Source organism: Coregonus clupeaformis, chromosome 23 (assembly GCF_020615455.1).
Source record: "Coregonus clupeaformis isolate EN_2021a chromosome 23, ASM2061545v1, whole genome shotgun sequence".
NCBI classification, from domain to species: Eukaryota; Metazoa; Chordata; class Actinopteri; order Salmoniformes; family Salmonidae; genus Coregonus; species Coregonus clupeaformis.
Window position 1 is genome coordinate 58,952,587 of NC_059214.1, and position 70,664 is coordinate 59,023,250.

General features: G+C 46.4%; 4 protein-coding genes, 1 long non-coding RNA gene and 2 pseudogenes across 6 annotated transcripts in view; all 7 read right to left on the bottom strand.

Annotated features, from left to right (window-relative positions):
- Positions 1-10,380: 10,380 nt before the first annotated feature.
- Positions 10,381-13,516, bottom strand: LOC121577405 (2-hydroxyacyl-CoA lyase 1-like). Its single transcript, XM_045206489.1, has 8 exons — positions 13,455-13,516; positions 12,975-13,051; positions 12,659-12,739; positions 12,425-12,497; positions 12,159-12,236; positions 11,922-11,990; positions 11,488-11,647; positions 10,381-10,688 (listed from the first exon to the last, which is right to left on the bottom strand). Exons 1-8 carry the CDS (start codon positions 13,503-13,505, stop codon positions 10,444-10,446), a joined length of 834 nt encoding a protein of 277 aa, XP_045062424.1. The 5' UTR covers positions 13,506-13,516; the 3' UTR covers positions 10,381-10,443.
- A 3,452-nt stretch (positions 13,517-16,968) lies between these two features.
- LOC121563401 lies at positions 16,969-32,234 on the bottom strand. The gene is made up of 8 exons (XM_045206781.1): positions 32,151-32,234; positions 24,323-24,447; positions 23,803-23,839; positions 23,339-23,511; positions 18,529-22,160; positions 18,038-18,291; positions 17,608-17,695; positions 16,969-17,223 (listed from the first exon to the last, which is right to left on the bottom strand). The coding sequence occupies exons 1-8, from the start codon at positions 32,169-32,171 to the stop codon at positions 17,039-17,041; spliced, it is 4,515 nt and encodes a 1,504-aa protein (XP_045062716.1). The 5' UTR covers positions 32,172-32,234; the 3' UTR covers positions 16,969-17,038.
- Positions 32,235-33,102: 868 nt separating this feature from the next.
- LOC121576349 lies at positions 33,103-43,953 on the bottom strand (annotated as a pseudogene).
- LOC121547964 lies at positions 40,868-52,463 on the bottom strand (annotated as a pseudogene).
- On the bottom strand, positions 46,833-47,052 carry LOC123481774. The gene is made up of 3 exons (XR_006657316.1): positions 47,034-47,052; positions 46,945-46,992; positions 46,833-46,896 (listed from the first exon to the last, which is right to left on the bottom strand). It is a non-coding gene; the product is annotated as an uncharacterized LOC123481774 (long non-coding RNA).
- Positions 52,464-53,594: 1,131 nt separating the features above from the next.
- Positions 53,595-58,164, bottom strand: LOC121565416. 2 transcript variants are annotated; one of them, XM_045206783.1, is made up of 4 exons: positions 55,587-58,164; positions 55,093-55,301; positions 54,663-54,750; positions 53,595-54,178 (listed from the first exon to the last, which is right to left on the bottom strand). In XM_045206783.1, exons 1-4 carry the CDS (start codon positions 58,156-58,158, stop codon positions 53,994-53,996), a joined length of 3,054 nt encoding a protein of 1,017 aa, XP_045062718.1. In that variant the 5' UTR covers positions 58,159-58,164; the 3' UTR covers positions 53,595-53,993. The 2 variants fall into 2 exon arrangements, with proteins under 2 accessions (XP_045062718.1, XP_045062717.1); XM_045206782.1 differs by having other exon boundaries at positions 55,093-55,346.
- A 9,833-nt stretch (positions 58,165-67,997) lies between these two features.
- LOC121576565 (serine/threonine-protein phosphatase 6 regulatory ankyrin repeat subunit A-like) overlaps positions 67,998-70,664 on the bottom strand; it is a 3,978-nt gene continuing 1,311 nt past the window's right edge. The window contains exons 4-10 of the mRNA XM_041889801.2: positions 70,390-70,609; positions 69,794-69,965; positions 69,435-69,595; positions 69,225-69,307; positions 69,048-69,130; positions 68,828-68,919; positions 67,998-68,622 (exon numbers count right to left, since the gene is read on the bottom strand). Coding sequence (XP_041745735.1) covers positions 68,330-68,622; positions 68,828-68,919; positions 69,048-69,130; positions 69,225-69,307; positions 69,435-69,595; positions 69,794-69,965; positions 70,390-70,609 — 1,104 coding nt within the window. The 3' untranslated portion in view covers positions 67,998-68,329. The remainder of the gene's footprint in view (positions 68,623-68,827; positions 68,920-69,047; positions 69,131-69,224; positions 69,308-69,434; positions 69,596-69,793; positions 69,966-70,389; positions 70,610-70,664) is intronic.

The following is a 70,664-nucleotide window of genomic DNA, read 5'->3' on the forward strand; positions in this document are numbered from 1 at the left end:
TTGGTGGCCTGCAAACAAGACTCAGCAGTGGGTGCTGCCAACAGAAGATCATCAATGTATTGGAGTAGCGTCACCCCCTCAGGTAATGTTAGTTCTTCCAAGTGGCTCTTCAGGATAGCGTTGAAGATTCCCGGGGAATCACCGTAGCCTTGTGGATGTCGGGAATACGTAAATTGCTGCCCTCTATAGGTAAATGCAAAAAGTGGCTGGGACTCTGGATGTAATGGGATGCAGAAAAATGCATTGGCGAGATCCACAACTGTAAACCAATCTTGGGTGGGTGAAATGTTCTGTAGGGCCAGATATGGGTCTGGTACAGGTCGAACATCTGGTACAGTTACTTCGTTGATTGGTCTGAAGTCCTGCACCATCCTCCATTTCCCAGTGTCACCTTTCTTCACTGGAAGGATGGGTGTATTCCACGCAGAACAGGTTGGATATATAACCTGACCTTTTTGGAGTCCTGATATCGTAGGCTCAATTCCCCTCGTCTTCTCTTCACTGAGAGGGTATTGAGATTTGTGAACTGGGATAGTGAGTTCACTTTCTTCTCGAATGGAGACAACCACTGGTTCTACATCAACCAGCCCCACATCTTCAGCACTTGTTGTCCACAGTTCCTCTGGTAGTTGATTGAAAATGTTAGGAGTATCCGGATGATCAGTCATCTCCCTGCCATGGTAACGTGATCTCTTCAAAACCTCTGGTTTTGACACATCATCCACATTAAGTTTAATTCTCCATACTTGATTTCCCTCAAGGAATGCGCTTTCCACGTTGTAACGAGAGGTTTTGTTCCACCGTAGGCATCTTGCTGCCTTTACCGCTGGTCCCAGAGATCTTGCCTCATATCCAAATCCCACGAGAAGGGTAACATGCGGCACAGAATCACTAGGAAGAGCAAACCATTTGTCTGTGAGTACCACGTCTCCATCCATGACCATGCAGCTGGTAGCCACTCCTTCTTTGAGTATGTACATATAATTGCTGGTCACAATCGGGCGCCTATCGTCCATTTCCTCCTCCCAGGCTTCATCATATGCTTCATCCAAGTCCCTAGTATAGTTCATTGTCATGTGCGGAGGGTCCTCAGGTGGATAGTATGCATTTAAGGTCTGTATCCAGGCCTTCCATAGTTGGAACTCTCTGCATACTCGGAGAGCATCAGGGTCAGTATCCATGAGCTTCAGCCAGTAAACATATGCTTCCTCCTCATCTTCCTCGTTTAGGTGTGTTCCCACATATAGCATGTGAGGGGGGTCGGAGAGTTTTTTCATGATTACTGGCATGAGATCATCTATGGGCGTGATGGATGCATGTAGACCCTCCTGGTTACAATAGATACTACATCCCAGTTTGGAAAGCAGGTCCCTCCCCATGAGCCCCATTGAGCATTCCGGGTTGTATAGAAACTGATGGGTAACCTGTTGGTCATCCCATACAACCTCCAATGGAACTGTGTATGGCTTTCTCATAATAGCCCCAGAAACCCCAGAGAAAGATTGTGTTTTGGTAGTGAGTTGATATGTTGCTTGTACAGAAGACCATGTACATCCTGTATCAATCAGCATATTATGTTGTCTTCCTCCAATCAAACATGTCACTACCGGCTCTGAACCTGGTGGGAAAGTGTAAATGTTGGTGGTGGGATCCTTATGGGTTTCTGGGCAGCTTCATTGGTAATTGTGTTCATCACCCAGCCATGACATGCTGGGCAGGAAGGCAGCGTTAGGCACTGCTGGGTCTTGTTTTCGGTTCTGCTGTTGTGGTGGTTGGTGCTGCTGGACTTGCATTCCTCCTCCTTGCCAGTTTCCCCATCCTTGCTGGTATCTCGGTGCTTGTCTTCTGGACTGTCCCATGTAACCCCTCCCTCTTTGTTGTCCCTGTCTTGGGAGATAACAGTGTCTTGCCAGGTGGCCATGCATCCCACAGTTAAAACACCCTTGGTCAGCGTATCTAGGGGTGTATCCCTGTTGTCGTGGTGGTATATAGGGTTGCTGGTATGCGGGTGCACCATATCCAGGAGGACCAGAAGGTGCCATCATTCCCGTCATTGCCTGTATTACAGCAGTAACTGCAGCAGTAGTATCATTTCCGGGTGCAGAAGTGGTAGGATTAGATGTTGGGGTACTGGTTACCACCATTTGTTTTCCCGGCTTGTCCTCTGTCAGTTGCTTCTTCAGAACCTTTTTCTGAAGTTGTTTGAGTTCATCCTCTTCCTTTCGCTTACCCTCTCTCCATCGTTCCACATGGTGTTGTGCTATCTCGGTAAATTCCGGAATTGATTTTGCGGTGATTGCCACAACTTTTTCACATTCAGCTCGAGCCTGATCCGGGAGTCCCCCAAGCAGTTTGTCAGGAAGAGGTGCTTCATGGTGTCTTTTCCTGGTTCTTCATTCCATGCTTGCCTCCAGAGGCACTTAGCCCTCTTCATGTATGCTGGTATGGTTTCATCGTCATTCAATATCAGAGTTCTCATCAGTTCGGGTCTGGCCTGGGTAGGATACTTCCTCCTTATGACATCCCATACGTCACTGCGGTGGGGGTCAAATCTTGTAGCCGACCCCACTTGCCCTCTCAGTCCCCCAGAGGTCATTATCTCTTTGCATTCCTGGTCACCCATACACCTGTTCATTACAGTAACCATATCACCTATGGTGAGTTCATCCGCTGCGGTGAGACTCTCAAAAGACTTCACCCATCTGTGTCCAGATTCTTCAGGTTGGGGGAGACTGTCCACCTGGGTCTGTATGTCTCTGTGGGACCATGGCTTGTAAACTGAGGCCCCCCCTGGGGTCTCCCTCAACGGGTACTGCCCCCCTTTGTGTCCTTCTCTGGACTGGGCCCTGGCTCGGGTATGGTATGCGGGTCCATCATTGTTGTCCCATATGTCTCCATCAAAAGCTCCACATATGAGTTTTTGTTGTTTCCCTCTTTCCTCCTCACTCTCTTCCCCGTCTCTGAGGTCAATACAGTGTCCCCTTACTGGTGAGCGTTCACTTTCACTTCTGTTTTTGTTCGCTTTGAGCACCATCTTTAACTTGTGCAATTGTGCTTCCTGGTGTCGTACTTCCTCTTTTATCATCTTCAACTCTTCCAGTCGTTCTTCATCTCTCTGTCTCTCAAGTCTCTCCCTCCTTTCCCCTTCTTCAGCATCCTTGTTTCGTTGCCACTCCCGCTGGGCTAGACCACCCCTTACGTTTCCTCCAGTTAGGCTCATTCTCTCTTCCTTCTCACTCTCACCGTCACCGTCAACACTCCCTCCTCCTTCTGTTCCGCATCTGTTCCCCGTCTCTCCCTCAATTCTACTCAGTTCAAACACTCCTTTTTCTAGCGCTCTTGCAGTTTTTAGAAGTACATCCACTTCTCCCCTTCTGTCAGTCATATCGCTCTTTCTGACCCACATTCCTTCTTCCCCCTCATCTGTCCTTTGTTGATAGTGGACTTTTCCCGCTATATCCAGAACCGGAGCCATTGTTTTTGGGTGGTCGTCATATGGTGGTGGCGCTGTTGGTAAGGGTGGATATAAACAGGTCCTTTCCTTCTGTCCTGTTTTCTCCGCACACAGTTTCTTCAATTTTCCAAGCATTGCTAGGCCAATCCGCTCCTTTAGCTTTGCTTTCTCCATTGCGTGTTTAATTTTGCCACTGCGGGGCTCTCCTTCATTTTTCCATTCGCCTTCTGCCTTCTGGGTTTTCCGTTTCAACGTCTCCAGTATTCTCCCGGGTTCGCCTTCTACAGGCACTCCATCGGGGGACAGTATACAACCATCGTCTATCCATTCCCTATAGAGTTTCTCTCCTCGCCTGCTCCATTCCTTTCCATCTTTTCCTCCGTTTGTTTCAAGTGTGGATTTTAGAGCCTTCAATATTCTTTCCGCTTCTCCGCTGGTAGTCATGTTTTTTTTCGTTTTAATTTGTAATATTCGTCCGTTATTTAGTTATTTAAAGTACATCTATCTATTATTCCCACCTAATTAGTTAAACTCGGCGCCAGGTTATTTCAGCCTTAATTATTTGAAAGCAGTATTCTTACAGTGCCACACATCAAATGGTAAATCAAAACAAATTAACCAAAGTGTTTCAATTATTTAACCAATGGTTGTTATGTCAAATCAAGCGCCACACATCAAATGGTAAATCAAACGAATAAACCCAAGTGTTTCAATTATTTAACCAATGGTTGATACGTCAAATTAAATGCCACACATCAAATGGTAAATCGAACTAATAAACCCAAGTGTTTCAATTATTTAACCAATGGTTGTTATATCAAATCAAGCGCCACACCATATCACTTCAATTTACTTATTTAAAACCAGTATTATGCTATGTCAAACATCAAATGTTATATTTCAAATATATCAGTTCAAACGTTTTAGTTCAGTCACACTCATTCATCACTTTTCATTTCATGTTTTCGATTGTCACTGACCGGGTTATATGGTTTGAGTAACCACAAATCCAACATTTATTCCCAAATTATACCGTTTGGACAGCCACAGACGTCTTTTGATTCCCAATTTGTTTTCTATCAAGGTATACAGGTTTATCATTCACACTCTCATGCATACGACAACACTCGCACTGTCTAACTTTTTATAGTACCTCCTATGGGTGTCTTTTGTTAACGTTTGCACAATTTAAACCTTATTTCCTAATTGTAATTCTCATTATTTACTGTTTTAAAATATTCTTTGTATTCACAGCCAAAAATGGTACACAGTTAAACGTAGTATACAGTTATCACACAGCAAAAATAGTACACAGTTATCGCACTCACTCACAATACACAGTCATAATCCTATCACACAGTCAAATATGTCACACAGTCATAAATGACACACTTATATTCCACACACAATCTATTTGGGCACACAGCCGCGTCTATTTTATTCAAAACACTGTGCTGAACCTAGCCGCAACCCTTAGTTACGGACCTTGCCAGTCACCAGTGTTATCTAAAATGTACCGAACCCAGCCATATCCTTAAAGTTATGGACCTTGCCGGTGTAATTCTTCGAACCTAGTCTTACTGTCGTAGTTACGAACCTTGCCGATAGCAATTACTTAAATCAATTATTCCCTATATCTCCGAACCTTAGCCGTATTGTCGCAATTACGGACCTTGCCGGTAGATGTCAGTATTGTCTCCTGAACCTAGCCGTATCCATAGTTACGGACCTTGCCGGTAGAACCAATACTCTCTGGTACCATGGTTTAACATCACATTTACCAAAGGTTTGCATGTCACAATATTGTGCTTATCTACTCATAATAGTTTCATAATTTAGTTCACTTACATCAGACAGTTGTTTCACAAAATTAATTTGGATAAAGCCAATGTGCAGATCTTTAGTTATTTAACAATAGGTATCTGCTTACCTTTGTAGTGGTCCAGACTTTTTGTGAAACACACAGTCCAATGAAAGAGGTGACCAAATGGGCCGGACAACACGCAGCGAAGTCCCTTCTACCAGATCACGTCGGAAGTCACCAATTGTCAAAGTTGCGTCAATTCAAATCTGGTATTAGGAACAAAAGAGGTCAACACGACTTCTAAGATATACTAGTTATTTTAATTAATGCAAAAACCTTCAATGGTAAATATGATGTTTCGTATATACGGGCTCTTTGAAATACCTCGCAGGGCACTTCAGAGAACTAATCCATTGTTCTAGGTTCTTGCTCAAATACTCTGACAGAGAGAGTTTCCCACCTCTCTGCTGGCCAATCAGAGTAGAGACTTGAGCGTGGTTTAGACTTACTCAGCCTATCCGTTGGCGCACCGGCTGTTCCCCGCCTTTTCTGTTACCAGGCATACGTTTATCATAACAACCTGTCATAGTGAGAAGAGCCAGCTCCCTTAGACACCATTCCTACGTCCAAGGAAGGTTCACAGATCACAAAGAACCAGTATTGTCTAGTGTTTGGAGACACAAATCCTTATCTCATTTTACCCCCTAAAACAGCTCTTCACATCAATCACAGCTTGCCAGGTGACACAACCTACATTAGCACAGTCCAGAATGCATTCTTTCTAAGTTAGTCATCCCATCAATTATGAGAATAATACATCTCTCACACAGTGAATATGCACACTCACCAGGGATATAGCCGATGCCAATAATACTGTTCCCTCAATTAAGTTGAGGATTTTGATCATTAAAAAGACATTAGTATTTTCATCTTCTTCTCTTTGAAGCAATAAGCCAATTGCTTTCCAAACTGTTTTCCCTCCATTGTATTTTGAAAAATTGCGATATGCCTGGTTGAGCCTCTCTTTCACTGACATTCACAACTCAACAGTCATCTATTTGGAAGCCTATTCGCCGCACCCGCTGCCTTCCGACAGGCTACGCGATTTAAAACAATCCAGAAGAAGCTAATGATCATGCTTTCTGGTATAGTATACACACGTAACATGTAGGATTCCCAGAATATGTTCTATATTCTCATTATTAACTCATTATAATCAGTGGTTTAATTAGAGTATGATTGGCTAAATAAAACAATGGGCCTATGGTAATGCAACATTAAGTGATTCAAGGAAACTAGCCTATTTTGTTTGTTTATTTGCTCGGGCATCTGAATTACAATTATTCATGAACAATAATTTTGCATAGCTTATTCTTTTAACATTGAATAGCCTATAAATGGTTATTACAGCTTAGTTATTAAAACTTAATTTCTCACAAGAATGAGGTTGTGAATTGGGAGGTTCAGCTCGGTCTGGGCCTTACTAGGTCCCTCTTTTAAATCGCCAGCTCTGCTAAAAAGTGCCCACCAGAGTTCTACATAGGCCTAGAACACGGCCTGTGCTCTAGCTTCACATTGATGGTGACAGCGAGATGGAGATTGTGGCCAAAGCAATTTAGCCAAGGCCAGTTCAGTTGCCTCACTTGAGCCACAATGTTGGCCCTGTTGTCTGTGGCGATACAGGACATTAGATTTTCGTCAAGGGCCCAGTCAAGGAATTCCGAACGCAGGGCTTCGGAGAGTTTGTCGGCTGTGTGGTATTTCGGAATGTAGGTTGTTTCCAAACAGTTGGATTTCAGTGTCCAGTCTTTCGTCAGATAGTGCACTGTTAGGTTCATGTAAGGAGTCATATTTACACTTGACCACATGTCCGTATTCAGTGCAAAAATAAACAAATCTACGTCCTTTAGCTCTGTCTGAACCTCCCCCTTCACCTTGTTGAACAAGGTAGGGACCGCTGTTTGAGACAAATACTTTCTCCCCGGTAACTCGTATAGTCTGTCAAATTTCCAGAGCATTTATTTGAAGGCGGTTTCTCCACCGTTCGTAAAGGCACCATTCCTATGACTAAATAACAAGTTACAGTGTCTGGCAGTGCTCGCCACTTATCGGTGTCCCGTTTGTGGTGCTGGAATTCTTAGTAGGTAGCCTATGGGTTTTGCGCATATTCTGCAAACAGGCTGGCCAAGTCATCTGGTTCTCCATCGTCGTTAGGTGTGAAACTGAAATGTGCCCAAACAGGTTGTTATGGGTTTTTTTTTGCAATGAGAGCCATCTTTTCACCTCACTCCTCTGATCTACTGTAACAATGAAAAAGGTCAGAGGTGAAGGTCAGAGGTCAGAGGCTACCCACCCACCCCCAGCCTGTAGGCTATAGATCTAGAGGTACTATAGTTACCCCTGGTCCCCACTTTTCACCTCACCCCCCCTCTTCAATTAACCTGAATTGACCTTCAAAGATTCTCTCCTATTCGCGCATAGAGCAGATTTGGTGATTGCGGTGCATCAAAAGATAGTCCATCTATTAAACTGTCTATATCTCCTCCAACTAAGTCAGCAAAACAATACCATATAATCAATAGTTAACACTCCCGCTATGGATAAAGTATATCTACATTAAAATAAAGGTGATAAAACATTTTATGGAGAGAAAATCACACTTCTTTTTGGTTTTGACGGTTATTTTATTTTCATGGCGTTCTTCATCCATAACCGTCAATGTCACGGTTATCCAATTACGGTCACAGCCCTACATACAACCATTGTAAGTAATCGGATGCACAGTAAGCTCAACGTGGGGATAGGACAGGTATAAAGTGTAGACTACAGTGTGTAATCATGTCCATGCTAATTGCTAACCTCCTGGTGTCCACTGAAGGCTGCATGGTGCAGCGCCGTGCGCCCGGCCCGGTCTGACACGTTCACGTTGCTGAGGAGAGGGACCAGGGCCTCGGCACAGCAGACTGCCTTATTGGCCGCAGCGATGTGGAGCGGCGTTTGCCAGTTCTTGTCCCTGGCGTTCACATCAGTAGAGTGTTTCAATAACACCTGGACAGCCTCCTACAGGAACACAGTTCAAATCATGTTCAACTTTGTTTAAAGTGCATTTAAAAATCACAACACACTTAACAGTCAAACACATATGCACAGGAGTGTGTGTGAGGGCTGACAGTATCAGTACACATACCTCACTGCAGGAAGCCACGGCCCGGTGCAGAGGAGTGAGCCACTTGTTGTCTTTGGCATTTACTCTGGCTCCTGGGACACAGACAGAAAAACAGGTGACAGACCGACAGGGGGACAGACCGACAGGGGGACAGACCGACAGGGGACAGACTGACAGGGGACAGACTGACAGGGGACAGACCAACAGGGGACAGACCGACAGGGGACAGACCGACAGGGGACAGACCGACAGGGGACAGAGACTATAGGGTTAGTTAGGCCACTGGGGTTGATGAGGCAACATCCTTTAAATTGCTGGAGTACAGAAAGGATATGTCCAAAACAACACCCTATTACCTTTATAGCTCACTACTTCTGACCAGGGCCCAGGTCAAAAGTAGTGCACTATGTAGGGAATAGGGTGCCTGCAGTATGTAGCCTAGTTGCAGTATGTAGCCTAGTTACAGTATGTAGCCTAGTTGCAGTATGTAGCCTAGTTGCAGTATGTAGCCTAGTTGCAGTATGTAGCCTAGTTGCAGTATAGGCTAGTTAGAGCCATAAATATTCAGCTGCCAGCTGAATTATCCAAGCCATAAGAATGTATTGCTAAACTAGTACGATTTAAAATCAAATGTATTCCTGTATCCATACTAGCTGAATATGAAATGGCTATAACACTTCTTTGCTCTTCCCTACAGGACAATGAGAAGCGGACACCGTTGCAGGCAGCTGCCTATCCGTTGGACCTGTAGCCGAAAGGTGGCCGGTTCGAATCCCAGGCCGGGTGCTGGAAAAATAGGAGGGAATTGACTGGACGGGATCATACATGCCTATGACAAGACTCAGAATATATCTGTACCATAATGTCTTCTACCTGTTGGATTTAAGAGCAATACTACATCTGTACCATAATGTATTCTACCTGTTGGATTTAAGTCAAGTTATTTCACAGATGACAAAGAGTCAGTAATACAGACACACAGGCAGAATCTAATTTGCTTAGGTCACAGGTCACAGGTCACAGACGGACACACCAACACACCTTTGTCATTGTTGCGTTAGCAACCATCTTCTCTTTCAACGTGGTCCACCATTCTGTATCAGCTGGATACTTCCAGCCATCTTTGTGAACGTACTCCAGGAGCTGAACGTAAAGATGAGGAGTAGAAACGAAAAAAACTGAATCGAGTACAGATGTAGGATCTTAATTTGATCACCTTGTTGCAGGAGAACTTTCCTGCAATGCAGGACATTTAAAACGTGTAGTTTATTTGAGGTTTAAAAAGGCTTCTGAAGTTTGTACTCTTAGAAATGTCAGACTTCATTTTCCCTATCGACCCTTACATAAATGTCCATTAATTATAATCCATATAATAATTCACATAGCTGTACTGCAGGACAATCAATGCTTGTTTCTTAAAAAATGAATATTGTTGAGTCTGGCACCAAGGAGGACCACAACATCAGACTGGAGCAGAGCTCTGCAGTCCCCACCAAGACCATAGAACCAGGAGGATAGGAAGAGGAGGAGGAGGAAGAGGAGAAGGAGGATAGAAAGAGAGGAGGAGGAGGAAGAGAGGAGGAGGAGGAGGATAGGAAGAGAGGAGGAGGAGGAGGATAGGAAGAGAGGAGGAGGAGGAGGAGGAGGAGGAGGAGGAGGAGGAGGAGGAGGAGGAGGATAGGAAGAGAGGAGGAGGAGGAGGATAGGAAGAGAGGAGGAGGATAGGAAGAGAGGAGGAGGAGGAGGATAGGAAGAGAGGAGGATAGGAAGAGAGGAGGAGGATAGGAAGAGAGGAGGAGGAAGAGGAGGATAGGAAGAGAGGAGGAGGAGGATAGGAAGAGAGGAGGAGGAGGAGGATAGAAAGAGAGGAGGAGGAGAGCAGGGAAAATAACACAATCAGATAGAACAAAACAAAATGTAATGAAAAGAGGCTAGTTATAGGAGTAGAGTAGTTGTTTGATTGACACCAGTTTACATTGACATGACCTGGCCAGGAGAGACTAGTTATAGATAGGGATTTCAGGAGTTTCCTGGTCCGTTCAAATGGTCAGGGAAATTATTGGTCCTACTTATACAGTCAATGGTCTGTACATGAATATGATGCCAGCTGAGAGAAGGAGAGGCTGACCTGGAGCGGGCAGCAGCAACACAGTTGGGGTGATCGTCAGGCAGCACCCCTTTACCAATGGGGGTGGGCAGGAAGGGCAGGTCACACCCCTCCACCAGCTCCCTCAGAGCCCCCTCTGCTCTTCCATGGGCTGCACCTGCAGAGGGACACAGACAGAGGGCACTGCCACATGGATTTCAACAGACTGGCCTTCACAACTGGGATGCATTCAGCTGAGCAAAACGTTGTGCAACGTTCAGATAGAAATATAGCATGTAGAACGAACGTGCCTCTCGGACAGGTACAATGAGAAATCATGTCAACAACATTTGTCGACTGAACGTGGCCCTGTTTTCGACTGAACCGTGGTACATTTACATTTTAGTCATTTAGCAGACGCTCTTATCCAGAGCGACTTACATGAGCAATTAGGGTTAAGTGCCTTACTCAAGGGCACATCAACAGATTTTTCACCTAGTCGGCTCGGGGATTAGAACCAGCGACCATTCGGTTACTGGCACAACGCTCTTAACCACTAAGCTACCTGCCGCCCCGGCTGTGGTACAGTGCTATATGTGTTACAGTGCGTCTCAGCTGGCTATTGATCTCTCCTGGACAGACGCACGTAACATAACTGGAAGTAGCGTCTGTCAACAGAATGGGATGTGACAACTTTGTTCCGGTACGCTGATTTTTCACCACTAATCATTTGGACAAATCACGATTTCGCAGGTACTCGCATCTTTTCAATTTCAGAAGGGGAGGGGACATTTGGCCCATAAACTTGCCTGAAACTTGCAGAGAGTTTCCTTTTAGGGGGGTGGAAACTTCGCAAGTGGCGTTAGTATCTTTCTCTTAACATCTCCCTAGACCTTAACCAAGTATCTGACGCAATTATGCAAGATTTTTGTTCTGTTTCCCCCAGATTATCTGGCTATTAAAAAAGCAATGCCTACCTTTGCCAATGATGAGTAAAGGCCGTTTGGCTCCTTTCAGGACCGCCAGTGCTTCTGTGATCGCCATATGGTCAGCCATACTCACAGGAGGAGGTGGACTACAGGGCACCTCTCTGACAAAGGAAATAATAAATAATAGGTCAAACATTAAACATGTTACCTAGCAACTTTATTGCATATGTAAATAAATCATGAAGGTCTATCGAGGCTTATTGCTATTCTCTGATGAGAATATTTTGATATAGTGCTATATTTTCTAAGTAATTTAATTTCTGGTTCACTTCAGACGTTAAAAGGTATAACAAAATAAAATAAAAATGACTACGGTGATGTGAATTCAGAGGTATACATATTCAACTGTAACACATTAGTATACATTTTAAATGGATGAAAGACAGTGATGGCCACTAACCTGGCCTCCTGTTCCATTTAGCATTGACCATGTCCCCAGATATGTCTACGTATACAGCACCTGGACGTCCATACATGCTAGTGCGTGCTGCCTTAGACAGACCAAACACCCTTCCATTCAGATCAATTAAGGCTGTGCTGTGCTTCAGTTAAGGTACCTTGCTAAGCTGGAAAATTAGAGGTCAGAAAACAGACAATTGCAGGTGATACCAAATGATATGAAGAGGACTAAACAGAGGGAGTCAGAGTAGACTGTATACCTTCTCTACCACTGAGGAGATCATATCCAGACTGCTAGACCTAGCAGAGAACTTACTGTACAATCTGCATGCCTCCACCTGACAGAGAAAGAGGACCACAAATAACAAATTATTTCCTCTTTCAGCAATTAAACTGCTAGGGCCAGTTTCCCAGACAGAGATTCTCTATTGAGTTTGCTTTTTAGGCCATGACTAGGCTTAATCTGTGTCCCGGGAAACCACCCCCTAATGTTCAAAAGTCAGAAATATCATGGTTGAATCGGTACCTGTGGAAACTCTTGAAACGCCCCAGTGGTGTCTTGGTTTTGATCGGAGGAGCCTCCAATAACAATCACAGGCCTACAGAGAGAGAGAGGTATCACACAATGACATCAACTGACAATCTGAGATAGTTTGGAGTCCTCAGATCATTTTTTGCAGTGTGCGGATAGCATCCCTTCTTTTGAAAGGACCACTGAACATGAGTAGTAGGGTCTTCTGTTTGTGGAGTTCTAGCATACCAGCAGTTCATGTTAGCGTTGGCCATTCCACCAAGTGCATGGATGAGTCCCGGTCCAGACACAACCAGACACGCACCTGGATTGGAGAGGAACAGACAGACAGAGGGAAAGACAGGAAGACAGGCAGACAGATACACAAAGGGTCAGACAGACAGGCAGACATAATTAGCAATGCAAAAAAGCTATGAAACTGACCCTTACACACTACACGCTCCTGTAGTCTATGTAAGGGTAGTTAATATCACATGATTTGGGGAGAGCTGGTTTAGTAATAAAAAGGTGGCTTATGGCTTGTTCATTGCGCATTCCCACATACTTGATTCCTGAGGCTTGAGCTGCCATAGCTACTTCAATGACTGGAACACCAACTATTCCAAACATATATTCTACATTCTGTAGAGAGATACATGTAGATACAGTATATTTACATTTTTTAAACATTTTTAGTCATTTAGCAGATGCTCTTATCCAGAGCGACTTACAGTTAGTGAGTGCATACGTTTTCATACTGAATTGTATATGAATTGTTACAATGTAGTTTAGATTTTCTTTGCATTGACACACACATTGGCATGCATCAACAAGGGTGTTAACATATACTATTCCACATAAACATCTAAATGTTTTTCTACAACAATATTAATAGTTAGCTATACCAGTGCAATGACCTATGGCACACTTTCACAACTCGTTGTGCTACATTCTCACTGCCAAGGACATGATCAGCGACTAATATATTCTTAGCAACACGGTTACACAGTATAACACTGTTTTATATAAATTGCACACACTTCACCTGAGCTTTTAGTGCCTCTGCAATGAGCTGAACCCCAGTCACATCTTCCATTATTATTGTCGAGAAATCTGTTCAAAGTGCAAACGAGGTCAGCAATGATTTCTTGGACTTGTTGTTCAGTAGCTTATCAATTTTTTATTTTATTTTTTATTTCACCTTTATTTAACCAGGTAAGCCAGTTGAGAACAAGTTCTCATTTACAACTGCGACCTGGCCAAGATAAAGCAAAGCAGTGCGATAAAAACAGCAACACAGAGTTACATATGGGGTAAAAAAACATAAAGTCAAAAAAAATACAACAGAAAATATATATACAGTGTGTGCAAATGTATATATATATAGTTATGGAGGTAAGGCAATAAATAGGCTATAGTGCAAAATAATTACAATTAGTATTAACACTGGAATACTAGATGTGCAAGAGATTATGTGCAAATAGAGATACTGGGGTGCAAAAGAGCTAAATAAATAACAATATAGGGATGAGGTAGTTGGGTGGGCTAATTTCAGATGGGCTGTGTACAGGTGCAGTTATCGGTAAGGTGCTCTGACAACTGATGCTTAAAGTTAGTGAGGGAGATAAGAGTCTCCAGCTTCAGAGATTTTTGCAATTCGTTCCAGTCATTGGCAGCAGAGAACTGGAAGGAATGGCGGCCAAAGGAGGTGTTGGCTTTGGGGATGACCAGTGAGATATACCTGCTGGAGCCAGTGGCGGCTCCTGAAAAAATTCTCAGGGGGGGCAATTTTTCTGATGATTTAGGTGACCTACACACATTTTAAAAAAGATATGTCCAGCAACAACATGAAGACAGGGGCAGCATATAAGTCAATACCAGAAGCATTTATTGACTGATCTCAAAAGTGTTGGCTTACCAGGGTTGGTGGAGCCCTCAGTTTCATCTTTGCCTCGCAAAGCTAACTCAAACACTCCGCAAAACTTCACACACTGGATTAGCCGGCTGAGGATGTGGCGGTTCTTGCTAATGTCGTAGTAAATATATTTGTTATAGTGAATATGGAATATGATATGTTGAGTAAAATGTTGTGCTAAGATCTATTTAGGTCAGGAGCTGGTTATAAGTTCTGTTCCTATCCAATAACAATGGACAAAAGGGTCCTATCTTGTCAGCCTTGTCAGTTTCAGTTCTCCAGTAAACTTGTGATTATCAACACTAACCTCATCGTTGTGGCGGCGGACAGCTAGCCTGTATCCCTCATCCAGTTGAGTGGGAATGTTCACTCTCCCCAAAGCAGACAATCTCAAACAGCTATCCATGTGGGTCTTTGACAGCTCATGTTTCTTAATCTTTCCTGAAAGATGGTGCATGTCCGTTACACACCAGTCGCTGTCCAAGCGGTGCTGTCTGCCGTGCCGCCTTCAGGGTGAAAGAGTAAGCAGGGGGTAGCAGAAGACTGCATTAGCTACATCGCAGCCTGCTAGCCAGGTTTTTCGTTCGTACCAATTTTTGGAAAATCCTCGTGTGTAGGACTTCCCCCCTTTAGTAGAAACCTGTTGAATTATAAAATTTGGTCTGGGAGGTCCTAATTGTTTCGTTGCCAATTTATCTTCATTTTTTCGCCGACAAAAAGGAACTTCTTTCAAAGACACAATCGAGTTGCACTGAAGCCTAGCCATTTTGATAGAAGTAGTGAATTGATTGACGCTGCTACCCGCTCTTTTCTTAGTTACGTTCATGGTTATATGTTACGTATGACGAAAGCGCGTAAGTGCAAGCCCTCAGAAACCCATAGAGATTGTATTGAAAGCTCTGATATTTGAAAAAAATTGATTTTACATGGGAGTCTATGACAGACTTCTGGGCGATTTTCAACCTGACTGAAATCGCCCCAAAGGGGGGGGGGGGGGCATTTGAAGCACGACTTTAGCCTGATTGGACATTTAGTGGCACTGTGGCAGATCAGACGTCTAGATTACAACACTGATAACTACTGTTGCCGTGATATAATTGATTAGAAAAAAAATCCCTTCCTTTTCCCGTTTGGCAGTGCGTCGCCCATATCGCCCTATTGAACACACCGCCCCTGGCTGGAGCGCAGACTACGGGTGGGTGCGGCTATGGTGACCAATGAGCTAAGATAAGGCGGGGATTTGCCTAGCAGTGATTTATAGATGGCCTGGAGCCAGTGGGTTTGACGACGAACATGTAGTTAGGACCAGCCAACAAGAGCGTACAGGTCACAGTGGTGGGTAGTGTATGGGGCTTTGGAGACAAAACGGATGGCACTGTGATAGACTACATCCAATTTGCTGAGTAGAGTGTTGGAGGCTATTTTGTAAATTACATCGCCGAAGTCAAGGATTGGTAGGATAGTCAGTTTTACGAGGGCATGTTTGGCAGCATGAGTGAAGGAGGCTTTGTTGCATAATAGGAAGCCGATTCTAGATTTAACTTTGGATTGGAGATTCTTAATGTGAGTCTGGAAGGAGAGTTTACAGTCTAGCCAGACACCTAGGTATTTGTAGTTGTCCACATACTCTAGGTCAGACCCGCCGAGAGTAGTGATTCTAGTCGGGTGGGCGGGTGCCAGCAGCGTTCGATTGAAGAGCATGCATTTAGTTTTACTAGTGTTTAAGAGCAGTTGGAGGCTCCTGAAGGAGTGTTGTATGGCATTGAAGCTCGTTTGGAGGTTTGTTAACACAAACACATCTAAATCATGTTTAGATCTCTTGCAAATCATTCGTTTTTGTCTGCTTTCCAGCATGCATTACATGAGTAGCTACAAGCGATAGATATTTTGATAGCCACTTACTCCACAAAGTTACAATTTGAGTGACAGGACTTCTTCTGGCACTACTGCTCCTGTCAAAAGTATTACACATTAATACCACTTCCGGGTTCACGGCCAATCACATGAGCCGTGCTTCTTCTTCGTCTTCTTTTTCTTCTTCAGTGGGGTTTATAGGCAGTTGGCATCCAACGTTATGGTGCATTACTGACCCTACTGTACAAAAAGTGTGGACATGAGCCGTGCAATAGCAGACATGAATATTTAATAAACTAGTAGCATTTTTCTTTTTTTCTTTGCAAGAAATACATAATAAGCCCTCATTATGTGTTTATAACTGCACTTAACTTAACACTTAACTCAATTAAGTCATTATGAGTGTATGACAGTATGAAAAAAAAAATGTATGCACTCACTAACTGTAAGTCGCTCTGGATAAGAGCTTCTGCTAAATTACTAAAATGTAAAATGTAAATGACTTGAGTGTATGCATTATAGATATAGGCTTCATAGAAAGTGTTACAAATGTTCTCCTGTCATCTTATAGGAGATCCATTCATGGATTTAGTTATGGCTTGAGAATGTGACTGGTCTACGGAGTTCTCCTTTATGTCTGTCTTTATATGTGACAACAACTTTTCTGTATTATGTGTATTTGCACAATCAATAATCATAAACGGTACTTCACTATGAATACTTTTGACTATGTGGTTTGAAGTACTTTACCGTTATCTTGCACATACATGAAGACTACTATAGACAGAAATCAATGCAGTAATGTTTTATTAAATAAAGGCTCTGATTAAAATATCATATTAATAAAATCAGGCATTTGGCTAATTCTTCTTCCCAGAAGCTCCTCTGAATGGTTTGGAGATGGCTCTGGAGAGAGCGTGTAACACCCTGACTATGAGTGGGCGTTTATGGGACTGGGACTCCTGGGGAGCAGGGGCCGGTGTGGTTGTCAGGTCCTCCTTGGGTGGGGAAGTGGATGGAGCCTCTGGAACCTCACACTCAGCATCTGTCATAAGAACATTTCATAATCAGAAAATGAATGTGTGTGTTTGTGTCTGTCCGTCTGCCTGCCTGCCTGCCTGCATGTCTGCCTGCCTGCCTGTCCGTCTGCCTGCCTGCCTGCCTGCCTGCCTGCCTGCCTGTCTGTCTGTCTGTCTGTCTGTCTGCCTGCCTGCCTGCCTGCCTGCCTGCCAGCCTGTCCGTCTGTCTGCCTGCCCGTCTGCCTGTCCGTCTGCCTTTCCGTCTGTCTGCCTGCCTGTCCGTCTGCCTGTCCATCTGCCTGTCTGTCTGCATGTCTGTCCGTCGGTCTGCCTGTATCTGTTGTCACTGTTTTAACAAGCTTGTCATAGGGTGATACATCAATATGACATTATCGATGCTTATCACTTACCCTGTGAAATATGAGTCTCTCTGAGACGTTTGGTAGGCAGCGCATCCTGTTCAGGGTGTCTCTTCGGTTCCCCTTTTGTCTTGAACAGCTGTTGACAAAACACATCAGGACAACTGAGCCTGTGTAAAATACAGAGTCTGCATCCTAAAAGGCACCCTATTCGCTACGTAAGGCACTACTTTTGACAAGGGCCCAGAGAGCTCTGGTAAAAAGTAGTGCACAATATAGGGAATAGGGTGCCATTTGGGACATAGCCATTGACTCTCTCCCATGTGTATTAGGATTGCATTACAGCGTCCTCACTCAACCTCCTAAAGACAATGACAACAGTATAGTTCTAATGCTGAGAGACAATAGGGGTGTAGTGAATCTGTAGGGTAAATTTCAGCCCTGCCTTACAGAGGTAATCTCAAAACACAGAGCACCCTACCTTAATCATGATCTTTGGAAACTTATGCATTTTCGGTAGGAAACGCCACTTCCTGTTCTTCTTAGTCTCTTCCCCTCTGGCAGAGGGAAGACGGGCCATGCCGTCAGCCTTTACATCAGCCGGGCTAAGGCTCCTGGCAGGGAATTCCTCAGTAGCATTAAGGTCAGCTACAACACCATGAGTGATGTCACTTGTGGCATTGCTGGTGTCTGAGTGAGAAGAGCACGCTAGTGTGACCGACCTGTGTACAATAACTGGGAGAAGAGGACGCAGCCATTGAAGTCAGTCACTGCATCCCAAATGGCATTCTCGTCACTTTATAGTGCACTACTTTTGACCAGGGCCCATAGGGTCTGGTCAAAAGTAGTGCACTAAATATGGAAGAAGGTGCCATTTTGGACACACCCAGTGAATTTTACATCATAAAACGCAATGTATTGAGCATGTTACAATTAAGTCCTATGCAGATGAAAAGAGGTACTTTCACTTACCATCCTCCATTGCAGACTTGGACACATAAGTCAGGCTGTCCATCACCATGTCTGTCATCAACTTGATGACCTGATCCAAAACCATTTCAGCCGAGGGTGGCATAGGCCTTCCCATACACTGCCCCAGGAGTCTCCTAACAGAAGTCTGGGCAAAGTTGTAAATGAGCTCTGAGGCATCATCCTTTGACAGCTTCCTCAGGGCTGGTTTAGGCAGCGCTGGTTGAGAGAGGCTTCTGTGGCCAACCATGGATTGAAGCTGGCGGTTTATGGTTATCTCCTGAATGAGACCATGGACCTTTGCGATCAGGTTGCCAGACGCACCTTGAAGGGCTTCAACTGACAGGAGCCTATCCAGATTTTCTTCTGCTGAAGTCATCTCTGGGTCGTCCGTCTTCATTGTGTCCATTATAGTTTTCACTATGATATTGGTGTCAGATATGTTTATTTCTTGTTGGCTCACAAGCGTTGACCGTGAACCTTTCTCGTCCATTGCGATAGAGGTATGGGATTCTGTCCTTGTGATCTCATCGGCAGCGCTCATGTCAGGCAACTGGTCCAGGCTCTCCAGTACAGAGTCTAACATGTTAGTGGCTATCAGACACTCCTCACTTGCAATCTGCCCAACAGATGAACTCTCAGAGTTGGCCACTCTACACTTGATCACATTTAGGATCAAGCTGAGCGTCTTCTTTGCAGTTTTGCTAAAGCCTTCTTGGCTGACTGCCACTGTTACGTCTTTTAGAGCCACAAGAGGTTTGCAACTTTCACTCAATCCACTTCCGTGGAGAGGAGAGGCTCTCTTCAAACTGTTGTTACTCACAACTGACATACTCCTGGTGGGCAGAGTGACATCCTCACTGCACGTGTCAATTACATGGTGGTCTGTTGAAGAGCCACTCGAAGACACAAGGGCTTTAGACCTTTTAGCCAAACAGACTTTTGACAAAGGCTTCTCACTTCTCACAGACGGAGGGCGGCTCCTGTCCTCAACAAGAGCAGTGTCAGCGGACTTAGAGCGTCTGAGTGTCTCCACAGGGGTGGAGTCCAGCACATATTTGGCTGTGGTGACTGACACTGGTGGAAAAGAGAAAAAGATGTTCAGTCTATCCTTTACTCTGTGGTACATGGTTTGAGCAGCATCCAATAAGTTGTCAAAGACAACTCTGGGTTTGAGCTGGGACTCCAGCTTTTTCTCTCCTAGTGGGAAGGAGTCTGCGTCGTCCACAGTGTACTGGGATACACTTTCAAGTTCTTGCATGATAATATTTACTATATCTTCGGCTGTAGAAACCGCATGGTGTGAGAAGGTGGTGCTAGGCATGCTCTGTAGCAAAGAATGGCTGGCTTTGCTAGCAGCTCTGAGAATGGTCTCACTCACAATGTGTTTGGCCTTAGCTCGGAACTCAGCACTGTGAAAGCTCTGGATGGAAATGTTAGAGGTTCTGCTGGCTGCACTAAGAGATCGCGTGAGTGTGGCAATCTCGGCTGACGTCACGTCACTCGAAATGGTGAGGTCCTCCAATTTCGAAATGATCGAGTCCAACTTCTGGTTGAAGTCGAAGGATGAATTTGACGTGCTCTCCCCAACGGAAGCGGAGCAGTCTTCCTTTGAAGTGTCCACCCTCAGCACCGAGATCACCTGTTTGATTACCCCTTTAGTGCAGGTGTCGAGGGTGAGCTGGTGGGCTGAGGCTGAGAACTTAGAAGGGGTCTTACTGTCTGTCTTCTGTACAGGAGATTCCTCCACAGTGGCCTCAGTTACAAGTAGTCCAGTTGCAGAGAGCTCGATTTGCACAGGAGTATTTTTTCCCTCAGTGAGATGGTGGGAGGTGAACAGCTTCCTTAGTTTGTCCAGGGTTTTGGTATAAATCATCTGGGAACCTGAACTCACTTCCACCCAGAACATTTTGCGACCTGATTTCGTACGCATGGAGACCTCAGATACCTCATGCAAGTCGAAAATAATTCCACCAAAGAGATCAGAGGATGCCTCCTCAATATTCTCTGAGGAAACATGGACAGATAGGATTTCCGACAGTTTCCCACAAGTGTCGGTTCTATCCAGCGCAGCAGTATATGTCACAGCTGCATCCTGAATGACCTGAGTGATGCATTGCTCAGCTTTGACAATATACTCCTCCACTGGTTGACCATGGAGGATGTCAACTTTATCAGCAGGGAGCTCCTTCTGAATACTCACATTCTCCTCTGATGGACATGGGTTGTTGAAGACAATGCTCTCAGTGACCATCTTAGAGGAGGCGAGAGATGAGTCGAGAAGCAGAGATCTGTATATTGTCGAGGTGGACATCTCTGGGTGCTTTATCACAGCAGCCTCCTCCAAAATGTCCGACGGGCCCTGGAGGATGTCAGAGATATCCATGTCCTCAATGGTCTCTACCAGAGACGATAGTAGGTCTCTGGCTGCCAGGTTGGTAGGTCTCTGGTTCTCAAGCTCTGTTTTGATTGCTTGACAGGCAGTTGCCAGAGCAACAGCAGAGCGAGAACACAACTGCTTCAAGGTGGAGTCAGAAAAAGATGATGACAGATCTGTCATGGACATGGTGGAGAGTTGACTCTCAGAGACAAACGGGCTGAGTTTGACAGACACCTGTCTGACCAAGTCCCCAGCAAGAGCTCTCATATCTATTGCTCCACTAGCTGAGTTGTGGGAGCAGGCACTCTGTGGCCTTGACGGGTTCCTGTTATCCAAAAATCCTGTTATCCAGAAAACCTCAAGTACAAGATCCACAACATTGGATGACACTTCTGTCATTCTGTTGTCGGACAGAAATGTACTTGGATGAATGGTGCCTGCATTCACAGTCCAGTCGCAAATGGAGTTGTTGGACTGACTCTGGACTAGTGGAACTAGACAGGTTTCACTTGGACCTTGGCCAAAGAGCTCTGCCATTTTGAGCAGAACTGATCTTAAGACCTTCGACTTGGAAATGTTCAGCAGTGGGTCGTTGTTGGACAGTCTGGTGGATGGTCTGCTAGCCGATCTGTGAACCACTAGGCTTTGTATTTCTGCCGAAATGGCAGTTAGAAAATAGGTCAAGGGGCTGGTCGCTCTCCCCTCATTTCCTCCGTTGGCTTTAGCCTTGATGATGCTATCTATGATGATGACTATGACCTGTCCAGCCAGAGGACCCAAAATGGCCTCAAGCTCCCTCTCTAAATCAAGGGGAGACTTGTGGCCGAGCGCAATATGCTCTATGGCATGGGAATACATCTTAGAAGTCGCCATACTTAGCATCTCTTGGGCAAACTGTTGACTTGCTGAGATACTTCCAGTCAGCAGAACTAGAGTTCCCTGACTGACACTTCGCATTAGCTCAGCAAATCTGGAGTTGAGAAGGTTTATAACCAACTCGACAATACCCATCATAAACTTGCCGTCCGTTGACATTTTGCTAGGTCTGTATTTCTCCTGTCTACTCCGTTTGGGCGGCGGTACGATGTCACTCTGCAACTGGCCGCTCTGGACCATGTCGAAGACAGAGTCCCCAGAGATGCCAAACACAGATCTCAGTGGTGCTGAGTGTGGTCTGTGTCTCATCTCTCTATCGCCACACTCAGGTGAGGAGACATATCGCTCTTTGTCCTCACTCAGCAAAGAGGTCAAACACCTGCAGAATGCACAACAGAAATTAATAGTACATGGTAACAAAATAAAAAAATATGATCCAAGAATTTGGGACACAAACTCAACCTTGTTATTGTTATTCAAAGGAAGCATTGTGAACCATCTCAAACCACACTCAGTCCAAACATTAACATTTAGAGTAAACTTTTTAGAGTGGTTGTGTAGTATCTAAGTAGTATTTCTCACTAAGTGGATCTGGAATGGATATTTGTACCTATAACAGGAAAGACCTGCAAAAAGAGGAGGGGATAGAGCTAGGTATCTGTGAGAGGAGGGGATAGGGGTAGATACCTGTGAGAGGAGGGGATAGGGCTAGGTACCTGTGAGAAGAGGGGATAGGGCTAGGTACCTGTGAGAGGAGGGGATAGGGCTAGGCACCTGTGAGAGGAGGGGAGAGGGCTAGGTACCTGTGAGAGGAGGGGATAGGGCTAGGTACCTGTGAGAGGCATGGATAGGGCTAGGTACCTGTGAGAGGAGGGGATAGGGGTAGGTACCTGTGAGAGGCATGGATAGGGCTAGGTACCTGTGAGAGGCATGGATAGGGGTAGGTACCTGTGATAGGAGGGGATTGGGCTAGGCACCTGTGAGAGGAGGGGAGAGGGCTAGGCACCTGTGAGAGGAGGGGATAGGGCTAGGTACCTGTGAGAGGCATGGATAGGGCTAGGTACCTGTGAGAGGAGGGGATTGGGCTAGGCAACTGTGAGAGGAGGGGAGAGGGCTAGGTACCTGTGAGAGGAGGGGATAGGGCTAGGTACCTGTGAGAGGAGTGGATAGGGCTAGGTACCTGTGAGAGGAGGGGATAGGGCTAGGTACCTGTGAGAGGAGGGGATAGGGCTAGGTACCTGTGAGAGGAGGGGATAGGGCTAGGTACCTGTGAGAGGAGTGGATAGGGCTAGGTACCTGTGAGAGGAGGGGATAGGGCTAGGTACCTGTGAGAGGAGGGGATAGGGCTAGGTACCTGTGAGAGGAGGGGATAGGGGTAGGTACCTGTGAGAGGATGGGATAGGGCTAGGTACCTGTGAGAGGAGGGGATAGGGCTAGGTACCTGTGAGAGGAGGGGATAGGGGTAGGTACCTGTGAGAGGAAGGGATAGGGCTAGGTACCTGTGAGAGGAGTGGATAGGGCTAGGTACCTGTGAGAGGAGGGGATAGGGCTAGGTACCTGTGAGAGGAGGGGAAAGGCGTGGGAGTGCGTGTGCTGCAGGCGGTTCTGGCGCTGGTGCACCTGCTGGGTCCTCCACTACAGCTGAATCTGACGCTGTGGCCAAGAGAGGTCACCTCTCCTGCCTCATTACTTCCTGATCCAGAAGAGCTTGGCGAATCAGAGAGCTCTATCTGCATGGTGAGGTCAAGGGCGGGAACAACCACAGTGGATGTAGTCTCCATCACCCATGCTACAATATCCATGCACTTGGCACTAAACTCATGTCTGCTCATCTGCAATGTTAAAAGACCATACCGAGTTAGTTTGTTAAAGGGGCTGCACTGATATAAAACGTAGAACCATTTACTCAAGCTAGTCAATTAAAGCAGTGGTTCAGGATTAAAGGTCCTGCAGGATTTCCACAAATGAATGTTTGGTCCATTTTACCAACATTAACTACTTTAGAGGTGACTATAACTCACCCCGGCACGCATATTCTCACTCAGCAGATTCCAATGGCTGAAAAGTAAATAAATGCAAGTACACAATGAACTACATGACATTACCTCTATTATTTTAGACTACGTTATGGATGGACATTACCTCTATTATTTTAGATTACGTTATGGATGGACATTACATCTATTATTTTAGATTACGTTATGGATGGACATTACCTCTATTATCTTAGACTACGTTATGGATGGACATTACCTCTATTATCTTAGACTACGTTATGGATGGACCTCTATGGAACTAGGCCACACCCAGACATCCCTGATTAGTTATTTGGTCCGTTGAGTCCTTTGTATTGGCCCGAGACTATGGGAGACTCTCAATCTCCTCGCCTCCTTCTCAAAACCCATTGGATGAGAAGGTCAGAAGGGCGGGACCTCTGGCTTTCTCATCCAATGGGTTTTGAGAAGAGAGGACACGAGGAGTATGCAATTGAGATAGGGAACATATCTAGGGGATGCATGGGGAAGCCAAAGAGCAACTTACTCGTCCTTCATGTCCTGCACAAAGGTGTGTAGGTCTGGGTAGCTTCTCTTTCCCCTGCTGAGGGTGAGGCTGGTCTGGGAAGTTTCATCCTTGTGGGTCACGGTAGTGAAGGTCACCACTGCAGCCTGATGGCGACAACAGAAAGCTGAGTTAGGCTGGAATTCAATTTTGCGTCATTAAAACACAAAATATCTCAATGAAATGTCATACATGTAATAGAAAAATACATCATACCTCCTGTGACTGAGATGGGATGGCAACAGCCTCGTCCAACTCACTCATTCCTTCAACCTCCTGCGACTGAGATGGGATGGCCACAGCCTCGTCCAACTCACTCTCTCCTTCAACCTCCTGCGACTGAGATGGGATGGCAACAGCCTCGTCCAACTCACTCTCTCCTTCAACCTCCTGCGACTGAGATGGGATGGCAACAGCCTCGTCCAACTCACTCATTCCTTCAACCTCCTGCGACTGAGATGGGATGGCCACAGCCTCGTCCAACTCACTCTCTCCTTCAACCTCCTGCGACTGAGATGGGATGGCAACAGCCTCGTCCAACTCACTCTCTCCTTCAACCTCCTGCGACTGAGATGGGATGGCAACAGCCTCGTCCAAATCACTCTCTCCTTCAACCTCCTGCGACTGAGATGGGATGGCAACAGCCTCGTCCAACTCACTCTCTCCTTCAACCTCCTGCGACTGAGATGGGATGGCAACAGCCTCGTCCAACTCACTCTCTCCTTCAACCTCCTGCGACTGAGATGGGATGGCAACAGCCTCGTCCAACTCACTCTCTCCTTCAACCTCCTGCAACTGAGATGGGATGGCAACAGCCTCGTCCAACTCGCTCTCTCCTTCAACCTCCTGCGACTGAGATGGGATGGCAACAGCCTCGTCCAACTCACCCTCTCCTTCATCCTCCTGCGACTCAGATGGGATGGCAACAGCCTCGTCCAACTCACTCTCTCCTTCAACCTCCTGCGACTGAGATGGGATGGCAACAGCCTCGTCCAACTCACTCTCTTCTTCAACCTCCTGTGACTGAGTTGGGGTATCTGTGTCTAGAACAGCCTCATCCAACTTGGTCAGTCTCTCAGCCTCTCTGTGATCTTTATGGGATCTAGATAGAGAAAAAGGAATCTCTCTTAGGTCACTGCTATAATGTGAGTGTGAGGATGTGTAATTATAGAATTAGAATCATAGAATTAGAATGAATCATTCTAGAATTAGAATAGAATCACTCAAATTCTATGGCTCCAATACTCTTGAGATGACTCGGCCTATCCAGAGCCAAATATTTAGAGAATTCTGCCAACTTTTAAAAGGACTCCATGTAAGCGCCTTGGAGCCTTTCATTTATCCTTTCATTATAAGTAAATTATAATTATAGATGTTCAGTTACATAGCATTGTTTGAAATGTCAACATTGCCCATGGGGAGCCAGCTGTCATATGGATATCTACTGTGTCATGTAATGTATACATAAACTCAGCAAAAAAAGAAAACGTCCCTTTTTCAGGATCTTTCAAAGATAATTCGTAAAAATCCAAATAACTTCACAGATCTTCATTGTAAAGGGTTTAAACACTGTTTCCCATGCTAGTCCCCTGTAGCTCAGTTGGTAGAGCATGGCGCTTGCAACGCCAGGGTTGTGGGTTTGTTTCCCACGGGGGGCCAGTATGAAAATGTATGCACTCACTAACTGTAAGTCGCTCTGGATAAGAGCGTCTGCTAAATGACTAAAATGTAAAATGTTGTTCAATGAACCATAAACAATGAATGAACATGCACCTGTGGAACGGTCATTAAGACACTAACAGCTTACAGACGGTAGTTATGAAAACTTAGGACCCTAAAGAGGCCTTTCTACTGACTCTGAAAAACACCAAAAGAAAAATGCCCAGGGCCCTGCTCATCTGCGTGAACGTGCCTTAGGCATGCTGCAAGGAGGCATGAGGACTGCAGATGTGGCCAGGGCAATAAATTGCAATGTCCGTACTGTGAGACGCCTAAGACAGAGCTACAGGGAGACAGGACGGACAGCTGATCATCCTCGCAGTGGCAGACCACGTGTAACAACATCTGCACAGGATCGGAACATCCGAACATCACACCTGCGGGACAGGTACAGGATGGCAACAACAACTGCCCGAGTTACACCAGGAACGCACAATCCCTCCATCAGTGCTCAGAATGTCCGTAATAGGCTGAGAGAGGCTGGACTGAGGGCTTGTAGGCCTGTTGTAAGGCAAGTCCTCACCAGACATCACCGGCAACAACGTCGCCTATGGGCACAAACACACCGTCGCTGGACCAGACAGGACTGGCAAAAAAGTGCTCTTCACTGACGAAGTCGCGGTTTTGTCTCACCAGGGGTGATGGTCGGATTCGTGTTTATCGTCGAAGGAATGAGCGATACACCAAGGCCTGTACTCTGGAGCGGGATCGATTTGGAGGTGGATGGTCCGTCATGGTCTTGGGCGGTGTGTCACAGCATCATCGGACTGAGCTTGTTGTCATTGCAGGAAATCTCAACGCTGTGCGTTACAGGGAAGACATCCTCCTCCCTCATGTGGTACCCTTCCTGCAGGCTCATCCTGACATGACCCTCCAGCATGACAATGCCACCAGCCATACTGCTCGTTCTGTGCGTGATTTCCTGCAAGACAGGAATGTCAGTGTTCTGCCATGAAGAGCCTGGATCTGTTGGATCGGAGGGTGAGGGCTAGGGCCATTCCCCCCCAGAAATGTCTGGGAACTTGCAGGTGCCTTGGTGGAAGAGGGGGTAACATCTCACAGCAAGAACTGGCAAATCTGGTGCAGTCCATGAGGAGGAGATGCACTGCAGTACTTTAATGCAGCTGGTGGCCACACCAGATACTGTTACTTTTGATTTTGACCCCCCCCTTTGTTCTGTTAGTCACACGTCTGTGGAACTTGTTCAGTTTATGTCTCAGTTGTTGAATCTTGTTATGTTCATACAAATATTTACACGTTAAGTTTGCTGAAAATAAACGCAGTTGACAGGGAGAGGACGTTTCTTTTTTTGCTGAGTTTATATCTCAATGTCCCAACTCTCTAAATACATGGCTCTGGGCCTACCTCGCCATAGGCGGTGACCTTTGACCTACTACTGAATCTGTATCTGTAGGCCTATGTGATCCTGTAACCAGTCACAAATGTGTCATTAGTGTAAATCACTTACCTGACTTCCTTCATAACATCAGCTTCATTGATGGGGTCATCCAGGTCTATGAGGGTGAGGTCATTCCCACTGACCTCTGACCTCTGAAAGACAGCACAAAGTCATGTTTAGATGTCACCTACTGTGTCGCCTTTTGCCGTGTTCAAAACAACTGGGAAATCTCTGACTTCCGACTTCAGTGCGTTCAAGACAACTGGGAAATAGGAAAAAAAAACAAGCTCCGACTGGGAAAAATCGTTTTGAACAGTCATCCAACTCGGAATTCCAAGTCGGAAGCAGCGCGGCTTGGCGGGTCATGTTTTGGAGGACGCCTGACTCGACCTTCACCTCTCCAGAGCCCGCTGGGGAGTTGCAGCGATGAGACAAGATCGTAACAAGATCGTAACTACCAATTGGATATCACGAAAAATTGGGGAGAAAAAGGGGGTAAAATTACCACCACAAAATGTAAAAAGGAATTCCAAGTCGGAAACTCTGGCATCTTTCTAGAGCTCCGACTTTCCGACCTGAAGTTCACGGACGTCATGATTTGACCTAGTTATTTTTTTCGAGTTCCCAGTTGCCTTGAGAGCACCATTAACCCAACTCTCATTGTCACATCATAATGCATCATATTCAGAGAAATAGAATCACCAGAACATCATATCAGGTGTACAGTTCAGTTTACCAGTCAAATTGCCAAGGTCAGAGGCTCTATCCTTTCTAGTGATTCTATTTCTATGGTCACATAATAATGCATCATATCTATGCTTGTGTCCGAAATAGCACCCTAGTTCCAATATAGTGCACTTCTTTTGGCTGGAGCCCTATAGAGTCCCACAGTCATAATACCCATAAAACCTAGTGGTCTGGCAGCCTCTGGAACTGCCGTTCTGCAGCCAACAAGGCAGAGTTAATCTCAGCCTATGCTACCCTCCAGTCCCTCGACTTCTTGGCGCTGACGGAAACATGGATTACCACAGAAAACGCTACTCCTACTGCTCTTTCCTCGTCTAACCATGTGTTCTCGCATACCCCAAGAGCATCTGGTCGGCGCGGCGGTGGCACAGGAATCCTCATCTCTCCAAAGTGGACATTCTCTCTTTTTCCCCTGACCCATCTGTCTATCTCCTCATTTGAATTCCATGCTGTCACAGTCACTAGCCCATTCAAGCTTAACATCCTTGTCATTTATCGCCCTCCAGGTTCTCTTGGAGAGTTCATCAATTAGCTTGACGCCTTGATAAGTTCCTTTCCTGAGGATGGCTCACCCCTCACAGTTCTGGGTGACTTTAACCTCCCTACGTCTCTGCCTTTGACTAATTTCTCTCTGCCTCCTTCTTTCCACTCCTTTCCTCTTTTGACCTCACCCTCTCACCGTCCCCCCCTACTCACAAGGCAGGCAATACGCTTGACCTCAACTTTACTAGATGCTGTTCTTCTACTAATCTCACTGCAACTCCCCTCCAAGTCTCCGACCACTACTTTGTATCCTTTTCTCTCTCGCTCTCCTCCAACACTACTCACTCTGCCCCTACTCAGATGGTAATGTGCCATCACAACCTTCGCTCTCTCTCTCCCGCTACTCTCTCCTCTTCCATCCTATCATCTCTTCCCTCTGCTAAATCCTTCTCCCTCCGATCTCCTGATTCTGCCTCCTCAACCCTCCTCTCCTCCCTTTCTGCATCTTTTGACTCTCAATGTCCCCTATCCTCCCGGCCGGCTCGGTCCTCCCCTCCTGCTCCATGGCTTGACGACTCATTGCGAGCTCACAGAAGAGGGCTCCGGGCAGCCGAGCGGAAATGGAGGAAAACTAGACTCCCTGCGGACCTTTCATCTTTTCACTCCCTCCTCTCTGCATTCTCTTCCTCTGTTTCCGCTGCTAAAGCCACTTTCTACCACTCTAAATTTCAAGCCTATGCCTCTAACCCTAGGAAGCTCTTTGCCACCTTCTCCTCCCTGCTGAATCCTCCCTTCTCCCTCTCTGTGGATGACTTCGTCAACCATTTTGAAAAGAAGGTTGACGACATCCGATCCTCATTTATTAAGTGAAATGACACCGCTCACACTGCCCTACCCTATGCTTTGACTTTTTTCTCCCCTCTCTCTCCAGATGAAATCTTGCGACTTGTGACGGCCAGCCGCCCAACAACCTGCCCGCTTGACCCTATCCCCTCCTCTCTTCTCCAGACCATTTCCGGAGACCTTCTCCCTTACCTCACCTCGCTCATCAACTCATCCTTGACCGCTGGCCATGTCCCTTCCGTCTTCAAGAGAGCGAGAGTTGCACCCCTCCTCAAAAAACCTACACTCGATCCCTCCGATGTCAACAACTACAGACAAGTAAGTATCCCTTCTTTCTTTTCTCTCCAAATCTCTTGAGCGTGCCGTCTCTAGCCAACTCTCCTGCTATCTCTCTCAGAATGACATTCTTGATCCAAACCAGTCAGGTTTCAAGACTGGTCATTCAACTGAGACTGCTCTTCTCTGTGTCATGGAGGCTCTCCGCACTGCTAAAGCTAACTCTCTCTCCTCTGCTCTTATCCTTCTAGACCTATCCGCTGCCTTTGATACTGTGAACCATCAGATCCTCCTCTCCACCCTCTCCGAGTTGGGCATCTCCGGCGCTGCTCACTCTTGGATTGCGTCCTACCTGACAGGTCGCTCCTACCAGGTAGCGTGGCGAGAATCTGTCTCCGCACCACGTGCTCTCACCACTGGTGTCCCCCAGGGCTCAGTTCTAGGCCCTCTCCTATTCTCTCTATACACCAAGTCACTTGGCTCTGTCATATCCTCACATGGTCTTTCCTATCATTGCTACGCAGACGACACACAATTAATTTTCTCCTTTCCCCCTTCTGATAACCAGGTGGCGAATCGCATCTCTGCATGTCTGGCAGACATATCAATGTGGATGTCGGATCACCACCTCAAGCTGAACCTCTGCAAGACCTCCGGAGCTGCTCTTCATCCCTGGGAAGGACTGCCCGTTCCATGATCTCGCCATCACGGTTGACAACTCCATTGTGTCCTCCTCCCAGAGTGCAAAGAGCCTTGGCGTGACCCTGGACAACACCCTGTCATTCTCTGCTAACATCAAAACGGTGACCCGATCCTGCAGGTTCATGCTCTACAACATTTGCAGAGTACGACCCTACCTTACACAGAAAGCGGCACAGTTCCTAATCCTGGATTAATGCAACTCGCTGTTGGCTGGGCTCCCTGCCTGTGCCATTAAACCCCTACAACTTATCCAGAACGCAGCAGCCCGTCTGGTGTTCGACCTTCCCAAGTTCTCTCATGTCACCCCGCTCAGTTGAGGCTCGCATCTACTACAAGACCATGGTGCTTGCCTACGGAGCTGTGAGGGGAACGGCACCTCCTTACCTTCAGGCTCTGATCAGACCCTACACCCAAACGAGGGCACTACGTTCATTTACCTCTGGCCTGCTAGCTCCCCTACCTCTACAGAAGCACAGTTCCCGCTCAGCCCAGTCAAGGCTATTTGCTGCTCTGGCACCCCAATGGTGGAACAAGCTCCCCCACGACGCCAGGACAGCGGAGTCACTGACCGCCTTCCGGAGACACTTGAAACCCTACCTCTTTAAGGAATACCTGGAATAGTATAAAGTAATCCTTCTACCCCCCCCATAAAAAAAAAAGAAGAAAAATAAGTGGTTGTCCCACTGGCTATCATAAGTTGAATGCACCAATTTGTAAGTCGCTCTGGATAAGAGCGTCTGCTAAATGATATAAATGTAAAATGTAAATATACTGATAAAAGTCAACTTGTCCGAGAGAGATTTACATGGTTACAAAAACGTCACGCCAGGGTAAGCCTACACGAAATACAGCCCTTATTTTATGTGTTTCTAAAATCGCCTATGGGAAAAATGAATGGTGGAAAAACGATTGGAACCATTTCCCTGTTTGACCGCTAGGTTTTATGGGTATTATCACACCTCCACTGTGGGACTCTATAGAGGGGTTGGTTGTTAAGCAACAAAACTGGCATGCAACTATGGGGCAAAATAGACAGGGTTTGACTTAGACTGTTGACAACATGTAAACTATATTTAGTCTCTAAATGTTTAATGCAAACATAAATACATTTGAACAATGAACTCGTCTCAAATACATTGTTACAGTTGTTGTTGGTTAGCTAGGTAGCGAATTTTAGTCATTCCATAGACATGATATCAGTCAAAACACCTCAAAACAAGACATGGTATCAATAACACCATACAACGAGCTGAAACATGCCATAGAGCTACGATTCCCCACATGGCAGCTTGTTGTTAGCTGAGGTTCAGAATCATAACAAGATACACGACTTCCGGCCATCGATGCGCGAGCATCATTTTCGTAACGTCAGCCAACCCTTCTATGGCTCCTGGTCAAAAGTAGTACACTAGCCTACATAGGGAATAGGGTGCCATTTTGGACGAATTTATGAAGGTGCTGTCATAACCTTTGACCCCCATTTGACCCTACTGTACCTTTAGCCAACTCTCATGACTCCCTGGCCATAGACTTTCTAGTTTGATATTACAGCATGAATAGCACATTATTTCATTTGTTAAACAATATTTAATCCACAGTAATTAATATAATTGAAGATTTAAAAATAAATAACATGCCTACCTTGAACTCTTTATTCTCCATCTTCTTGCAAAATCAGCACATTTCCTTGCCAAAATGAACGCGCATCCAGAGCCAAAACAAACGCAATCCTCCAGCACTAGCGAGGATCAGACTGAACTGCTCCAGCGGATTTTGATCAATTTCAACGTTTATCAGTGATGACGTAACAATGACCTGTACAAATTTGACGCAATTTCGATCTCGTGCTGATGCAACACTCTGTGTTGTTGAAAGCTCACGTATGGAAATCCTGCGAGTTGTAAACAAATTTTGGCTATTGTTGCCCTTAAAACTGTAATGTTGAGGACGCCATGAAAAATAAAATACATAACCCACACCGTTAGGCCAAGGTACATGCAATATTCATCACTTTGCCAATAGACTTCTTGTTCCTTGTTGTATGTAGCCTTTCTTTTGGGATTAGCACCACTGTCACCTAGAAATTGATACTGCGGTTGTCACATAAAACAGATAACCCATAGTTCATTATTAAATAACATAACTCATTTATTTATTTTATTACTCATAAAATATACAGCAATCTTCAGATACTGAAAGAATTCATGGGAGTTTCGAATTCAGTCACTATTTCATATGTACATGCTAGTTTCATCCTTTTAAAGAAAAAAAAGGACACGAAAAAACCTGTGAACCTCCTGTTCCTGATTTGACGAACATAGCATATGTATTGTACATATTTCCAGTTTAAATGATTTTCAAAAAGAGACAAAAACGGGGGTTTGAACAAGCAATCACATAAAAGGATTGAGTGGTTTCATTTTTTTTGAAGAAGTTAAAGCAAGCAAAACCTGTCAAAATACATTGATTATAAGACCAAGACAAATAATATATATATATTTTTTTTTCAACAGAAGAAAATCTAAATACTGCTGTCCTACCATTGGTTTACAGTGTTTCTCCTCTCCAAGGGAGGCATGTTTTCTGCCTCATATGCCTCGGAATAGTATCAGTGCTTTTCACAAACGTTGTAGTACTTAGTGTGCATCATTGTTTTCGCTCATACAGCTGCCTCTACTCTCCTAACCTCCCCTCAGTAACTAAAGAAGGCACAAAATGATGACATAAATATCACAAGAAAGAATACATGAATTAATAATTTACTTTCTAAAATATTTTCTAGAGGGCAAAGGACAGGTAGGTTTAATAACGCAAATGTAAAAAGTCCTGTCGCTCACATACAAATGCAAAATCTAAATGGCACCCTATTCTTTATAGAGTACACTACTTTTGACCAGAACCCTATGGCCCTGGTCAAAAGTAGTGTACTATAAAGGCAATATGGTGCCATTGGGGATGGAAATTCTTTGAAATTACTCATGAGAGCAAATACTACGATTTTTTGGTTCCCTCAGAGGGTCAGGAGCTTAAGACATGAATGATTTTATTAAAATGTTTGTTCATAAAAAATAAATGATTTCCCCTCCTCCCACATGGATTACAGACAAGAGGCTAGGTGCGTTCTGACTGTCTTAGTGTGCGGATAAACATGACCATCACTCTCATAAAACTTAAATGAAACATCACTCCTTATGTTTTTTCTTAGCCCAAAACGCTCAATCCCATTTCTACTGTCAAAACAGGTTTTTGAAAAGGCTTCTTCCACATCTTTTGGTCCATGTCTGTTTTTCACTCAGTGAAGTGCTACTATCCCCTTGGATTACAGGTTATTGCCGTCATAAGGTGTCCATCTGTCTGTTGGCTGGACAGTTTCTACCGTTTAGGACCTTTGTGGGTAAAGGTAAAGGTGGGCTATAGCAGCAGCAGTTCCTCTGAAGTCCAGTATCTGCTGGAAGGACACCTGGTGGTATGAGAGGATGAGTGTGGCCAGCCAGCCTGTTGTGCCTCCCCCTCTCCCTCCCTCCATTTCTCTCTCTCCATCTGCGGGACTCTTTTGGCTCCTGTGCGGACTGTCTCGGCTCGTGCCCTCCCAAAGCTGGCTGTGGTGATTTAAGACACGGTGTGTATGTGTGTATTTGTTTGTGGCCTCTGCCCCACTTCACTGTCCATCCGTCTGCCCTTGGCTCCCCTCCAGGGCAGCGACCACCACCCCCCTCAGTATGTCTCTGAGTCTGAGTCGTTGAGTTCCTCATCCTTGTAGAAGCCTCCATCGTGGTCGCGGTGGCCGATGTTGTTGAAGCTGCAGTAGGAGCTGTGCTCGCTGCGCAGCACGGGCAGGCTGTCGAAGGTCACACTCTTGGAGGGGCTGGTGGTGTAGTGGTTAATGGCACTGAAGGACAGGCTGGGCGCCGGGTTGCAGGGGGACACGGGCATCATGGTGGCCAGGATCAGCGCCAGGCAGTCCGCCACGTCTTTGTTGGGGGCGCAGGCCAAGGCAGGCGTGTAACCTGAGGGGTTCAAACAGAACAGCAGAGGGTCACTTCAGGAGCATCACCGTTTACTACAACACTTTTGGTGAAAAACATGAAATAACAGCAGGCTAGGAGATACAAAGTTAAGACAATAACCAAACAGTGGACTAGAGAGAAACATTTGTGGACACATTGAGAAGAGAAGTACAGAAGAAAACGGTGTTAGCGTTATGGATCTTACCATTCTCATCGACTGCTAGCACGCTAGCACCCTTCACTAGTAGCTCCTGAACCACCACCGTCAGACCATTTCTGGCTGCAACGTGTAACGGCCTGAGGAGAAAGTACCGTCAGATTAGCCAGCAGCAAATGAGGATACCTCCCAAATGCCAGACTATTCCCTATATAGTGCACTTCTTCTAATTCTTCTGGCCCAATTAATACAGCTGAACCATACGTACGTCTGTAAGGCTGCGTTAGTCGAGTTGATGAGGTTCCTGTCTGTAATCTTCTCCAATATCAACAAGGCACTGGTTTCATGCCCCTTTAAAAACCAGAGTCAAACATGTCAGACCAAAATTTTAACCAGAGAGAGCCAACTGTTCAGATGAACGTCATCTTCATGTGGGGATGCTCACCTTACTGCAGGCCAGATGAAGAGCAGTGTTCTTGACTGCATCCTGCAGGGTGAGCTCTGCTTTGGCACTGCTCACCAACAGCTCTGACACAGACAGAGAAACATAAAGAAACTCAATTAGGAAATTAAGCGACTTATTAAAATGTAAAACAGACATGTTGAACTTAAGCCGGCTGGGCGAGGCAAAGCGGAGGAGAGGGTGCTGCGTACCGACAGCGTTGGTTTGTCCGTTCTCAGCAGCCATCATGAGGGAGGTCTTCCCGGAGGCATCGGGGGAGTTGACCTGGGCGTTGTGGCCTAGCAGCAGCTGAAGACACTCCACGTGGTCCGTGAAAGCCGCCGCATGCAGGGGGTCCTGGAGAGAGAGGAAACTTATTTCACCGATATCATGTAGGACTGTTATAAACAAGTTTGTTCAATTAACCCTGTTTATACCATAGAAATATAAAATCACTAATAGATGTATTAAAAGTAATCTACAATCCCTCATCCAACCCCAGAGGTCATTTTATTCCCCAGACAACATTATTCTAAAGAAGAAAAGGACTTTGTCATGTGCTGTAGTTACCGGTTCTTGGTGTCAGTGGCGTTGACAATGGCCGGCCCCAGAGTGTCAATCAGCATCTCTGCAGGGCTGAACGAGTTGCCCTCGGTCTTGTGGAAAACCTCCTGTTCCAGCAGCACCTCTACACACGTGTCATGGCCTAGTGGAAGATTGATTCATACAGGAAAAAGATGACGTCGCTGCAGACCACAACAATACTCTCAGAGAAAGCTACACATCTGACAATGGTGAAGTCACAAAAGATGTTTTAGCTACAACATATGCTATGTCAATCCCCTGACAAAGTCCTGTTTCAGTGTAAGGTCCTCCACTGAGAGTCATAACCCCTAATTCTGTTGTAGTCTTGTTCATTCCCCCACATGGCTCCGTCCACACCAATCGAATGCTTTTCAAGCCACAAGAGGGAGTGAATGAGTGTACACTTCATGGAGGAGAGAACAGAGCTACAGTCCAGTTAGTCAGTACGTACCGTTGTATGGCCTGCCTAATTCAGGGACATGTTTACAGTGCTGAAGAGAGAAAATCAGAAAATATCTAGTGTTCCGTTAGTCCAGTACGTACCGTTGTAGCAGGCCCAGTGTAGTGGCGTGTAGCCCTGGTTGTCTGTGATGACGGGGAGGGTCTCCACTGACTGGGCGGCGTGTAGGAGCCCCCCCAGCACCCCGATGTGTCCGGATGCCGCCGCCAGGTGGACAGGGGTCCGCCCCCTTACAGTCCCGAACCAGGAAGCTGGCGCTGTGCTGCAGCAGGGCCTCCACACACTCCTCATGACCCGTCACCGCCTGGGAGGAAGGGCGGGGAGACAAGAATGGATTTGAATAACTAATAATCAATGATATAATAATGAATCATCAATTATTACAAATGATGTCTGGAGGCAGGTCCCCCTACATGGATGAATACACCACTACCCATGGACAACTACTTTTCTGAAGATAATATGTATATTTGAGCCTCCCCGTCTCTTTCTGTGTGTGAGCGTATACAGCCAGCTCTCCTCCTCACCCCTCTGTGTAGCGCTGTTCTGCCCCACTTGTCTTTGGCTTCTACGCTGGCTCCCTTGTTGAGCAGTGAGTACACACAGTCTGTGTGTCCGCTCAGCACCGACAGCATCAGAGGGGTTCTGATACACAAGACAACAAGGTCATATTACAAACTGGTAATAACCAGGCTGAGTCCCAAATGGCAACCTATTCCCTATATGGTACACTACTTTTGACCCAAGCCCATAGGGTTCTGGTTTAAAGTAGTGCACCAAGTAGGGCATAGGGTGCCATTTGGGACGTAGACCTAGTGTCAAAATCTCTTTATTTCAGGAATTGTATCCAAAACCCAATTGACTTACTGTCCATTCCCGTCTTGAACGTCCACTGCACTCTGGAGGTCAGCATTTCCAATCAGCAAACGCAAACACTCCGAATCACCGTTGGTAGCTAGAGGAGGATAAACAGAGAGGATATAAGAATGTGAGATGATTGACCGTTGGTAGCTAGAGGAGGATAAACAGAGAGGATATAAGAATGTGAGATGATTGACCGTTGGTAGCTAGAGGAGGCTAAACAGAGAGGATATGAGCTGATTGCTGGACGACTATTACCTTCACATGAACAGACAGATTTCTAGAACAGTGGTATTGGTAGATGACATCCTCATGATGTTAACACAGCAGATAATAAAACATTTTGGGGCTGAGGCCCTCGAAGCCTGTCACCTGCTAGCTGTGTACCTGGCTCTGGATAGAAGTCCCCCTGTGCACTGATCTAGGATCAGGTTACCCTCCCCAGATCCTCAGCAATAATGACAAAAAATTACCTTAGATCAGTGTGTAGTGGGCATTTTCACACTATACTATATAATATCCCTAGAGTGGACATTGGCGTCCTAGCAACATGACCAAACAAATGTCCATCTTGGTAAGGAAAACTTTTGAATTGCAGAATCTCTAGGTCTTACGTGATATCCTATGCGTACCTGCAGCGTGGATGGGGGTCCTCTTCAGGGTGAAGTCTTTAATCAGGATGGAGGCTCCCTGGTTGATGAGGACGTCAACACACTCCACATGGCCTTTAAAGGCAGCCAGGTCCAGAGGGGTGCGCCCCTGGCTGTTCCTCACGTCTAGATCCAGCAGAGACTGAACCAGGACCTCCATAGCATGGTGGTGGCCGTGGTACGCCTGAATGGAAACAAACACACAGTCTGAAGCAAAGTCCAGTGGTATGCCTGAACAGATATACACTCCTAATATAATCAATGTCCTATAGTAGACCAGTGGTATGCCTGAACAGAAATAGTCCTAGACCCCTAAAGTAGACCAGTGTCTCTCAAATCGGGTGCCCATTTTTCTCCCGCCCAGCATCAACATCGAAGGTCCCTGTCAAGCGTGAGATTTAGAAACAAACACTCTACTATTGGTCAGAGAAGGATTGTTGTTTGGTACTCCAAAAATAGCCATTTCTGCACTAGGCTGCAACTTTATATCAAATGCTTCAAAAAGGGTTTTAAATAGTGGACAAATAATCTGCCAGATGGGGACAGGACCAGAACATGTGGGTCAAGTCCGCCAAGGAGCTTTTACACCTGTCACATGTACCATCAATATTTGGGTAGAATTTGGACAATCTAGCCTTACTGAAATGGATACGGTAAAGTACCTTAAACTGTATAAGGCTGAGCCGGGCACAAGAGGAGCTTCCATTTACCCTCAGTAAGGCATTTCACACTCAGATCGGATTTTATTCAAAGCCTCCTCTGAACAAACTCAAGCATACAACTAGGGCTGTGATGGTCATGGAACTTCAGGTGTCGGTGATTGGCGTGTCTTATGTACGTGGTCATCGACAAAACTGACAGCTGACAGGGGGGCGGGACGGACATTAGCAAAGGAAAACATTAGCGCGTTTAGGCAAGTCTTGCTCTCAAGTTTGGGGAAGCAAATTTTCACCATGAAAAAATATCAAGCATTCCATGCATCATCACATTTGCAAACTTATGTAAAATAGCTGACTATTCCTAATGTGATTAGTAAATTGGATAGTCATAATTTAGGCTAATAATATAACTCAATCACTGTTCGCAAAAAAAGGCTGTTCAATGCAGCGCGTGGTGGAGTAGGTTTCTTTTCACTGGAAAAATGTGGCCTTTTATTATTTTAAAATCACGCAATTCTACTACACTTTATATGACTAGAGAGATTAGCAGAATCTTTTTCAACACGACTTTCAAGTGGCACTGATCCAGTGATAAAGACAGTGAATATGCACACTCACCGGGGGATATAGCCGATGCCAATAATACTGTTCCCTCAATTAAGTTGAGGATTTTGATCATTAAAAAAGACATTAGTATTTTCATCTTCTTCTCTTTGAAGCAATAAGCCAATTGCTTTCCAAACTGTTTTCCCTCCATTGTATTTTGAAAAATTGCGATATGCCTGGTTGCGCCTCTCTTTCACTGACATTCACAACTCAACAGTCATCTATTTGGAAGCCTATTCGCCGCACCCGCTGCCTTCCGACAGGCTACGCGATTTAAAACAATCCAGAAGAAGCTAATGATCATGCTTTCTGGTATAGTATACACACGTAACATGTAGGATTCCCAGAATATGTTCTATATTCTCATTATAATCAGTGGTTTAATTAGAGTATGATTGGCTAAATAAAACAATGGGCCTATGGTAATGCAACATTAAGTGATTCAAGGAAACTAGCCTATTTTGTTTGTTTATTTGCTAGGGCATCTGAATTACAATTATTCATGAACAATAATTTTGCATATCTTATTCTTCTAACATTGAATAGCCTATAAATGGTTATTACAGCTTAGTTATTAAAACTTAATTTCTCACAAGAATGAGGTTGTGAATTGGGAGGTTCAGCTCGGTCTGGGCCTTACTAGGTCCCTCTGTTAAATCGCCAGCTCTGCTAAAAAGTGCCCACCAGAGTTCTACATAGGCCTAGAACACGGCCTGTGCTCTAGCTTCACATTGATGGTGACAGCGAGATGGAGATTGTGGCCAAAGCAATTTAGCCAAGGCCAGTTCAGTTGCCTCACTTCAGCCACAATGTTGGCCCCGTTGTCTGTGGCGATACAGGACATTAGATTTTCGTCAAGGGCCCAGTCAAGGAATTCCGAACGCAGGGCTTCGGAGAGTTTGTCGGCTGTGTGGTATTCCGGAATGTAGGTTGTTTCCAAACAGTTGGATTTCAGTGTCCAGTCTTTCGTCAGATAGTGCACTGTTAGGTTCATGTAAGGAGTCATATTTACACTTGACCACATGTCCGTATTCAGTGCAAAAATAAACAAATCTACGTCCTTTAGCTCTGTCTGAACCTCCCCCTTCACCTTGTTGAACAAGGTAGGGACCGCTGTTTGAGACAAATACTTAACTCGTATAGTCTGTCAAATTTCCAGAGCATTTATTTGAAGGCGGGTTTCTCCACCGTTCGTAAAGGCACCATTCCTATGACTAAATAACGAGTTACAGTGTCTGGCAGTGCTCGCCACTTATCGGTGTCCCGTTTGTGGTGCTGGAATTCTTAGTAGGTAGCCTATGGGTTTTGCGCATATTCTGCAAACAGGCTGGTCCAAGTCATCTGGTTCTCCATCGTCGTTAGGTGTGAAACTGAAATGTGCCCAAACAGGTAACAATGAAAAAGATCAGAGGTGAAGGTCAGAGGTCAGAGGCTACCCACCCACCCCCAGCCTGTAGGCTATAGATCTAGAGGTACTATAGTTACCCCCGGTCCCCACTTTTCACCTCACCCCCCCCTCTTCAATTAACCTGAATTGACCTTCAAAGATTCTCTCCTATTCGCGCATAGAGCAGATTTGGTGATTGCGGTGCATCAAAAGATAGTCCATCTATTAAACTGTCTATATCTCCTCCAACTAAGTCAGCAAAACAATACCATATAATCAAGAGTTAACACTCCCGCTATTGATAAAGTATATCTACATTAAAATAAAAGGTGATAAAACATTTTATGGAGAGAAAAATCATACTTGGTTTTGACGGTTATTTTATTTTCATGGCGTTCTTCATCCAAAACCGTCAATGTCACGGTTATCCAATTACCGTCACAGCCCTACATACAACCATTGTAAGTAATCGGATGCACAGTAAGCTCAACGTGGGGATAGGACAGGTATAAAGTGTAGACTACAGTGTGTAATCATGTCCATGCTAATTGCTAACCTCCTGGTGTCCACTGAAGACTGCATGGTGCAGCGCCGTGCGCCCGGCCAGGCCTGACACGTTCACGTTGCTGAGGAGAGGGACCAGGGCCTCGGCACAGCGGACTGCCTTATTGGCCGCAGCGATGTGGAGCGGCGTTTGCCAGTTCTTGTCCCTGGCGTTCACATCAGTAGAGTGTTTCAATAACACCTGAACAGCCTCCTACAGGAACACAGTTCAAATCATGTTCAACTTTGTTTAAAGTGCATTTAAAAATCACAACACACTTAACAGTCAAACACATATGCACAGGAGTGTGTGTGAGGGCTTGTCACACCCTGGCTCTGGGACTCATTATGTTGAGCCAGGGTGTGTTCATTTCTATGTGTGTATTTCTATGTTGGTGTTCATTCTAGTTTGTTGTATTCTATGTTTGCCTGAGTGACTCCCAATCAGAGGCAACGAGTGTCAGCTGTTGGCTGGTTGTCTCTGATTGGGAGCCATATTTAAACTGTATGTTTTCCCTTTGTGGTTGTGGGTTTTTGTTCCGTGTTCGGTCATTGATACCGTGGACGTCACGAGTCGTTTCTTGTTTTGTATTCATGTTTAAACTTTAACTAATTAAAGTATGTTTGTTCATCACGCTGCGCCTTGGTCCTCCTCTGTAGATGACGATCGTGACAGAAAAACCCACCATGCAACGACCAAGCAGCGTGTCCAGGGGCAGCTCTTGGGCTGGACATGGGAGGAAGCGCCGGGAGAAGAGACGGTGGAGGCGCGCCGTAGAGAGGAGCAACGGCGTGATCAGGGTCGTCGTCGGACGGTCGTGAGGCAACCCCAGAAAATTTTTAGGGGGGGGCACACGGCATGGACGACGGGGCTGACGGAGGAGAAAAAGGGGCGGATCCAGAAGGCCACCAGGCCAGGGGTACACCGCCCTGTACGTCCTGTGCGGATGCCTCACACAGAGTGTGTGAGGGTAGGCATTCAGCCAGGACGGGTTGTGGCCGCTCTTCACTCCAGGCCTCCTATCCGTCTCCACAGCCCGGTTCGGCCTGTCCCTGCTCCACGCACCAAGCCTACGGTGTGCGTCGCCAGCCCAGCCCGGCCTGTCCCTGCTTCACGCACCAAGCCTACGGTGTGCGTCGCCAGCCCAGTCCGGCCTGTCCCTGCTCCACGCACCAAGCCTACGGTGTGCGTCGCCAGCCCAGCCCGGCCTGTCCCTGCTCCACGCACCAAGCCTACGGTGTGCGTCGCCAGCCCAGCCCGACCTGTCCCTGCTCCACGCACCAAGCCTACGGTGCGCGTCGCCAGCCCGGCCCGGCCTGTTCCTGCCACTCGCACCAAGTATACGGTGCGCGTCGCCAGCCCGGCCCGGCTTGTTCCTGCCACTCGCACCAAGTATACGGTGCGCGTCGCCAGCCCGGCCCGGCCTGTTCCTGCCACTCGCACTAAGCCAGGGGTGCGAGAAGTCAGCCTGGCAAGGCCCGTTCCTCCTCCACGCACCAAGCCAGGGGTGCGAGTCGTCAGCCTGGTAAGGCCCGTCCCTCCTCCACGCACCAAGCCAGGGGTGCGAGTCGTCAGCCTGGTAAGGCCCGTTCCTCCTCCACGCACCGAGCCAGGGGTGCGCGTCGTCAGCCTGGTAAGGCCCGTTCCTCCTCCACGCACCAAGCCAGGGGTGCGCGTCGTCAGTCCAGCACAACCCGTGCCTGGGTCACCGGTGCCTGGTAAGGTACCGGTCAACTGCTCCACTATGGAGCTGAAGCTAACCGCTCCTGCTAAGTCCAGTCCTGCTCCTGCCGGCGGGGCCAGACTGGACCAGGGGCGCATTGGAGGGTGGTGGTCAAGGCCGGAGCCAGAACCGCCGCCGAGGAGGTATGCCCGCCCAGCCCTCCCCTGTTTTGTTTAGTTGAGGCGCGGTCGCAGTCCGCGCCTTTAGGGGGGGGTACTGTCACACCCTGGCTCTGGGACTCATTATGTTGAGCCAGGGTGTGTTCATTTCTATGTGTGTATTTCTATGTTGGTGTTCATTCTAGTTTGTTGTATTCTATGTTTGCCTGAGTGACTCCCAATCAGAGGCAACGAGTGTCAGCTGTTGGCTGGTTGTCTCTGATTGGGAGCCATATTTAAACTGTATGTTTTCCCTTTGTGGTTGTGGGTTTTTGTTCCGTGTTCGGTCATTGATACCGTGGACGTCACGAGTCGTTTCTTGTTTTGTATTCATGTTTAAACTTTGACTAATTAAAGTATGTTTGTTCATCACGCTGCGCCTTGGTCTGTTCCCTATGACGATCGTGACAGGGCTGACAGTATCAGTACACATACCTCACTGCAGGAAGCCACGGCCCGGTGCAGAGGAGTGAGCCACTTGTTGTCTTTGGCATTTACTCTGGCTCCTGGGACACAGACAGAAAAACAGGTGACAGACCGACAGGGGACAGAGACTATAGGGTTAGTTAGGCCACTGGGGTTGATGAGGCAACATCCTTTAAAATTGCTGGAGCACAGAAAGGATGTGTCCAAAACAACACCCTATTCCCTTTATAGCTCACTACTTCTGACCAGGGCCCAGGTCAAAAGTAGTGCAATATATAGGGAATAGGGTGCCATTTGGAACGCGCGGAAAGCCTCTTGTAGAGCGCTATTCCGGGACGGGGACTTTCATTACACAGCATCACTCTAAAGAAAATGTCACTGAGTGGAGAGGAGTAGGAGGAGCCCAGCCAACGTGAGACGAGGTGCAACACAAAATCATGAGGGCATTCGGAAGGAAAAGGTTTGACTGTCGCTCACAGTTAAACTCTGGATGCTTCACTTATCAAGTTAAAATAGGGACGTTTCAGCTGTCAACGGCCTTCATTAAAATGACCTCTCAAACACATCAGCTGCACATAAGATCTGAATGGGGATAAGTATGAGGGAAACATTCACATTCAAACACAACCAGCATCAAAACAGAAGTCAAAGTCCGACGGACATGAGTCGTAGCGTAATCCATCTCATCAATGATAACCTTACCTGATAGTATGAGAAGCTCTAGAATTTCTGCATCTCCTAGATAGGCAGCTGCATGCAACAGTGTCCGCTTCTCATTGTCCTGTAGGGAAGAGCAAAGAAGTGTTATATCGTACTAGTTTAGCAATACATTCTTATGGCTTGGATAATTCAGCTGGCAGCTGAATATTTATGGCTCTAACTAGCCTATACTGCAACTAGGCTACATACTGCAACTAGGCTACATCCTGCAACTAGGCTACATCCTGCAACTAGGCTACATCCTGCAACTAGGCTACATCCTGCAACTAGGCTACATCCTGCAACTAGGCTACATCCTGCAACTAGGCTACATCCTGCAACTAGGCTACGTACTGCAACTAGGCTACGTACTGCAACTAGGCTACGTACTGCAACTAGGCTACGTACTGCAACTAGGCTACGTACTGCAACTAGGCTACGTACTGCAACTAGGCTACGTCCTGCAACTAGGCTACGTACTGCAACTAGGCTACGTACTGCAACTAGGCTACGTCCTGCAACTAGGCTACATCCTGCAACTAGGCTACATACAGCAACTAGGCTACATACAGCAACTAGGCTACATACAGCAACTAGGCTACATACAGCAACTAGGCTACATACTGCAACTAGGCTACATACTGCAACTAGGCTACATACTGCAACTAGGCTACATCCTGCAACTAGGCTACATACTGCAACTAGGCTACGTACTGCAACTAGGCTACATACTGTAACTAGGCTATATCCTGCAACTAGGCTACATCCTGCAACTAGGCTACATCCTGCAACTAGGCTACATCCTGCAACTAGGCAACATACTGCAACTAGGCTAAATCCTGCAACTAGGCTACATCCTGCAACTAGGCTACATACTGCAACTAGGCTACATACTGCAACTAGGCTACATACAGTAACTAGCCTATACTGCAACTAGGCTACATACTGCAACTAAGCTACATACTGCAACTAGGCTACATACTGCAACTAGGCTACATACTGCAACTAGCCTATACTGCAACTAGGCTACGTACTGCAACTAGGCTACATCCTGCAACTAGGCTACATACTGCAACTAGGCTACATCCTGCAACTAGGCTACGTACTGCAACTAGGCTACATACTGCAACTTGGCAACATACTGCAACTAGCCTATACTGCAACTAGGCTACACACTGCAACTAGGCTACATACTGCAACTAGGCTACATACTGCAACTAGGCTACATCCTGCAACTAGGCTACATACTGCAACTAGGCTACATACTGCAACTTGGCAACATACTGCAACTAGCCTATACTGCAACTAGGCTACACACTGCAACTAGGCTACATACTGCAACTAGGCTACATACTGCAACTAGGCTACATCCTGCAACTAGGCTACATACAGCAACTAGGCTACGTCCAGCAACTAGGCTACGTACTGCAACTAGGCTACATACTGTAACTAGGCTACATCCTGCAACTAGGCTACATCCTGCAACTAGGCTACATCCTGCAACTAGGCTACATCCTGCAACTAGGCAACATACTGCAACTAGGCTAAATCCTGCAACTAGGCTACATCCTGCAACTAGGCTACATCCTGCAACTAGGCTACATACTGCAACTAGGCTACATCCTGCAACTAGGCTACATACTGCAACTAGGCTACGTACTGCAACTAGGCTACGTACTGCAACTAGGCTACATACAGCAACTAGGCTACGTACTGCAACTAGGCTACGTACTGCAACTTGGCAACATACTGCAACTAGGCTACGTACTGCAACTAGGCTACACACTGCAACTAGGCTACATACTGCAACTAGGCTACATACTGCAACTAGGCTACATACTGCAACTAGGCTACGTACTGCAACTAGGCTACATACTGCAACTAGGCTACATACTGCAACTAGGCTACATACTGCAACTAGGCTACGTACTGCAACTAGGCTACGTACTGCAACTAGGCTACATCCTGCAACTAGGCTACATCCTGCAACTAGGCTACATCCTGCAACTAGGCTACATACTGCAACTAGGCTACATCCTGCAACTAGGCTACATACTGCAACTAGGCTACGTACTGCAACTAGGCTACGTACTGTAACTAGGCTACATACAGCAACTAGGCTACATACTGTAACTAGGCTACATACTGCAACTAGGCTACATACTGCAACTAGGCTACATACTGCAACTAGGCTACATACAGCAACTAGGCTACGTACAGCAACTAGGCTACATACAGCAACTAGGCTACATACTGCAACTAGGCTACATACAGCAACTAGGCTACATACTGCAACTAGGCTACATACTGCAACTAGGCTACATACTGCAACTAGGCTACATACTGCAACTAGGCCATCTAGTCAGCCTGTCAGGCAGCACTACATTGAGAAGTAATTTAGTCAGCCTGTCAGGCAGCACTACATTGAGAAGTAATTTAGTCAGCCTCTCAGGCAGCACTACATTGAGAAGTCATCCAGTCAAGCTGTCAGGCAGCACTACATTGAGAAGTCATCCAGTCAGCCTGTCAGGCAGCACTACATTGAGAAGTCATCCAGTCAGCCTGTCAGGCAGCACTCCATTGAGAAGTCTTCTCAGGCAGAACCATCAACAGATCCCAACTCATTCCTACTTGTCTTCAGGGCAAAGGCACAGGATACTTGGCGGATTTGACCTTTGATCTCTGTGTGAGGCGGCATGCCTTGCCTGTGTCGAGGAAGGTAGTTGTTCAACATGGTGCGCCCGATGTCCATGGTGTTGGCCCCCTCACTCACGATGACACAGTCGTGGGGCAGCAGCTGGGAGATGTGGTGGAACACTTGGTAGTAGTTCATGGGTGTTGTCGACTGTAGAGCTAACGCCTGGAGAGAGAAACACAATCAAATCAGGGGTGGTAGGTACCCAAACAGCAAAGTTGTTGGACCTGAAAGGCCGGGTGTGGAAAAATAGGAGGGAATTGACCGGACGGGATCATACATGCCTATGACAAGACTCAGAATACATCTGTACCATAATGTCTTCTACCTGTTGGAATTAAGAGCAATACTACATCTGTACCATAATGTATTCTACCTGTTGGATTTAAGAGCAATACTACATCTGTACCATAATGTATTCTACCTGTTGAAGGCAATACTACATTGTACCATAATGTATTCTACCTGTTGGATTTAAGTCAAGTTATTTCACAGATAACAAAGAGTCAGTAATACAGACACACAGGCAGAATCTAAATTGCTTAGGTCAGATCACAGGTCACAGACGGACACACCAACACACCTTTGTCACCTTTGTCATAGCAACCATCTTCTCTTTCAACGTGGTCCACCATTCTGTATCAGCTGGATACCTCCAGCCATCTTTATGGACGTACTCCAGGAGCTGAACGTAAAGATGAGGAGTAGAAACTAAACAAACTGAATCAAGTACAGATGTAGGATCTTAATTTGATCACCTTGTTGCAGGAGAACATTCCTGCAATGCAGGACATTTAAAACGTGTAGTGTATTTGAGGTTTAAAAAAAGGCTTCTGAAGTTTGTACTCTTAGAAATGTCAGACATAATTTTCCCTATCAACCCTTACATAAATGTCCATTAATTATAATCCATATAATAACTCACATTGCTGTGCTGCAGGACAATCAATGCTTGTTTCTTAAAAAGAATATGCAGATATAGGGCAGATATTAGATGCCTGTGTTGTGTTACCTGCTTGACAATAGCACTGATTTCCCCCAGGACTGAGTTGTGTTACCTGCTTGACAATAGTATTGATGTCCCCCAGGACTGAGTTGTGTTACCTGCTTGACAATAGTATTGATGTCCCCAGGACTGAGTTGTGTTACAGGCTTGACAATAGTATTGATGTCCCCAGGACTGTGTTGTGTTACCTGCTTGACAATAGTATTGATGTCCCCCAGGACTGAGTTGTGTTACCTGCTTGACAATAGTATTGATGTCCCCCAGGACTGAGTTGTGTTACCTGCTTGACAATAGTATTGATGTCCCCCAAGACTGAGTTGTGTTACCTGCTTGACAATAGTATTGATGTCCCCCAGGACTGAGTTGTGTTACCTGCTTGACAATAGTATTGATGTCCCCCAGGACTGAGTTGTGTTACCTGCTTGACAATAGCATTGATGTCCCCCAGGACTGAGTTGTGTTACAGGCTTGACAATAGTATTGATGTCCCCCAGGACTGTGTTGTGTTACCTGCTTGACAATAGTATTGATGTCCCCCAGGAGAGCAGCAGCAGGTTGCACGTTGTTCCCCATCTCCTCAGCACACAGATCAACCTTGACATTGACCTTGACATAAATAACGTATGTGGAACGTTACTACAACATACCAGCAACGACACGACAGGAAGAGCGCCGTGCGTGACACATGTAACAGCAGCTGGAGGAGTGGCCAAACCTCAAGCTAAACACAACAGAAATAACCAGGCACCACCACATAATGCTAAGGCTGACACACACACGTTCCCTTTTATAAACCGGGTGACTCGAGCCCTGAATGCTGATTGGCTGAAAGCTGTGGTATATCTGACCGTATAACATGGGTCACGTTGAGGGAGGAGGTCAGAGACCTGGCCGTGTGGTGCCAGGATAACAACCTCTCCTCAACGTGACCAAGACAAAGGAGATGATTGTGGACTACAGGAAAAAAAAAGAGGACTGAGCACGCCCCATTCTCATCGACGGGGCTGTAGTGGAACAGGTTGAGAGCTTCAAGTTCCTTGGTGTCCACATCACCAACGAACTATCATGGTCCAAACACACCAAGACAGTCGTGAAGAGGGCACGACAAAGCCTATTCCCCCTCAGGAGATTGAAAAGATTTGGCATGGGTCCTCAGATCCTCAAAAATTATACAGCTGCACCATCGAGAGCATCCTGACTGGTTGCGTCACCGCCTGGTATGGCAACTGCTTGGCCTCCGACCGCAAGGCACTACAGAGGGTAGTGCGTACGGCCCAGTACATCACTGGGGCCAAGTTTCCTGCCATCCAGGACCTCTATACCAGGCGGTGTCAGAGGAAGGCCCTCAAAATTGTCAAAGACTCCAGCCACCCTAGTCATAGACTGTTCTCTCTGCTACCGCACGGCAAGCGGTACCGGAGTGCCAAGTCGAGGTCCAAAAGACTTCTCAACAGCTTCTACCCCCAAGCCTTAAGACTCCTGAACAGCTAATCATGGCTACCCGGACTATTTGCACTGCCCCCCCCCACCCCATCCTTTTACGCTGCTGCTACTCTGTTAATTATTTATGCATAGTCACTTTAACTCTACCCACATGTACATATTACTTCAACTACCTCAACTAGCCGGTGCCCCCGCACATTGACTCTGCACCGGTACCCCCCTGTATATATAGCCTCCCTACTGTTATTTTATTTTACTTCTGCTCTTTTTTTCTCAACACTTTTTTTGTTGTTGTTTTATTTTTACTTTTTTGTTAAAAATAAATGCACTGTTGGTTAAGGGCTGTAAGTAAGCATTTCACTGTAATGTCTGCACCTGTTGTATTTCAGCGCATGTGGCCAATAAAATTTTGATTTGATTTGATTTGAAATGTATTTTGACTGTTCGAATTACGTTGGTAACCAGTTTATAATAGCAATAAGGCACCTCTGGGGTTTGTGGTATAGGGCCAATATACCACGGCTAAGGGCTGTATCGAGGCACTCCGCGTTGCATCGTGCTTAAGAACAGCCCCTAGACGTGGTATATTGGCCATATACCACACCCCCTCGGGCCTTATTGCTTAAATATAGATGTACTGTACAGCACTAAGACAGCCATGACATTATTTGGAGAGACCACAAAGACTTATAGAGAAGCTATATAATTGATAGACTAAATCCAATAGACTGAGTCAAATACCTTTATACCTGGTTACAATGAAATGTAGTTCACTATGAAATGACCTGTGACTAGGGTTGCAAAATTACAGTTACTTTCCCAAAATTCCCAGAAATCCCTGTTGGAAGATTCCAGAAATCAGAACGGAATAAGCAGAAAATCTGGAATCCGAAAAAAATAAGGAAAAAAAAGAAACCCTACTGGTGACCTTTGACCTAGCTGGATGACCTTTACTTGGGTGTCAAACCTGGGGGAAGGCCAAAGTGCAGGATCCAGTTGAGTCTGGCACCAAGTAGGACCACAACATCAGACTGGAGCAGAGCTCTGCAGTCCCCACCAAGACCATAGAACCAGGAGGATAGGAAGAGGAAGGAGAAGGGGAGGAGGAGGATAGGAAGAGAGGAGGAGGAGGATAGGAAGAGAGGAGGAGGAGAGCAGGGACAAAACAAAATGTAATGAAAAGAGGCTAGTTATAGGAGTAGTGTAGTTGTTTGATTGACACCAGTTTACATTGACATGACCTGGCCAGGAGAGACTAGTTATAGATAGGGATTTCAGGAGTTTCCTGGTCCGTTCAAATGGTCAGGGAAATTCTTGGTCCTACTTATACAGTCAATGGTCTGTACATGAATATGATGCCAGCTGAGAGAAGGAGAGGCTGACCTGGAGCGGGCAGCAGCAACACAGTTGGGGTGATCGTCAGGCAGCACCCCTTTACCCATGGGGGTGGGCAGGAAGGGCAGGTCACACCCCTCCACCAGCTCCTTCAGAGCCCCCTCTGCTCTTCAATGGGCTGCACCTGCAGAGGGACACAGACAGAGGGCACTGCCACACGGATTTCAACAGACTGGCCTTCACAACTGGGATGCATTCAGCTGAGCAAAACGTTGTGCAACGTTCAGATAGAAATATAGCATGTAGAACGAACGTGCCTCTCGGACAGGTAGAATGAGAAATCATGTCAACAACATTTGTCGACTGAACGTGGCCCAGTTTTCAACTGAACCGTGGTACAGTGCTATATGTGTTACAGTGCGTCTCAGCTGGCTATTGATCTCTCTTGGACAGACGCACGTAACATAACTGGAAGTAGCGTCTGTCAACAGACTGGGATGTGACAACTTTGTTCCGGTACGCTGATTTTTCACCACTAATCATTTGGACAAATCCCGATTTCGCAGGTGCTCGCATCTTTTCAATTTCAGAACGGGAGGGGACATTTGGCCCATAAACTTGCCTGAAACTTGCAGAGAGTTTCCGTTTAGGGGGTGGAGAGTTCGCAATGGGTAGTATCTTTCTCTTAACATCTCCCCAGACCTTATCCAAGTATCTGACGCAATTATGCAAGATTTTAGTTCTGTTTCCCCCAGATTATCTGGCTATTAAAAAAGCAATGCCTACCTTTGCCAATGATGAGTAAAGGCCGTTTGGCTCCTTTCAGGACCGCCAGTGCTTCTGTGATCGCCATATGGTCAGCCATACTCACAGGAGGAGGTGGACTACAGGGCACCTCTCTGACAAAGGAAATAATAAATAATAGGTCAAACATTAAACATGTTACCTAGCAACTTTATTGCATATGTAAATAAACCATGAAGGTCTATCGAGGCTTATTGCTATTCTCTGATGAGAATATTTTGATATAGTGCTATATTTTCTAAGTAATTTAATTTCTGGTTCACTTCAGACGTTAAAAGGTATAACAAGATAAAATAAAAATGACTACGGTGATGTGAATTCAGAGGTATACATATTCAACAGTAACACATTAGTATACATTTTAAATGGATGAAAGACAGTGATGGCCACTAACCTGGCTCTGCTCCTGTCCAATTTAGCATTGACCATGTCCCCAGATATGTCTACGTATACAGCACCTGGACGTCCATACATGCTAGTGCGTGCTGCCTTAGACAGACCAAACACCCTTCCATTCAGATCAATTAAGGCTGTGCTGTGCTCTTATGAAGCAGTTAAGGTACCTTGCTAAGCTGGAAAATTTGAGGTCAGAAAACAGACAATTGCAGGTGATACCAAATGATATGAAGAGGACTACACAGAGGGAGTCAGAGTAGACTGTATACCTTCTCTACCACTGAGGAGATCATATCCAGACTGCTAGACCTAGCAGAGAACTTACTGTACAATCTGCATGCCTCCACCTGACAGAGAAAGAGGACCACAAATAACAAATGATTTCCTCTTTTCAGCAATTAAACTGCTAGGGCCAGTTTCCCAGACAGAGATTCTCTATTGAGTTTGCTTTTTAGGCCATGACTAGGCTTAATCTGTGTCCTGGGAAACAACCCCCTAATGTTCAAAAGTCAGAAATATCATGGTTGAATCGGTACCTGTGGAAACTCTTGAAACGCCCCAGTGGTCTCTTGGTTTTGATCGGAGGAGCCTCCAATAACAATCACAGGCCTACAGAGAGAGAGGTATCACACAATGACATCAACTGACAATCTGAGATAGTTTGGAGTCCTCAGATCATTTTTTGCAGTGTGCGGATAGCATCCCTTCTTTTGAAAGGACCACTGAACATGAGTAGTAGGGTCTTCTGTTTGTGGAGTTCTAGCATACCAGCAGTTCATGTTAGCGTTGGCCATTCCACCAAGTGCATGGATGAGTCCCGGTCCAGACACAACCAGACACGCACCTGGACTGGAGAGGAACAGACAGACAGAGGGACAGACAGGAAGACAGGCAGACAGACACACAAAGGATCAGACAGACAGGCAGACATAATTAGCAATGCAAAAAGCTATGAAACTGACCCTCACACACTACACGCACCTGTAGTCTATGTACGGGTAGTTAATATCACATGATTTGGGGAGAGCTGGTTTAGTAATAAAAAGGTGGCTTATGGCTTGTTCATTGCGCATTCCCACATCCTTGATTCCTGAGGCTTGAGCTGCCATAGCTACTTCAATGACTGGAACACCAACTATTCCAAACATATATTCTACATTCTGTAGAGAGATACATGTAGATACAGTATATTTACCTTTTTTTTTACATTTTTAGTCATTTAGAAGCTCTTATCCAGAGCGACTTACAGTTAGTGAGTGCATACATTTTCATACTGAATTGTATATGAATTGTTACAATGTAGTTTAGATTTTCTTTGCATTGACACACACATTGGCATGCATCAACAAGGGTGTTAACATATACTATTCCACATAAACATCTAAATGTTTTTCTACAACAATATTAATAGTTAGCTATACCAGTGCAATGACCTATGGCACACTTTCACAACTCGTAGTGCTACATTCTCACTGCCAAGGACATGATCAGCGACTAATATATTATTAGCAACACGGTTACACAGTAGAACACTGTTTTATATAAATTGCACACACTTCACCTGAGCTTTTAGTGCCTCTGCAATGAGCTGAGCCCCAGTCACATCTTCCATTATTATTGTCGAGAAATCTGTTCAAAGTGCAAACGCGGTTAGCAATGATTTCTTGGACTTGTTGTTCAGTAGCTTATAAATCGTGTTTAGATCTCTTGCAAATCATTAGTTTTTGTCTGCTTTCCAGCATGCATTACATGAGTAGCTTTTTCTTCTTCAGTGGGGTTTATAGGCAGTTGGCATCCAACGTTATGGTGCATTACTGCCCCCTATTGTACAGAAGTGTGGACATGAGCCGTGCAATAGCAGTCATGAATATTTAATAAACTAGTAGCATTTTTCTTTTTTATTGCAAGAAATACATAATAAGCCCTCATTATGTGTTTATAACTGCACTTAACTTAACACTTAACTCAATTAAGTCATTATGAGTGTATGACAGTATGAAAAAAAAATGTATGCACTCACTAACTGTAAGTGCGCTCTGGATAAGAGCTTCTGCTAAATGACTAAAATGTAAAATGTAAATGACTTGAGTGTATGCATTATAGATATAGGCTTCATAGAAAGTGTTACAAATGTTCTCCTGTCATCTTATAGGAGATCCATTCATGGATTTAGTTATGGCTTGAGAATGTGACTGGTCTACGGAGTTCTCCTTTATGTCTGTCTTTATATGTGACAACAACTTTTCTGTATTATGTGTATTTCCACAATCAATAATCATAAACGGTACTTCACTATGAATACTTTTGACTATGTGGTTTGAAGTACTTTACCGTTATCTTGCACATACATGAAGACTACTATAGACAGAAATCAATGCAGTATTGTTTTATTAAATAAAGGCTCTGATTAAAATATCATATTAATAAAATCAGGCATTTGGCTAATTCTTCTTCCCAGAAGCTCCTCTGAATGGTTTGGAGATGGCTCTGGAGAGAGCGTGTAACACCCTGACTATGAGTGGGCGTTTACGGGACTGGGACTCCTGGGGAGCAGGGGCCGGTGTGGTTGTCAGGTCCTCCTTGGGAGGGGGAGTGGATGGAACCTCTGGAACCTCACACTCAGCATCTGTCATAAGAACATTTCATAATCAGAAAATGAATGTGTGTGTTTGTGTCTGTCCGTCTGCCTGCCTGTCCGTCTGCCTGTCTGCCTGTCTGCCTGTCTGCCTGTCTGTCCGTCTGCCTGCCTGTCTGTCTGCCTGTCCGTCTGCCTGTCTGTCCGTCTGCCTGTCTGTCCGTCTGTCTGTCTGCCTGTCTGTCTGCCTGTCTGCCTGCCTGTCCGTCTGCCTGTCTGTCTGTCTGTCTGTCTGTCTGTCTGTCTGTCTGTCTGTCTGTCTGCCTGCCTGTCCGTCTGCCTGTCCGTCTGTCTGTCTGCCTGTTTGCCTGTCTTTCTGTCTGCCTGTCTGTCTGTCTGCCCGTCCGTCTGCCTGTCAGTCTGCCTGTCTGTCTGCATGTCTGTCCGTCGGTCTGCCTGTATCTGTTGTCACTGTTTTAACAAGCTTGTCATAGGGTGATACATCAATATGACATTATCGATGCTTATCACTTACCCTGTGAAATATGAGTCTCTCTGAGACGTTTGGTAGGCAGCGCATCCTGTTCAGGGTGTCTCTTCGGTTCCCCTTTTGTCTTGAACAGCTGTTGACAAAACACATCAGGACAACTGAGCCTGTGTAAAATACAGAGTGTGCATCCCAAAAGGCACCCTATTCGCTACGTAAGGCACTACTTTTGACAAGGGCCCAGAGAGCTCTGGTAAAAAGTAGTGCACTATATAGGGAATAGGGTGCCATTTGGGACATAGCCATTGACTCTCTCCCATGTGTATTAGGATTGCATTACAGCGTCCTCACTCAACCTCCTAAAGACAATGACAACAGTATTGTTCTAATGCTGAGAGACAATAGGGGTGTAGTGAATCTGTAGGGTAAATGTCAGCCCTGCCTTACAGAGGTAATCTCAAAACACAGAGCACCCTACCTTAATCATGATCTTTGGAAACTTATGCATTTTCGGTAGGAAACGCCACTTCCTGTTCTTCTTAGTCTCTTCCCCTCTGGCAGAGGGAAGACGGGCCATGCCGTCAGCCTTTACATCAGCCGGGCTAAGGCTCCTGGCAGGGAATTCCTCAGTAGCATTAAGGTCAGCTACAACACCATGAGTGATGTCACTTGTGGCATTGCTGGTGTCTGAGTGAGAAGAGCACGCTAGTGTGACCGATCTGTGTACAATAACTGGGAGAAGAGGACGCAGCCATTGAAGTCAGTCACTGCATCCCAAATGGCATTCTCTTCACTTTATAGTGCACTACTTTTGACCAGGACCCATAGGGTCTGGTCAAAAGTAGTGCACTAAATATGGAAGAAGGTGCCATTTTGGACACAACCAGTGAATTTCACATCATAAAACGCAATGTATTGAGCATCATGTTACAATTAAGTCCTATGCAGATGAAAATAGGTACTTTCACTTACCATCCTCCATTGTAGACTTGGACACATAAGTCAGGCTGTCCATCACCACGTCTGTCATCAACTTGATGACCTGATCCAAAACCATTTCAGCCGATGGTGGCATAGGCCTTCCCATACACTGCCCCAGGAGTCTCCTAACAGAAGTCTGGGCAAAGTTGTAAATGAGCTCTGAGGCATCGTCCTTTGACAGCTTCCTCAGGGCTGGTTTAGGCAGCGCTGGTTGAGAGAGGCTTCTGTGGCCAACCATGGATTGAAGCTGGCGGTTTATGGTTATCTCCTGAATGAGACCATGGACCTTTGCAATCAGGTTGCCAGACGCACCTTGAAGGGCTTCAACTGACAGGAGCCTATCCAGATTTTCTTCTGCTGAAGTCATCTCTGGGTCGTCCGTCTTCATTGTGTCCATTATAGTTTTCACTATGATATTGGTGTCAGATATGTTTATTTCTTGTTGGCTCACAAGCGTTGACCGTGAACCTGTCTCATCCATTGCGATAGAGGTATGGGATTCTGTCCTTGTGATCTCATCGGCAGCGCTCATGTCAGGCAACTGGTCAAGGCTCTCCAGTACAGAGTCTAACATGTTAGTGGCTATCAGACACTCCTCACTTGCAATCTGCCCAACAGATGAACTCTCAGAGTTGGCCACTCTACACTTGATCACATTTAGGATCAAGCTGAGCGTCTTCTTTGCAGTTTTGCTAAAGCCTTCTTGGCTGACTGCCACTGTTACGTCTTTTAGAGCCACAAGAGGTTTGCAACTTTCACTCAATCCACTGCCGTGGAGAGGAGAGGCTCTCTTCAAACTGTTGTTGCTCACAACTGACATACTCCTGGTGGGCAGAGTGAAATCCTCACTGCATGTGTCAATTACATGGTGGTCTGTTGAAGAGCCACTCGAAGACAGAAGGGCTTTAGACCTTTTAGCCAAACAGACTTTTGACAAAGGCTTCTCACTTCTCACAGACGGAGGGCGGCTCCTGTCCTCAACAAGAGCAGTGTCAGCGGACTTAGAACGTCTGAGTGTCTCCACAGGGGTGGAGTCCAGCACATATTTGGCTGTGGTGACTGACACTGGTGGAAAAGAGAAAAAGATGTTCAGTCTATCCTTTACTCTGTGGTACATGGTTTGAGCAGCATCCAATAAGTTGTCAAAGACAACTCTGGGTTTGAGCTGGGACTCCAGCTTTTTCTCTCCTAGTGGGAAGGAGTCTGCGTCATCCACAGTGTACTGGGATACACTTTCAAGGTCTTGCATGATAATATTTACTATATCTTCGGCTGTAGAAACCGCATGGTGTGAGAAGGTGGTGCTAGGCATGCTCTGTAGCAAAGAATGGCTGGCTTTGCTAGCAGCTCTGAGAATGGTCTCACTCACAATGTGTTTGGCCTTAGCTCGGAACTCAGCACTGTGAAAGCTCTGGATGGAAATGTTAGAGGTTCTGCTGGCTGCACTAAGAGATCGCGTGAGTGTGGCAATCTCGGCTGACGTCACGTCACTCGAAATGGTGAGGTCCTCCAATTTCGAAATTATCGAGTCCAACTTCTGGTTGAAGTCGAAGGATGAATTTGACGTGCTCTCCCCAACGGAAGCGGAGCAGTCTTCCTTTGAAGTGTCCACCCTCAGCACCGAGATCACCTGTTTGATTACCCCTTTAGTGCAGGTGTCGAGGGTGAGCTGGTGGGCTGAGGCTGAGAACTTAGAAGGGGTCTTACTGTCTGTCTTCTGTACAGGAGATTCCTCCACAGTGGCCTCAGTTACAAGTAGTCCAGTTGCAGAGAGCTCGATTTGCACAGGAGTATTTTTTCCCTCAGTGAGATGGTGGGAGGTGAACAGCTTCCTTAGTTTGTCCAGGGTTTTGGTATAAATCATCTGGGAACCTGAACTCACTTCCACCCAAAACATTTTGCGACCTGATTTCGTACGCATGGAGGCCTTATTGACCTCAGATACCTCATGCAGGTCGGAAATAATTCCACCAAAGAGATCAGAGGATGCCTCCTCAATATTCTCTGAGGAAACATGGACAGATAGGATTTCCGACAGTTTCCCACAAGAGTCGGTTCTATCCAGCGCAGCAGTATATGTCACAGCTGCATCCTGAATGACCTGAATGATGCATTGCTCAGCTTTGACAATATACTCCTCCACTGGTTGACCATGGAGGATGTTAACTTTATCAGCAGGGAGCTCCTTCTGAATACTCACATTCTCCTCTGATGGACATGGGTTGTTGAAGATAATGCTCTCAGTGACCATCTTAGAGGAGGCGAGAGATGAGTCGAGAAGCAGAGATCTGTATATTGTCGAGGTGGACATCTCTGGGTGCTTTATCACAGCAGCCTCCTCCAAAATGGCCGACGGGCCCTGGAGGATGTCAGAGATATCCATGTCCTCAATGGTCTCTACCAGAGACGATAGTAGGTCTCTGGCTGCCAGGTTGGTAGGTCTCTGGTTCTCGAGCTCTGTTTTGATTGCTTGACAGGCAGTTGCCAGAGCAACAGCAGAGCGAGAACACAACTGCTTCAAGGTGGAGTCAGAAAAAGATGATGACAGATCTGTCATGGACATGGTGGAGAGTTGACTGTCAGAGACAAACGGGCTGAGTTTGACAGACACCTGTCTGACCAAGTCCCCAGCAAGAGCTCTCATATCTATTGCTCCACTAGCTGAGTTGTGGGAGCAGGCACTCTGTGGCCTTGACGGGTTCCTGTTATCCAAAAATCCTGTTATCCAAAAAACCTCAAGTACAAGATCCACAACATCGGATGACACTTCTGTCATTCTGTTGTCGGACAGAAATGTACTTGGATGAATGGTGCCTGCATTCACAGTCCAGTCGCAAATGGAGTTGTTGGACTGACTCTGGACTAGTGGAACTAGACAGGTTTCACTTGGACCTTGGCCAAAGAGCTCTGCCATTTTGAGCAGAACTGATCTTAAGACCTTCGACTTGGAAATGTTCAGCAGTGGGTCGTTGTTGGACAGTCTGGTGGATGGTCTGCTAGCCGATCTGTGAACCACTAGGCTTTGTATTTCTGCCGAAATGGCAGTTAGAAAATAGGTCAAGGGGCTGGTCGCTCTCCCCTCATTTCCTCCGTTGGTTTTAGCCTTGATGATGCTATCTATGATGATGACTATGACCTGTCCAGCCAGAGGACCCAAGATGGCCTCAAGCTCCCTCTCTAACTCAAGGGGGAGACTTGTGGCCGAGCGCAATATGCTCTATGGCATGGGAATACATCTTAGAAGTCGCCATGCTTAGCATCTCTTGGGCAAACTGTTGACTTGCTGAGATACTTCCAGTCAGCAGAACTAGAGTTCCCTGACTGACACTTCGCATTAGCTCAGCCAATCTGGAGTTGAGAAGGTTTATAACCAACTCGACAATACCCATCATAAACTTGCCGTCCGTTGACATTTTGCTAGGTCTGTATTTCTCCTGTCTACTCCGTTTGGGCAGTGGTACGATGTCACTCTGCAACTGGCCGCTCTGGACCATGTCGAAGACAGAGTCCTCAGAGATGCCAAACACAGATCTCAGTGGTGCTGAGTGTGGTCTGTGTCGCATCTCTCTATCGCCACCCTCAGGTGAGGAGACATATCGCTCTTTGTCCTCACTCAGCAAAGAGATCAAACACCTGCAGAATGCACAACATAAATTAATAGTACATGGTAACAAAATAAAAAAATATGATCCAAGAATTTGGGACACAAACTCAACCTTGTTATTGTTATTCAAAGGAAGCATTGTGAACCATCTCAAACCACACTCAGTCCAAACATTAACATTTAGAGTAAACTTTTTAGAGGATAGGGCTAGGTACCTGTGAGAGGAGGGGATAGGGCTAGGTACCTGTGAGAGGAGGGGATAGGGCTAGGTACCTGTGAGAGGAGGGGATAGGGCTAGGTACCTGTGAGAGGAGGGGATAGGGCTAGGTACCTGTGAGAGGCGTGGATAGGGCTAGGTACCTGTGAGAGGAGGGGATAGGGCTAGGTACCTGTGAGAGGAGGGGATAGGGCTAGGTACCTGTGAGAGGAGGGGATAGGGCTAGGTACCTGTGAGAGGAGGGGATAGGGCTAGGTACCTGTGAGAGGCATGGATAGGGCTAGGTACCTGTGAGAGGAGGGGATAGGGGTAGGTACCTGTGAGAGGCATGGATAGGGCTAGGTACCTGTGAGAGGAGGGGATAGGGGTAGGTACCTGTGAGAGGCATGGAGAGGGCTAGGTACCTGTGAGAGGAGGGGATAGGGCTAGGTACCTGTGAGAGGAAGGGATAGGGCTGGGTACCTGTGAGAGGAGGGGATTGGGCTAGGCACCTGTGAGAGGAGGGGAGAGGGCTAGGTACCTGTGAGAGGAGGGGATAGGGCTAGGTACCTGTGAGAGGAGGGGATAGGGGTAGGTACCTGTGAGAGGAGGGGATAGGGCTAGGTACCTGTGAGAGGAGGGGAAAGGCGTGGGAGTGCGTGTGCTGCAGGCGGTTCTGGCGCTGGTGCACCTGCTGGGTCCTCCACTACAGCTGAATCTGACGCTGCGGCCAAGAGAGGTCACCTCTCCTGCCTCATTACTTCCTGATCCAGAAGAGCTTGGCGAATCAGAGAGCTCTATCTGCATGGTGAGGTCAAGGGCGGGAACAACCACAGTGGATGTAGACTCCATCACCCATGCTACAATATCCATGCACTTGGCACTAAACTCATGTCTGCTCATCTGCAATGTTAAAAGACCATACAGAGTTAGTTTGTTAAAGGGGCTGCACTGATATAAAACGTAGAACCATTTACTCAAGCTAGTCAATTAAAGCAGTGGTTCAGGATTAAAGGTCTTGCAGGATTTCCACAAATGAATGTTTGGTCCATTTTACCAACATTAACTACTTTAGAGGTGACTATAACTCACCCCGGCACGCATATTCTCACTCAGCAGATTCCAATGGCTGAAAAGTAAATAAATGCAAGTACACAATGAACTACATGACATTACCTCTATTATCTTAGACTACGTTATGGATGGACATTACCTCTATTATTTTAGATTACGTTATGGATGGACATTACCTCTATTATTTTAGATTACGTTATGGATGGACATTACATCTATTATTTTAGATTACGTTATGGATGGACATTACCACTATTATTTTAGATTACATTATGGATGGACATTACCTCTATTATTTTAGATTACGTTATGGATGGACATTACCTCTATTATCTTAGATTACGTTATGGATGGACATTACCTCTATTATCTTAGACTACGTTATGGATGGACCTCTATGGAACTAGGCCACACCCAGACATCCCTGATTGGTTATTTGGTCCGTTGAGTCCTTTGTATTGGCCCGAGACTATGGGAGACTCTCAATCTCCTCGCCTCCTTCTCAAAACCCATTGGATGAGAAGGTCAGAAGGGCAGGACCTCTGGCTTTCTCATCCAATGGGTTTTGAGAAGAGAGGACACGAGGAGTATGCAATTGAGATAGGGAACATATCTAGGGGATGCATGGGGAAGCCAAAGAGCAACTTACTCGTCCTTCATGTCCTGCACAAAGGTGTGTAGGTCTGGGTAGCTTCTCTTTCCCCTGCTGAGGGTGAGGCTGGTCTGGGAAGTTTCATCCTTGTGGATCACGGTAGTGAAGGTCACCACTGCAGCCTGATGGCGACAACAGAAAGCTGAGTTAGGCTGGAATTCAATTTTGCGTCATTAAAACACAAAATATCTCAATGAAATGTCATACATGTAATAGAAAAATACACCATACCTCCTGTGACTGAGATGGGATGGCAACAGCCTCATCCAACTCACTCATTCCTTCAACCTCCTGCGACTGAGATGGGATGGCCACAGCCTTGTCCAACTCACTCTCTCCTTCAACCTCCTGCGACTGAGATGGGATGGCAACAGCCTCGTCCAACTCACTCTCTTCTTCAACCTCCTGTGACTGAGTTGGGGTATCTGTGTCTAGAACAGCCTCATCCAACTTGGTCAGTCTCTCAGCCTCTCTGTGATCTTTATGGGATCTAGATAGAGAAAAAGGAATCTCTCTTAGGTCACTGCTATAATGTGAGTGTGAGGATGTGTAATTATAGAATTAGAATCATAGAATTAGAATGAATCATTCTAGAATTAGAATAGAATCACTCAAATTCTATGGCTCCAATACTCTTGAGATGACTCGGCCTATCCAGAGCCAAATATTTAGAGAATTCTGCCAACTTTTAAAAGGACTCCATGTAAGCGCCTTGGAGCCTTTCATTTATCCTTTCATTATAAGTAAATTATAATTATAGATGTTCAGTTACATAGCATTGTTTGAAATGTCAACATTGCCCATGGGGAGCCAGCTGTCATATGGATATCTACTGTGTCATGTAATGTATACATAAACTCAGCAAAAAAGAAAACGTCCCTTTTTCAGGATCTTTCAAAGATAATTCGTAAAAATCCAAATAACTTCACAGATCTTCATTGTAAAGGGTTTAAACACTGTTTCCCATGCTAGTATCCCCTGTAGCTCAGTTGGTAGAGCATGGTGCTTGCAACGCCAGGGTTGTGGGTTTGTTTCCCACGGGGGGCCAGTACATGAAAATGTATGCACTCACTAACTGTAAGTCGCTCTGGATAAGAGCGTCTGCTAAATGACTAAAATGTAAAATGTTGTTCAATGAACCATAAACAATGAATGAACATGCACCTGTGGAACGGTCATTAAGACACTAACAGCTTACAGACGGTAGTTATGAAAACTTAGGACCCTAAAGAGGCCTTTCTACTGACTCTGAAAAAACACCAAAAGAAAAATGCCCAGGGCCCTGCTCATCTGCGTGAACGTGCCTTAGGCATGCTGCAAGGAGGCATGAGGACTGCAGATGTGGCCAGGGCAATAAATTGCAATGTCCGTACTGTGAGACGCCTAAGACAGAGCTACAGGGAGACAGGACGGACAGCTGATCATCCTCGCAGTGGCAGACCACGTGTAACAACATCTGCACAGGATCGGAACATCCGAACATCACACCTGCGGGACAGGTACAGGATGGCAACAACAACTGCCCGAGTTACACCAGGAACGCACAATCCCTCCATCAGTGCTCAGAATGTCCGTAATAGGCTGAGAGAGGCTGGACTGAGGGCTTGTAGGCCTGTTGTAAGGCAAGTCCTCACCAGACATCACCGGCAACAACGTCGCCTATGGGCACAAACACACCGTCGCTGGACCAGACAGGACTGGCAAAAAAGTGCTCTTCACTGACGAGTCGCGGTTTTGTCTCACCAGGGGTGATGGTCGGATTCGTGTTTATCGTCGAAGGAATGAGCGATACACCAAGGCCTGTACTCTGGAGCGGGATCGATTTGGAGGTGGATGGTCCGTCATGGTCTTGGGCGGTGTGTCACAGCATCATCGGACTGAGCTTGTTGTCATTGCAGGAAATCTCAACGCTGTGCGTTACAGGGAAGACATCCTCCTCCCTCAGTGGTACCCTTCCTGCAGGCTCATCCTGACATGACCCTCCAGCATGACAATGCCACCAGCCATACTGCTCGTTCTGTGCGTGATTTCCTGCAAGACAGGAATGTCAGTGTTCTGCCATGAAGAGCCTGGATCTGTTGGATCGGAGGGTGAGGGCTAGGGCCATTCCCCCCAGAAATGTCTGGGAACTTGCAGGTGCCTTGGTGGAAGAGGGGGTAACATCTCACAGCAAGAACTGGCAAATCTGGTGCAGTCCATGAGGAGGAGATGCACTGCAGTACTTTAATGCAGCTGGTGGCCACACCAGATACTGTTACTTTTGATTTTGACCCCCCCCTTTGTTCTGTTAGTCACACGTCTGTGGAACTTGTTCAGTTTATGTCTCAGTTGTTGAATCTTGTTATGTTCATACAAATATTTACACGTTAAGTTTGCTGAAAATAAACGCAGTTGACAGGGAGAGGACGTTTCTTTTTTTGCTGAGTTTATATCTCAATGTCCCAACTCTCTAAATACATGGCTCTGGGCCTACCTCGCCATAGGCGGTGACCTTTGACCTACTACTGAATCTGTATCTGTAGGCCTATGTGATCCTGTAACCAGTCACAAATGTGTCATTAGTGTAAATCACTTACCTGACTTCCTTCATAACATCAGCTTCATTGATGGGGTCATCCAGGTCTATGAGGGTGAGGTCATTCCCACTGACCTCTGACCTCTGAAAGACAGCACAAAGTCATGTTTAGATGTCACCTACTGTGTCGCCTTTTGCCGTGTTCAAAACAACTGGGAAATCTCTGACTTCCGACTTCAGTGCGTTCAAGACAACTGGGAAATAGGAAAAAAAACAAGCTCCGACTGGGAAAAATCGTTTTGAACAGTCATCCAACTCGAATTCCAAGTCGGAAGCAGCGCGGCTTGGCGGGTCATGTTTTGGAGGACGCCTGACTCGACCTTCACCTCTCCAGAGCCCGCTGGGGAGTTGCAGCGATGAGACAAGATCGTAACAAGATCGTAACTACCAATTGGATATCACGAAAAATTGGGGAGAAAAAGGGGGTAAAATTACCACCACAAAATGTAAAAAGGAATTCCAAGTCGGAAACTCTGGCATCTTTCTAGAGCTCCGACTTTCCGACCTGAAGTTCACGGACGTCATGATTTGACCTAGTTATTTTTTTCGAGTTCCCAGTTGCCTTGAGAGCACCATTAACCCAACTCTCATTGTCACATCATAATGCATCATATTCAGAGAAATAGAATCACCAGAACATCATATCAGGTGTACAGTTCAGTTTACCAGTCAAATTGCCAAGGTCAGAGGCTCTATCCTTTCTAGTGATTCTATTTCTATGGTCACATAATAATGCATCATATCTATGCTTGTGTCCGAAATAGCACCCTAGTTCCAATATAGTGCACTTCTTTTGGCTGGAGCCCTATAGAGTCCCACAGTCATAATACCCATAAAACCTAGTGGTCTGGCAGCCTCTGGAACTGCCGTTCTGCAGCCAACAAGGCAGAGTTAATCTCAGCCTATGCTACCCTCCAGTCCCTCGACTTCTTGGCGCTGACGGAAACATGGATTACCACAGAAAACGCTACTCCTACTGCTCTTTCCTCGTCTAACCATGTGTTCTCGCATACCCCAAGAGCATCTGGTCGGCGCGGTGGTGGCACAGGAATCCTCATCTCTCCAAAGTGGACATTCTCTCTTTTTCCCCTGACCCATCTGTCTATCTCCTCATTTGAATTCCATGCTGTCACAGTCACTAGCCCATTCAAGCTTAACATCCTTGTCATTTATCGCCCTCCAGGTTCCCTTGGAGAGTTCATCAATGAGCTTGATGCCTTGATAAGTTCCTTTCCTGAGGATGGCTCACCCCTCACAGTTCTGGGTGACTTTAACCTCCCTACGTCTCTGCCTTTGACTCATTTCTCTCTGCCTCCTTCTTTCCACTCCTTTCCTCTTTTGACCTCACCCTCTCACCATCCCCCCTACTCACAAGGCAGGCAATATGCTTGACCTCAACTTTACTAGATGCTGTTCTTCTACTAATCTCACTGCAACTCCCCTCCAAGTCTCCGACCACTACTTTGTATCCTTTTCTCTCTCGCTCTCCTCCAACACTACTCACTCTGCCCCTACTCAGATGGTAATGTGCCATCACAACCTTCGCTCTCTCTCTCCCGCTACTCTCTCCTCTTCCATCCTATCATCTCTTCCCTCTGCTAAATCCTTCTCCCTCCGATCTCCTGATTCTGCCTCCTCAACCCTCCTCTCCTCCCTTTCTGCATCTTTTGACTCTCAATGTCCCCTATCCTCCCGGCCGGCTCGGTCCTCCCCTCCTGCTCCGTGGCTTGACGACTCATTGCGAGCTCACAGAAGAGGGCTCCGGGCAGCTGAGCGGAAATGGAGGAAAACTAGACTCCCTGCGGACCTGTCATCTTTTCACTCCCTCCTCTCTGCATTCTCTTCCTCTGTTTCCGCTGCTAAAGCCACTTTCTACCACTCTAAATTTCAAGCCTATGCCTCTAACCCTAGGAAGCTCTTTGCCACCTTCTCCATTTTGAAAAGAAGGTTGACGACATCCGATCCTCATTTATTAAGTGAAATGACACCGCTGGTCCTGCTCACACTGCCCTACCCTATGCTTTGACTTTTTTTCTCCCCTCTCTCTCCAGATGAAATCTTGCGACTTGTGACGGCCGGCCGCCCAACAACCTGCCCGCTTGACCCTATCCCCTCCTCTCTTCTCCAGACCATTTCCGGAGACCTTCTCCCTTACCTCACCTCGCTCATCAACTCATCCTTGACCGCTGGCCATGTCCCTTCCGTCTTCAAGAGAGCGAGAGTTGCACCCCTCCTCAAAAAACCTACACTCGATCCCTCCGATGTCAACAACTACAGACAAGTAAGTATCCCTTCTTTCTTTTCTCTCCAAATCTCTTGAGCGTGCCGTCTCTAGCCAACTCTCCTGCTATCTCTCTCAGAATGACATTCTTGATCCAAACCAGTCAGGTTTAAAGACTGGTCATTCAACTGAGACTGCTCTTCTCTGTGTCATGGAGGCTCTCCGCACTGCTAAAGCTAACTCTCTCTCCTCTGCTCTTATCCTTCTAGACCTATCCGCTGCCTTTGATACTGTGAACCATCAGATCCTCCTCTCCCTCTCTCCGAGTTGGGCATCTCCGGCGCTGCTCACTCTTGGATTGCGTCCTACCTGACAGGTCGCTCCTACCAGGTAGCGTGGCGAGAATCTGTCTCCGCACCACGTGCTCTCACCACTGGTGTCCCCCAGGGCTCAGTTCTAGGCCCTCTCCTATTCTCTCTATACACCAAGTCACTTGGCTCTGTCATATCCTCACATGGTCTTTCCTATCATTGCTACGCAGACGACACACAATTAATTTTCTCCTTTCCCCCTTCTGATAACCAGGTGGCGAATCGCATCTCTGCATGTCTGGCAGACATATCAATGTGGATGTCGGATCACCACCTCAAGCTGAACCTCTGCAAGACGGAGCTGCTCTTCATCCCTGAGAAGGACTGCCCGTTCCATGATCTCGCCATCACGGTTGACAACTCCATTGTGTCCTCCTCCCAGAGTGCAAAGAGCCTTGGCGTGACCCTGGACAACACCCTGTCATTCTCTGCTAACATCAAAACGGTGACCCGATCCTGCAGGTTCATGCTCTACAACATTTGCAGAGTACGACCCTACCTTACACAGAAAGCGGCACAGTTCCTAATCCTGGATTAATGCAACTCGCTGTTGGCTGGGCTCCCTGCCTGTGCCATTAAACCCCTACAACTTATCCAGAACGCAGCAGCCCGTCTGGTGTTCGACCTTCCCAAGTTCTCTCATGTCACCCCGCTCAGTTGAGGCTCGCATCTACTACAAGACCATGGTGCTTGCCTACGGAGCTGTGAGGGGAACGGCACCTCCTTACCTTCAGGCTCTGATCAGACCCTACACCCAAACGAGGGCACTATGTTCATTTACCTCTGGCCTGCTAGCTCCCCTACCTCTACAGAAGCACAGTTCCCGCTCAGCCCAGTCAAGGCTATTTGCTGCTCTGGCACCCCAATGGTGGAACAAGCTCCCCCAGGACGCCAGGACAGCGGAGTCACTGACCACCTTCCGGAGACTTAGTAGTATCAGTGCTTTTCACAAACGTTGTAGTACTTAGTGTGCATCATTGTTTTCGCTCATACAGCTGCCTCTACTCTCCTAACCTCCCCTCAGTAACTAAAGAAGGCACAAAATGATGACATAAATATCACAAGAAAGAATACATGAATTAATAATTTACTTTCTAAAATATTTTCTAGAGGGCAAAGGACAGGTAGGTTTAATAACGCAAATGTAAAAAGTCCTGTCGCTCACATACAAATGCAAAATCTAAATGGCACCCTATTCTTTATAGAGTACACTACTTTTGACCAGAACCCTATGGCCCTGGTCAAAAGTAGTGTACTATAAAGGCAATATGGTGCCATTGGGGATGGAAATTCTTTGAAATTACTCATGAGAGCAAATACTACGATTTTTTGGTTCCCACAGAGGGCCAGGAGCTTAAGACATGAATGATTTTATTAAAATGTTTGTTCATAAAAAATAAATGATTTCCCCTCCTCCCACATGGATTACAGACAAGAGGCTAGGTGCGTTCTGACTATTTTAGTGTGCGGATAAACATGACCATCACTCTCATAAAACTTAAATTAAACATCACTCCTTATGTTTTTTCTTAGCCCAAAACGCTCAATCCCATTTCTACTGTCAAAACAGGTTTTGAAAAGGCTTCTTCCACATCTTTTGGTCCATGTCTGTTTTTCACTCAGTGAAGTGCTACTATCCCCTTGGATTACAGGTTATTGCCGTCATAAGGTGTCCGTCTGTCTGTTGGCTGGACAGTTTCTACCGTTTAGGACCTTTGTGGGTAAAGGTAATGGTGGGGTATAGCAGCAGCAGTTCCTCTGAAGTCCAGTATCTGCTGGAAGGACACCTGGTGGTACGAGAGGATGAGTGTGGCCAGCCAGCCTGTTGTGCCTCCCCCTCTCCCTCCCTCCATTTCTCTCTCTCCATCTGCGGGACTCTTAAGGCTCCTGTGCGGACTGTCTCGGCTCGTGCCCTCCCAAAGCTGGCTGTGGTGATTTAAGACACGGTGTGTATGTGTGTATTTGTTTGTGGCCTCTGCCCCACTTCACTGTCCATCCGCCTGCCCTTGGCTCCCCTCCTGGGCAGCGACCACCACCCCCCTCAGTATGTCTCTGAGTCTGAGTCGTTGAGTTCCTCATCCTTGTAGAAGCCTCCATCGTGGTCGCGGTGGCCGATGTTGTTGAAGCTGCAGTAGGAGCTGTGCTCGCTGCGCAGCACGGGCAGGCTGTCGAAGGTCACACTCTTGGAGGGGCTGGTGGTGTAGTGGTTAATGGCACTGAAGGACAGTCTGGGCGTCGGGTTGCAGGGGGACACGGGCATCATGGTGGCCAGGATCAGTGCCAGGCAGTCCGCCACGTCTTTGTTGGGGGCGCAGGCCAAGGCAGGCGTGTAACCTGAGGGGTTCAAACAGAACAGCAGAGGGTCACTTCAGGAGCATCACCGTTTACTACAACACTTTTGGTGAAAAACATGAAATAACAGCAGGCTAGGAGATACAAAGTTAAGACAATAACCAAACAGTGGACTAGAGAGAAACATTTGTGGACACATTGAGAAGAGAAGTACAGAAGAAAACGGTGTTAGCGTTATGGATCTTACCATTCTCATCGACTGCTAGCACGCTAGCACCCTTCACTAGTAGCTCCTGAACCACCACCGTCAGACCATTTCTGGCTGCAACGTGTAACGGCCTGAGGAGAAAGTACCGTCAGATTAGCCAGCAGCAAATGAGGATACCTCCCAAATGCCAGACTATTCCCTATATAGTGCACTTCTTCTAATTCTTCTGGCCCAATTAATACAGCTGAACCATACGTACGTCTGTAAGGCTGCGTTAGTCGAGTTGATGAGGTTCCTGTCTGTAATCTTCTCCAATATCAACAAGGCACTGGTTTCATGCCCCTTTAAAAACCAGAGTCAAACATGTCAGACCAAAATTTTAACCAGAGAGAGCCAACTGTTCAGATGAACGTCATCTTCATGTGGGGATGCTCACCTTACTGCAGGCCAGATGAAGAGCAGTGTTCTTGACTGCATCCTGCAGGGTGAGCTCTGCTTTGGCACTGCTCACCAACAGCTCTGACACAGACAGAGAAACATAAAGAAACTCAATTAGGAAATTAAGCGACTTATTAAAATGTAAAACAGACATGTTGAACTTAAGCCGGCTGGGCGAGGCAAAGCGGAGGAGAGGGGGGCTGCGTACCGACAGCGTTGGTTTGTCCGTTCTCAGCAGCCATCATGAGGGAGGTCTTCCCGGAGGCATCGGGGGAGTTGACCTGGGCGTTGTGGCCTAGCAGCAGCTGAAGACACTCCACGTGGTCTGTGAAAGCCGCCGCATGCAGGGGGTCCTGGAGAGAGAGGAAACTTATTTCACCGATATCATGTAGGACTGTTATAAACAAGTTTGTTCAATTAACCCTGTTTATACCATAGAAATATAAAATCAATAATAGATGTATTAAAAGTAATCTACAATCCCTCATCCAACCCCAGAGGTCATTTTATTCCCCAGACAACATTATTCTCCAGAAGAAAAAGGACTTTGTCATGTGCTGTAGTTACCGGTTCTTGGTGTCAGTGGCGTTGACAATGGCCGGCCCCAGAGTGTCAATCAGCATCTCTGCAGCCCCCTCGTTGTCATTGATCACAGCACAGTGGAGGGGGCTGAACGAGTTGCCCTCGGTCTTGTGGAAAACCTCCTGTTCCAGCAGCACCTCTACACACGTGTCATGGCCTAGTGGAAGATTGATTCATACAGGAAAAAGATGACATCGCTGCAGACCACAACAATACTCTCAGAGAAAGCTACACATCTGACAATGGTGAAGTCACAAAAGATGTTTTAGCTACAACATATGCTATGTCAATCCCTGACAAAGTCCTGTTTCAGTGTAAGGTCCTCCACTGAGAGTCATAACCCCCTAATTCTGTTGTAGTCTTGTTCATTCCCCCCCACATGGCTCCGTCCACACCAATCGAATGCTTTTCAAGCCACAAGAGGGAGTGAATGAGTGTACACTTCATGGAGGAGAGAACAGAGCTACAGTCCAGTTAGTCAGTACGTACCGTTGTATGGCCTGCCTAATTCAGGGACATGTTTACAGTGCTGAAGAGAGAAAATCAGAAAATATCTAGTGTTCCGTTAGTCCAGTACGTACCGTTGTAGCAGGCCCAGTGTAGTGGCGTGTAGCCCTGGTTGTCTGTGATGACGGGGAGGGTCTCCACTGACTGGGCGGCGTGTAGGAGCCCCCCCAGCACCCCGATGTGTCCGGATGCCGCCGCCAGGTGGACAGGGGTCCGCCCCTTACAGTCCCGAACCAGGAAGCTGGCGCTGTGCTGCAGCAGGGCCTCCACACACTCCTCATGACCCGTCACCGCCTGGGAGGAAGGGCGGGGAGACAAGAATGGATTTGAATAACTAATAATCAATGAT

Bases quoted from the DNA above. Each gene is read 5' to 3' on its own strand.
- LOC121577405 (XM_045206489.1), bottom strand. From the start codon at position 13,505: ATGGAAGATGTGACTGGGGTTCAGCTCATTGCAGAGGCACTAAAAGCT. The intron at 13,052-13,454 runs GTGAAGTGTGTG...ATCTCTCTACAG, and splicing joins CAGAGGCACTAAAAGCTCAG to AATGTAGAATATATGTTTGG. The intron at 12,498-12,658 runs GTATGCTAGAAC...CTCTCTCTGTAG, and splicing joins AACGCTAACATGAACTGCTG to GCCTGTGATTGTTATTGGAG.
- LOC121563401 (XM_045206781.1), bottom strand. From the start codon at position 32,171: ATGGAGAATAAAGAGTTCAAG. The intron at 24,448-32,150 runs GTAGGCATGTTA...TGTCGCCATCAG, and splicing joins TGGAGAATAAAGAGTTCAAG to GCTGCAGTGGTGACCTTCAC. The intron at 23,840-24,322 runs GTAAGTTGCTCT...TTTACTTTTCAG, and splicing joins GTGCAGGACATGAAGGACGA to CCATTGGAATCTGCTGAGTG.
- LOC121565416 (XM_045206782.1), bottom strand. From the start codon at position 58,158: ATGTCCATGACAGATCTGTCATCATCTTTTTCTGACTCCACCTTGAAG. The intron at 55,347-55,586 runs GTAAGTGAAAGT...CTCTTCTCCCAG, and splicing joins CAAGTCTACAATGGAGGATG to TTATTGTACACAGATCGGTC. The intron at 54,751-55,092 runs GTAGGGTGCTCT...TTTTGTCAACAG, and splicing joins TTCCAAAGATCATGATTAAG to CTGTTCAAGACAAAAGGGGA.